Source organism: Ipomoea nil, unplaced genomic scaffold (genome assembly GCF_001879475.1).
Source record: "Ipomoea nil cultivar Tokyo-kokei standard unplaced genomic scaffold, Asagao_1.1 scaffold2159, whole genome shotgun sequence".
Classification (NCBI taxonomy): domain Eukaryota; kingdom Viridiplantae; phylum Streptophyta; class Magnoliopsida; order Solanales; family Convolvulaceae; genus Ipomoea; species Ipomoea nil.
This window is the reverse complement of record NW_017618587.1, coordinates 1-53,846: the sequence shown is the minus strand read 5'-3', so window position 1 is coordinate 53,846 and position 53,846 is coordinate 1. Positions and strand designations below refer to the sequence as shown.

General features: G+C 36.3%; 4 protein-coding genes across 11 annotated transcripts in view; all 4 read right to left on the bottom strand.

The window, feature by feature from the left end:
- LOC109149637 (jmjC domain-containing protein 4) overlaps positions 1–3,543 on the bottom strand; it is a 7,474-nt gene extending 3,931 nt beyond the window's left edge. The window contains exons 1-8 of one of the 3 annotated variants that reach the window (XM_019297520.1): positions 3,118–3,543; positions 2,906–3,049; positions 2,568–2,730; positions 2,174–2,291; positions 1,658–1,727; positions 1,432–1,512; positions 637–693; positions 428–536 (exon numbers count right to left, since the gene is read on the bottom strand). In XM_019297520.1, coding sequence (XP_019153065.1) covers positions 428–536; positions 637–693; positions 1,432–1,512; positions 1,658–1,727; positions 2,174–2,291; positions 2,568–2,730; positions 2,906–3,049; positions 3,118–3,336 — 961 coding nt within the window. In that variant the 5' untranslated portion in view covers positions 3,337–3,543. The remainder of the gene's footprint in view (positions 1–427; positions 537–636; positions 694–1,431; positions 1,513–1,657; positions 1,728–2,173; positions 2,292–2,567; positions 2,731–2,905; positions 3,050–3,117) is intronic. The other 2 variants (XM_019297522.1, XM_019297521.1) reach the window with 2 other exon arrangements.
- Positions 3,544–6,834: 3,291 nt separating this feature from the next.
- LOC109149635 lies at positions 6,835–11,868 on the bottom strand. Of its 5 annotated transcripts, none has more exons than XM_019297515.1 (10): positions 11,713–11,868; positions 11,277–11,382; positions 11,011–11,152; positions 10,292–10,349; positions 10,100–10,200; positions 9,925–10,023; positions 8,875–9,147; positions 8,141–8,358; positions 7,223–7,444; positions 6,835–7,108 (listed from the first exon to the last, which is right to left on the bottom strand). In XM_019297515.1, the coding sequence occupies exons 1-10, from the start codon at positions 11,847–11,849 to the stop codon at positions 6,995–6,997; spliced, it is 1,470 nt and encodes a 489-aa protein (XP_019153060.1). In that variant the 5' UTR covers positions 11,850–11,868; the 3' UTR covers positions 6,835–6,994. The 5 variants fall into 5 exon arrangements, with proteins under 5 accessions (XP_019153060.1, XP_019153061.1, XP_019153062.1 ...); XM_019297516.1 differs by having other exon boundaries at positions 6,871–7,108; positions 9,925–10,017; XM_019297517.1 differs by having other exon boundaries at positions 6,871–7,108; positions 10,292–10,337.
- Positions 11,869–15,942: 4,074 nt separating this feature from the next.
- LOC109149710 (plant intracellular Ras-group-related LRR protein 9-like) lies at positions 15,943–23,820 on the bottom strand. Its single transcript, XM_019297645.1, has 3 exons — positions 22,203–23,820; positions 16,677–16,843; positions 15,943–16,571 (listed from the first exon to the last, which is right to left on the bottom strand). The coding sequence occupies exons 1-3, from the start codon at positions 23,028–23,030 to the stop codon at positions 15,956–15,958; spliced, it is 1,611 nt and encodes a 536-aa protein (XP_019153190.1). The 5' UTR covers positions 23,031–23,820; the 3' UTR covers positions 15,943–15,955.
- Positions 23,821–23,928: 108 nt separating this feature from the next.
- LOC109149711 (chaperone protein dnaJ 10-like) lies at positions 23,929–36,378 on the bottom strand. 2 transcript variants are annotated; one of them, XM_019297647.1, is made up of 11 exons: positions 36,243–36,378; positions 35,262–35,419; positions 32,127–32,186; positions 31,764–31,846; positions 31,473–31,632; positions 30,137–30,266; positions 27,162–27,320; positions 25,328–25,506; positions 25,160–25,240; positions 24,926–25,084; positions 23,929–24,242 (listed from the first exon to the last, which is right to left on the bottom strand). In XM_019297647.1, exons 2-11 carry the CDS (start codon positions 35,346–35,348, stop codon positions 24,144–24,146), a joined length of 1,197 nt encoding a protein of 398 aa, XP_019153192.1. In that variant the 5' UTR covers positions 35,349–35,419; positions 36,243–36,378; the 3' UTR covers positions 23,929–24,143. The 2 variants fall into 2 exon arrangements, with proteins under 2 accessions (XP_019153192.1, XP_019153191.1); XM_019297646.1 differs by having other exon boundaries at positions 35,262–35,407.
- Positions 36,379–53,846: the final 17,468 nt, after the last annotated feature.

Genomic DNA, 53,846 nt, shown 5'->3' with positions numbered 1-53,846 from the left:
CAACAAGTCAGCAGTTAGATATGCAACTGATGCTAACAAATCTTTACATGCTCCATCTTGATATGGATATTACAACATCATAGTAGTCTAGGCACATTTAGTTTGGTGAACTAATTAATTAAGGAATCAACCATCAATGAAAGGGCATCCCTCTGCTCATAAGTAGATTCAGAGATAAAAGTTACATAATATAGTTTCTCTTAATCACAGATATTTATTAAATCTGAACCATAAACTGCTTTATCTTGAATTGAAGTAGCATTTAACCTTATGGTGATGGTTGCAAAAATGTGGAGTTCTGGGCAACTACTAGTATGAATGAATTCCATTTCTATAATGATATTAGGAGTAGGTACTGCAGGCAACTTGTGTAAAAAATAAATTAATTAATAGAACAATAATAATCCACCAATAACATAAAGCATACCTGTATTTGCAGCAAGGTTACGCTGACAAAGCTCCTCAAAATCATCACATCCCTTCAGGTCTTCAATACATTCCTGAGCCTCGAGGTAGTCTCTCCGAAGCAAATCCCACTTATAAGATAGCACGTCAGGAAAATTAGTTTTAACAAAAAATAAAAGCATATTATAGTGGCTTTTGTTTCTAGCCTGCAATTGCATAAGCTATACTTACCACCCAAGATAAATTATATGCATTGAACCAGTTGTGGTTTATAGATATAGTGTCCTCCTGCAAGTTATGGCACATTTGTGGGCTTAGCAGAAATGGAAGCTTATAATATATTAAACACTAGTACATCAAATAAACTTCCCATGATGCTATGTAAACAAATTGGACAACAGCAGTAGAATTTTGCTGATGCAGTAGAAGGGCAATAGCACATGCTAATTGGACACTTCTTGCAGCATCAGTACTTGCTAAAGAAAAAATGTCCAAGTGGAGTGAAATAATGAGCGATGGACAACCTGATTTTCTTAGTGCATAGAATATGAAATTGGTCACAACAGTTGTAATTTTCATCCAGTAAGCTATCAAATAGTTGAAAATGCAAACCAGTTGTTAGGGTCCTCCAGATGAACCAAGGCTATTCCTTCTCAAACAGCAGGAATTATTCCTAGTTTCCTACACACAATTTGGTCCTCTCACAATAATTGTTTTCAATTCTAAGGAGTGTGTAGAATAATATAGGTTTATTCAGATTTCTATATAAAAAAACTATATACAAGGTCCTATATTTATATGCACACATGACACAAGTGTAATATCTTATAACATGAATAAAAAGTATTTTCAATTATATAAGATAAAGCATTTCAAATTTCTCCTGGTTAACATATAAGTAGATATGCCAAGCATGCTCAGCAAACATCGATATTATTAGCAACTCATTTTTTAAAAGAAGCTTCAAAAAAAGTTTTTTGATAAGAGACTAAGAGTTACTTCTGTATACAACTTAACAGGCAATACCAAATTCTCAACTTGATGATACCATCCACTAGGGACAAAGATGATTTCATTTTGCTCCTGAGTGCATTCCCACCAGATAGCCTGGACTCATGGCAAAAATAGAATTTTTGGTTAAAGAGATATACAAAGGAATCTGTAGAGATCATCAAAACTCTAGAGTAGGAAGTAGAAGAGAGGAGAAATATTTGACAATGATGAACACCCAGAAAACATAATAAGCATTTACCTTCTTAAATCCAGGAAACTTCACTTCATTAACATCTGCAAAGATGTTATATACAGAATTTTTCATGTTCCTACATGAAGTCATGAACAAAGGAATTAAGGAACTGTAAGTATTTTCAGATTGGTAACTGAATAAGTACAATTGTAAACTTTTCCCTGAAATTAGAGAAGAGATACGTCAAAGTCAAGCCTTACTTTTGAGCCTTTGATATCCAAAAGAACTTTAAATTCATTTGCTAATCAGCCAGAGTACAAAATTAAAACTCATGTTTTACATAATGTCCGTGAAACCTGTTTAGTTTTCCATAATTCATAATACCTTTTGGGGGAATGTGGATAATATAATGTCATACTTGCCAGACATTAGTAATTCACATTCTCAAGAAACAATTAAACAATAGCTTTAGCTATCTAAACATGATGTCAACAATCATATTTTCTCTTGAAAAAAAATGTTGGATGGGCTTTCATTGAGATTCAAGATATGATGCTGCCATGAAAAGAGATACACCCATACCTGTCATATACCAGATGATGTTGACTTGGAGGTAGAAAGTACCACTTTTTTCTTCCACAAACATTTGCTGACCAACTATATGATCTGAAAACATCAGCATGAAGAGGAGTCCATGTACCTTCATGCAAGAACAAACATTAAAAATTATATTCATGTTGAACAGTTGGTGTAGAAATTGCTTTAGCCTAGAACTCTAGAAGTGCCATAAACTCGAGCTAAGAGACAACAACACTTCTATTTTTCTTTTATTCCTTTTATTGGAGAAAAGAAAAGAATTTTTTTTTTTAGAGTAACAAGAAAAATCCTATTAATGAAAGGAAAACAAGAAAGTAATATTTGTCTTACAAGAAAAGGTATCCTAGAATAAAGAAGTCATCACATCTTTAGCTCAAACCTTTTGATCCAATGTATACAAAACGATAGTCGGAACAACTTATTTCATTTCCCTCATTGTAAATATCAGGATCATTATGCATTCGGTATTTGTCAAGATACAGATTCAGCCAGTCATCACAGAAATGCAATGGAGTTTTATAGGCAATATACTCTGGGTACTCCTGAAACAAGTAGGAAACTTGCTCAGAACATGATAAATCAGAAAGTGAACAAGCAGCAGCAGTGTCAGGAAAATGTAAGTTGCCCCAAACTGACAGCCGGGGCTAGTTCCCATTAGAATAGTGCAAAAATATTAACATTTGATTACAATCAAGGCTCAACTTTCCAAAGTCACACCTTTACAAAATGCCAATCCTTTAAATAAAAAGAGGATTGAACACCATCAGTAGATTCGCTGAGCTGAGCGCAGTTTATGAACTCAGCAACGGTCATTTCTATCCTCCTCTGATCCGTGAACTCTCTAGTACCACATTCAGCAACCTGAAGATATAGCAATTATGAATTCAAATGAAAAATTATGTGGACGCCGAAGAGGATAAACGACGTATTGTGCTTTCCTGGACTTTGGAGGTTCCGAAGTGGGTGGAGAAGAACTGGAGATTGGGCTTTCCGCCATCGGTTACCCAGTCTCTGCAGGCTCTCCAATCGTCCATGAGACCGGTGAGGACTACGGGCTGGTTTTGACCCATGTATTTCTCCGCAAACTCGACGTAACTCAGTTCTTTTCCATTCACTTTCTCCACTCGACCACGGATTCTTAGACCCATTTCAATTGCAGCTTTCTCTCGCCGTGTCTCCGCGGTTTGCACTTGCAGCTATGTCTTATGCACTGAGCTGGGGTACATCTGATATGTTGAGATGGGATGATCGAAAACAAACTCTGATGTTACTTACTTTCAAGTCCAACACCAATGTCTAAACCAAACGCCGCCAGGTTTCTGGTTCGAACCCAGTGCAGGGATTTTGATTCTTTGCAATCGTTATATTGTGTACTAGAGAACACAATGCATTGTGTGTCTTATCCCAAAACCACATCATTTATTATAAGTACTAGTTTTTTACGCGCATTGCGCGATTGGGATAATGTCCAATGTTTTTTTTTTTAAATAAATACTTTAAAGTATATTAAGGCAATATTATATTGAAATTGTTCATGCATAGATAATTGAAGGTTGAATTTGCGTATTTAAATAGGTAATTCTTCTCCCAAAGGTTGAGTCCCCAACTCCAAGGGCCCCCCACACTCCGACCCGACAGAGCATTGTGGGAAGTTGTAAATCACGGTGACTCAATGGTTCAGCAGACAGGACCAAATGCAGGTGCGAACAAGGAATCTGCCCACTTTGGACATAATTCCCGCACTGCCGCCGCCGAGGTTCAAACCTTGGTCTCTTCTCCCAAATACTGCCCACTAAACCATTGAGCTAAGCCCGTGCGGGTTAAATAGGTAATTCTAAATTTACAAATGCAAGATAATATAGTCAAGATTGATTATAATTGTCAATAAAATAATTGTATAGGTATGTTTGAAACCAAATACGGGACATAAGAGAGAACAAATAAAAATTAGGGCATAAAATATTAAATATATACTAATATTGTTTGAGGAGATTTCGACATTAGGATTTGTGGTTAAGTTCTATTAAGACTTTAATATTAGAATTAGATTAATGGTGTAATTATAATTCTATATTAGACGTTAATATTAGAATTAGACTAATGGTGACGGTATTTAACGGAAAAGTTAAATGGATAATCATATAATTAAGGATAAATTAGAAAAACTTTAAAAAAAATTAAAACCTGAACAATTTGAACCATTCATTTGATTTAATAATTGATGAATTTGAATGTAAAAATTTTTACATTTGAGAAAAATAAAGACAATATAACTAATGAAAATATTTCTCTTAATTAATTTATTGATAATGAATAATTTTTTCACTGAATTAAGACATTGTAAGGACAATGTAGCGAATATAATCAATTAATAAATTTGAATATAAAGAAAATTTTATATTGTAGAACAATAAAGACAATATAACTAATACAATTATTTCTCTTATTTAATTTATTGATAATGAATATATATTTTTTTTTTGAATAAAGGCATTGTGGACACATAATTCTAAATTAAATAAATGCATATCTATAATTTTTTGTTGTAGCTACTAAATTATTATTAATTTAATAAGAGTAAAATAGAGTACTAATTATGCCAACTTTGATTGGGATGAGGTTCGAACCTAAGACCTTTTTTTTTATTGAAATCAATGAGTAAGTTAACGGTGAACTAACGACAATTCTTAAAATTTTAACGGAATTAGTAACGGTGTGTGGGTATTTTAGGAAATTTTAGTGTACAATTTAAATCTTATCAATCTTTTAATCAATCTGAGCCATTCATTTGATTAAAATCTATGACCGCCATTTTTTCTACCCATTATAGGCCTAACTCTCTTGGGCTCTTATTAGTATAGTAGATTACGGAGTACATAATTTCGTTACAGTTTTTTTAACATTTCTGTTTATGTGTATTATGTATTATGTTAGATTATGTGTATTATGTTAGGAGTTTATGTGTATTTTATTACACAATTCTGTACATACGAAACATGATTTTTTTAAAAAACAAATTAACGGCAGAAACGGAAACCAGAATTTCTAAAATAAAAAAAAAAAAAAACATATACAAATCGACGTTGTTTTGGGCCAGAGCGCACAATGCATTATGCGCCATGGTGCACAATATAATTTACCGACTCTTTGTGCTTTAATAGATTGAAAAAATATGTATGAACAAATAAAAAAACATTAAAAACCAAACCCCCCCTAAGCTCTTTTTCAGTTATTAATTAATTATTATTTTTTTATAAAAATATATTTAAAATATCACTATTACTATTACTATTACTATTACTATTATGAATACTACTCCGTATTAAACTTTTTCTAACTATTGCTACTCAAAGAGTCAATATCTCACCATCGGAGTTCGATCATGTGACCTTCTCTTAAGGGAAGCCACAGAGGTGCATAAGGTGCTTGGCTCAAAGAACTTTATTAACAAATCAAAAGAAAACTTCTACAACGAGACAAGGAACAACTGTACAAATAGGCCTTCCTATAACTGGCTGTAAGAAGCACTTATACTAAGAAAACTACAAGGATCACCAAATCAACCACCAGACCGGCCCCAAACTAGCAAACCACTAGCACGACACTGAAGCATAACGATAGTACATAAGCAACCAAACAAGTTAAGGTGGACCAATAGACCACACAACACAGGAGGCACACAAGTTGCCATAAAAAACTCGACACACAGGCTGCCAAAATAACTGACCAAAGCACGCAGGCTGCAATACTAATAGACTTACATGCCACGATAAAAAGTAATAAAAGCACCAATGACACAACCCACATAGAAGTATAAGAATAAAATAGCCAACGACCAGAGATCCATGCAACACAAAACAATGATGAAGCAAGGACACTGCTTTGAGCAAGCAACCAGTGTCGCACGAGATAACCACTCGCACAGACAAGTACGATATAGCCGATCATACAAACGATGTCACCACTTTATGCAAGTGGCCAACAGTGCAAGAGATAACCGTTCGCAAGCACAGGTTTGGAATTATGGCCTTTACCGGGCACCATCGGGCTAGGGTAGTCAACACAACCACCAGTGCCGCTTTATGCAAGCGACTAGCGAGGTACGAGACAACCATTCGCACGGATAGAGCAATCTATTTTCATCACTACTTTATGCAAGTAAACAACTAGGTGTGAATTAACCGCTCGCACATACAGGTATAGAATTACGGTCTTTACCGGGCACCAATGTACACGAGCTAGGGAGGTCAACATAACCATCAATGTCGCTTTATGCAAACGATCAACGAGGCACGAAATAACTGCTCGCACGAACGGGACAATCTCTATTGCTATCACTACTTCATGCAAGTAGTCAGCTAGGCGCAAGTTAATCGCTCACACGCACGAATCTAAAACTATAACCTTTACTGGACACCAACGTACACGGGCTAGGGTGATAAGCACAACCACCTGTGGAGCACCCCACTTATCAGCCATCAAAATACCCTGAATGCCTTGAAAGCACCATCAAACCAGGGATATGCTATATCGCCATGAAGCCTGCAGCACTCAGTAGACCATCATTTCTTAGCCACCTGATCAATCTCTCTGAATCACACTCAATTTCAACACAGCGATAATCCAAACATAAAGTACTCATTATAATAATAACTCAAGTATTTTAATGGTAGCTTGAAAAATATTTCAAACATAAAGTACTCATATTTGTTATATCAGAAGATCGGGTCCACTATTTCACTTTCCAATTTGTTTTCTAGCTTTTGTCGAGCTAACAAAAACAGTGTGTTATTGTCAGATAGCACTTCATAAAGAATATTTTCCTCTGCTCTGATTCCATCCCAACCCAGCGTTTCCTGTACGTCTAGTTGCTTGTAATGGTTCAATCAATCCCTTGTTGCTGCTACCAAGTGCCTCTCCCTGCATAAAACACATGAAAGATCACACAGATGCTATTCTGTTAATCCCTATCATCTGTCCAACAGTAATGCTATTCTGTTAAAACAAAAGGGGAAGATGTCCTCAAATGTATACCTCTTTCCAGCCCATGCTTTCTAGAATTCTTCTGGCATAACTGCCTGCTCCAAATGATGTGTTCAAGGATTCAGCCATTGCTTCCGCTCCACCAGCTGATGTGGAAGTGGATGGACCAGAATCAGGAGAATCAAATATGTTCTTTTGTCCTGGACCAACACCAATCCCATTATGCAATGCTCGCCTCTCTGCAGCTCTATCTCTATATACATGGCCTCTGGTCTAAGTTTACCAAATGGCAGTAAAAAAAAAAAAACAAAAAAACAAAAAACAAAAAATTAAACATGAGTAACAATTGAAACATTCAATACTCTGCAAAAATCAAAAGTAAGAATGTGCAAATCACAAACTTCACTAAGATCCAACCCACTTTGTGTTGGATTTAAGCAAGTCCTAAGAAGCAGAATTCATTAACCATCTTGATAGAGCTCTCCAATTTAGGAATAGAATGCTTTTATTAGATGAGGTCTCTGATCCCTGCATACAATCCTACTGGAATACTGGGAATTTTAAAACTTCTACAACTTTATTTAAAAGATGTATATTGGTTAGAGGTAGTTCATAATGCATAGATATATTGCATAATTGCATAAATGTACATGAATGAACACTAGTTAGTTTTGCAACATCCCTATTAAGTACTATGCTCCCCAAACAGAAAATGTTCATTTAATATACAGTAAGGCATGAAATAATCAGGAAAAGTACCAATTTTGCCTAGAACCTGTGTGGTTCTTGAGACACTGATAAGTGATACTACATGAATGCCAATAACAATGAATTGGAACTACTAGAGATCTCATTTAGAAAGACAGAACAAAAGACTACTAACATACTCCCTTCTAAATAGTAATAACACTATCATCCAGAAGAAAATAATCATATTCAACTTCAAGAAGCTTAATATGGACAATCAACCTTTTCAAATACACTAATCTGGTCACATGACAAAGAGAAATCCTTCTGACTAACAAGCCCTCTGGATTCATATCCCTGACCAGATGTAGTATCTGCCTCGACTAACCCATACATTAACATTTGAGGAAAGCCCCAGTCTTTTGTTGGGTTTGAGGAATCATAAGTAGATACAGAAGCCAGGTATTGTGAGCTGGGATTCCGCAGCCTATACACCTTGCCTGTATAAGGGGAAGACTTTAGCAGCTACTCCTTATTATATAATAATAGAGACAAGAGAGCAAAATATCAGAGCTAGAAATAATTTATAGAGAGCCATGGATACATTTGAATTTGGTAAATGACCTGTGGCTGCATAGAGAATGGGTATTTAGCAGGAATCCCCAAATCAATTTGGTTGCACCCTGTTACATTTCTTTTAATGTTTCTAGATGCATACAATTTTAACTTCGTTATATTTAAAAGCAGTTAATCATTGATAAGCAAGGGAACATAAATCAAGGACAGTCCTGTAAAGAACCCAAAATAAAAGAGGCTTAAAGTGCATAGAATAGAATTTTATAATAGGAACCAGATACTATAAACCAATGGTTTTTCGACAGGCATGGATTCTTTGTATTAATGCCATAGGAATTATGAGGGGACATAATGGACCTTTCAGCAAATACCTGACTGGTATATCTTTAAAGACAGTTAAAGTGCACACAATGGAAAATGAAATCAGGACAATGGCAAACCTGATTTAACTCGTACCAGATCAAGATGAGCTTCACATACTGGAGCAGTTCTCAGAAGACTGCCACTGGAAGGCATTGACGGATGCAGCTTAGCAGAGCTTTTTACTAATCGTCCAACAAGTCTGGTCACCTTATGTTTTTTCTCTTTCCTGCTCCCTTTTACCAGTGACCAATCCCACAAATTGATCGCTTGAATATTAGATAATGAATCTTCATCTGGTCGTGTAACTTGACCATACTGAGCTTGCCAGTGTTCTTCCTCTAAAGAAGTACCTATTTTATAAAAGAAAATTCCCCATGTGCAAGTAAGAGTACAAAATTGTTATGAAAGTAAAGAGAGAGTTTCTTAATGTGCTGTTGTATATTGTCTCAAACTGTCTTATAGAAAAGAGAATACAAAGCCCTATAAATAGGTGCTAGAAGACTACGAATAGGAAACAAGTTTCCATATGCCTTACCTTAGTTACCTAAGACTGCCTAATCTATAGAAATTCCAAATAGTATATCTATATTCCATAACAAAAATCATCAGCAAGTTAAGGTGCATATGCAATTTTAAACTCTTCAATATCACTAATTTCTTTTTTATCAAAAGTTTGGCATAAATCTCATTTTCATTGGGGAAGTGGAAGTTTTGACAAGAAATACACAGTAGTATAGCAATAGGAAGTTTAAATAAGCTCATATATGCTTCAGAAATTCATCTTTTTCCAAATCTAAATTACCAGGAAAATCAGGGAAACAAAGAGATAGTTGAGTAGTTGACTAAGGAATAGAACTCCTAGGACCCTCCCTCAAATTGCAGAATGAGCAGGATAGTCCATAAACTTAACAAATGTATTCTCACATATATACTTGAAAGTAGATAAAGGGAGAATTACACTTATGACAAATGCAAATTTAGGATCAAAATAAGGGCAGTGATAAACAAAAGAATCAAACATCAAAATTAAGAGAAGCAATGCAATTGGAAAAAGCTATACGTTGATAAGAAAAGCGACAAAACTCATATGTTATTAAGTGATTGACTTGAGAGATTTATGTACAAACCTTCATCCAACAAATTTTCATTTGAACAAGATGAAACTAAATGGTCATCTGGGATCCATTCACCTTCCTCAAGTTCATATATATCATCATTCCCTGCACCTTGACAACATTCATTAAGCTCCTAATAAACAATACTTCATAGTTCTCCCAGATAGTGAAGTTGCATTGTACAAACCAGTTGCTGATACATTTGAGCCATCTAAGTCATTACTTTCCACATGCATTGAATGATTGGGATAATTTGATAGATAAAGATCAATCAGAGTATCTTCAAGCCTAACATTAAGATGCATCATGCCTGTCGGTTAGGCTAGAAAATAAGCTACACATACCAAATTCAAGGGAATGATAGCATTTAAGAACATACCATTCCGAAGGTGGTGGATTTCCTGGCAGCTCATTGCCAACTCCGCCTGTATGGTATGCTTATACAAGAAGAAATTAAAAAAGACTAATAACATTCAATTAAAGCCATTGCATTAAGGACCAAGAACAAGTTAACACAAGGTTTCAGAAATCAGAAGTTGTGGTGCTGAAAGCCTCAAAGTAGTACTGTTATTTGAAAACAGTCCATGGCCAACAAATTTATGAAGGAACGAGATAAACATTTAGTTGCACAGAAATGAGTTCAGCAACAAGAGTAACACAAGAAAGATAACAAATAAGAATTAGAATGTGGATGTCATGAAGCCATGAAAGGCATAAAGTACCAAAGAAGTGATGGCAGGAGCTGATGCTCTACTCTATGCTGCAAATTTAACAATGAGGCACAGTAGAGAACATCTTGTCTCCAAGCAACATCAGTAAAGTCGATTTACAAAGTGCCATATCACCTTAATGATTCACGACATTCACTTATTGAGGTCATTCAGAACCAAGCCCATTATTTCAGGCTCAAATTTACTAGAACGAAAATTTCTCTTGGAATATTTTAATAACAAATTATTAGCAATAGTAACTTTGTGCTATGTAATTTACTATAGTGAAACAACATTTCTCCTAACTTGCAAACCGAATTTCTCTTCTTATAACCGAGCATTGTTTCATTGCCTAGTCTGATAAAAGTGAAGAGGTCAGCTTGCTCACCCTCAGAATTTCCATTAGAAATAGTTCCTGCTGTTTTAGAATAGAATTCACCTACTGAAGCAAACTCCTCTTCCACGTGAATATTGACATACTCACACTGCTCATCTTGGATGGCATTACAATTCCTCTGTGACTCATCACCCTGGTCATATATCATATATGGAGGTTATAAATTTAGAATTGACTAAAACAATATAAATGTCAATACAATAACATCAGGAAAATAACTGATAGAGTAGATTAAAAGGTCTAATTGCTAATACTACCTGATCAGACTCTAGCAAAACATAGTTCCCGTTTTCAAATTTGTAATAAAGGCCATCTCTACTACTGTAATACCATCCCGCTTGAGGATCATGGTAAAACCCAGTGCTGCACCAATGGAGAATGGGATACTTCATTTTAAATTTTTGGAACATAGACAATCAGAAACAAACTACTACCTGCAAGGTTCTATTTTTAGCAAAAGCTAAATTGTCTTCGAGAAAATATAGGAGTGGTTTAAAAATTAACTGAGACCGCTGAGTTCAGAATAATCCAGATATTTGATATCAATCAAGTAATTATGCAACATATGAAAACCCGAATTCAACAAAGAAAAAATAAATAAATAAAGTAATTGCAAATTAGCGCGCCCTAATTTGGAAAGGATTTGACAAAATTTATCCCAAACTCTTTAAGATTTAAGAGTAGCGAACGGACTTGGAGTGATAGTAGAGCTGAGTATTTACATCCCACACAAAGCTGTCATTGGTTTGGTGTGCCTCTTGCGACACCGATTCTCGACTATTTCTGCCATTCTCGTCCTGCTCTGGTTTTTTCTTGTATCCGCTCATCATGTGTGGTATTTTTAAGATTGGTCACGAATTATATCTCTAAAATAATTTTTTTTGTAACTACAGAAATGGGTAGCTATTATAATACTTATAATTTTAAGTGGTAAAATATTATAATAAGATAAATTACTCTAAGTTATTTATAAAAATGATTATTAATTGATTGGATAAAAATGATTATTAATTGATTGGATTAGTGAGGTGCAATGAAGTATTTGCTAAATGACTGTTAACTGATTGAGTTAGTGAGTTTGATTAGTTGATAGTATTAACTGATTGTAAATATAATAAATGTTAGCTGATTGGGGTAAAAAGTGTTTGGTAAATTAATTGTTAGTTGATTACATACACAATGACTTTCTCAAAAAACTTATTGAAAATGTTACTTTGAGTAGTGTTTTTTTTTTTTTTGAATTTTAGCATTTTGGAGCAATAAGTTGTTACAAAAAGATGTTAAAGGACATTAGCTTGATTATATCTATGTGTTGGAAACTGTGGGAAGCTAGGAACGAAGAAATCTGGAACCATAATATTCTCACTGCTTCTTTCATCTGCCAATCAACATCAAATTATTACAATGAATGGTCTAGTGTCAATAATAACTCTCCATATGCTACTGCCAGGTCTTCAGAGTACACTGAAGTTTGGTCCAGACCACCTTCCGACATCCTTAAACTCAACGTTGATGCAGCTCTGGACATTGTTAGCAGAAAAATGGGGTTTGGATTTGTCCTTCGTGACTCATCAGGTTCGTTGGTTGCTGCTAAACGCCTTCCAAAGTTCTGCGTCTACAACCCAAGAGAAGTCGAGGCTATGGGAGTTCGTGAAGCCTTGAAGTGGATTAAGAGCGTCAATGTTGAGAATCTGCAGCGGGAAAGTGATTGCTTACAGGTTATCAATGACTTATCTCAACAACAATCTTTCCATTCCTCTTTTGATTTAATACATTAGATACCTAGCTTCAAGTTCTAGAAACAAAAAGCATAAGTTAAATTCTAGCTCCGTCCCACACAAAGCTGGCTCCGAATTAATGTCAAATTAATGACATTAGATACCTAACTCAACCGAATTTCTGGCTCCGTCCCTGTACGGAGTAATAAATACTAGTATAGAAATACATGTAACATTTTCCTAATTACATTATTATAATATTAGGTTAAAGTTATAATAATTAAGATAATTCTAATGTGGTGCAAGACTTCCATACATGCTTCTATTAATTAAGGTAAGAAGTATGATTAGGGAAGAGATTCAGTTACCATATTAATGACATATGGTTATTATATAAAGAGCTCTCTAGTCCTCTCACTCAACTATTCATTCTATATACACCATCTAAAGAGTATTGAGAAAGTGAGAGAAATGTATACTGTTACTCTGCTGCAGCAGTCCGATGATGACTACTCAACCATCATCAATCGAAAGCTATGGTGGGAGGTTAGTACTTAGTACTTAATTAAGATCCTTTCACGTATTTTGTACCTACGATCAATTTATTTGCTTACAATACAAGTACAACTAGTATTTTTTGTATGTATTCTTATACAAGACAAAAAAAAAAAATAATAAAATAAAAAATCTCATTTACGGAGACGGTGGCGCGCTATGGGCGGGGAGCTATCAGCCAAGACTGGAGATGGCTGTACGGATTTTTATATTTTGATAAAAATCTAAATGCCTATTTTAGTCCTGTGCAACGTATCAATTTTTTTTTTAAGAATCCATTTTAACTACACATACTTTAGACGGCTTGCATGGAACTTTGGCTGACGACAATACCATAACAGGAAAATCATAGTTTATGGGAGTACATTTAATTTCATTATTAAAACGAGATACATTAATGCTTATAAACTGAAAAGAAAAGCAACCTTACCTTAGACAAACTATATATAATATGTATATAAGACATGCATATATGTTATTTAATGGTATATATATATATATATATATTATATGCATTATTATCTGCCAAATAAGGACAACGACATACAGTGAGATGGAAATTTAGTTTGTATTAGCTTAGTTAATGATGAAAGTGTCCATCTTGGCAAGCTCGAAGTTCTTGTGCTTCCTCTTGATAAAAATATCAGCCTCAGTCTCAATGTCAAATGATTTGTGTTGATGGAGTTGTTTGTGGTCATTGTTGTTGATTTCAGTGGTTTTCTGGAACTCAACAAAGTGGACTTTCTTGTGATGAGGCTCAGGAACATGATGATTACCAGGATAAAATACACTAGGAGGAGGAGGAGTCTGATTCCTACTACTACTGATCCCATACCCATAGCCGCCACGGCCTGCAGCTATCTGAGCATCAGGGTACTGCAGCTGTCTTCCACCGCCAACAACAACAGGTGTCCTCTCTGTTCCTGTTCTCATATGACCACCACGAGTAACGTACTCCTCGTTCCAACTGGGATCATCCATCAGGGAGGGATAGTGTGCACTTGTGCGCATTATTATTTGATATATATATTTTGATAATATATGTATGTGTTGTGTTATATTTGATATATAATTTCTTAAGCAGTTTATATACCAATAACTTTACCTTATTATTATTCCCAGAAGATAACAATGCAAGTTGTTCCTGAATTGAATCTGATACCCTCTCTTTAGTCTCATCAAACACTACGTACACTGGATGGATGGGCCGGGTATACATTCCATATTTCCATTTACCATTAAATTAAAGAAGAAGAACATATACCATTTGATAGATGTCATAATAATAATAATAATAATAATGTCAATGCATGTCTTTCTCCGGAGAACTTTTAGCTGTGCTGCATTAGCAAGGTGTGGATCGGAAGTTACGTTGCATATAGACACGTGCAGATAGAATTAATTTCTTTAGTCTTTAGGATGAAATATATGCTTTTGAGTTACATCAATATTTAGCCTTTATAGTAATATAAAATTTGGTTCAGAGGTTCGTGAGTAATTTTGAAAGTACCTGATAAAAGAACATTTGAAAATAAAGAGAGACCAATATTGAGATTACAATTTGACGAAATAATAAAAGGAGGAAAACATAAAAGTCCACTAAAAAGTCGTTTAGGATAAAATTGAGAAAAACTACTATACTGAGAACCATTTCGAGTATTAACTCTTTAAATTATATTGACAACAAAATTTTACCACACAATTGTAACTTGATTTTCCCAATTAACTCGACACGAGAAACTATGTTCTCTGCCGATTGTATGGACTGATTTTCTTCCCCTCTATCTTCTATCTATTTCTTATGTACTTGATTCGGAAGCTAATTAATGAATCATCCGGTTTGTTTAAAAAAAAAAAAAAAAAAAAATCTGGTCTTCGATCATCTAACCGATCTACAAAACTAACTTGTTTTACAAATCTGGGTTGTTGGGTGACATGATAGAATAATAATTTAATCAATTCCTTAAAAAATGGATAAAAATTAAACTAGCGAACCTGTGGGGAAGAAGAGAAAATAGAGCCTTGAAAAGAAAGCCGGTACATTCGGAGTTTAAATACAACGACCTCAATATATATTTATATAGGAGAATTAATTTCACTTTTGGTCCCACGACTTTTGAGTTCTTATTATTTTTGGTGCACAATTTTAAATTTTTTCAATTTTGGTGCCTAACTTTGTTATTTTTATCAGTTTTAGTCCTTCCAGCCAAATCGACGGTAAAATATTTCCAGATTTTATATTTTAGCGGCAAAATCGTCATCCCATGGAAAGATCTTCAATATTTAAACAAAAGAAAAATCATATTAAGAGGAAAAGAAGAGTTTGTCAATGGTCAAAACTATAAATCCTATAGATCTGTTTGGTTTCTACCCGTCTTCCCCATTATTCTCATCATCAAACACCTATAGATATGATTTTACAGTGATTTTTTTAGATATTGAAAATGTTTCCTTGGGATGACGATTTTACCCCTAACAATATAAAATTCAGCAAAATTTCGCTGTCAATTTGGCCAAAAGGACCAAAACTGATAAAAATAACAAAATTAGACACCAAAATTAAAAATTTTTAAAGTTGTGCACCAAAAGTGATAGAAAATCAAAAGTCGTGGGACCAAAAGTGAAATTAATTCTTATATAGGATATAGACTAAAAAACAAAAATCATAACTGCTGGTTGAGATAATCGTCTAGTTCGGTTTTTTCAGCGCCTGCCAAATATCCTGAAACACTTGAAACAACATCACTCAACCAGGAAGCACTACTACGATCTTTTTGTTCAAGCATGCTTCGTCGCTCTTCTGGCATAATCATGCCAAGTTGTTTCTTTACCAAAAAAGCCTTCACAGCTCCAACTCCTTCATCTACAACCTCCTTCGGAGGTACCACAATAGGATTTTGGTCAATCTTAAGCACTATAAGATTGTCGAGCCGGGCAAATGTAACAGGCAGTTCATAGATTTGGTTGTTGCTGAGATCAAGTTCTTTGAGATTGATCAAGTCGCCAATAGTGTCCGGGAGGTGGGTGAAGTCATTGAAATTACTGCTTAGGTTCAGGATCTCAAGATTTGTCAATTTCCCAATGGAAAGTGGAATTCCATGGAGCTCGTTAAAATGCACATCTAAAATGGACAAGGACTTCATCTCGCCAATAGAAGTGGGAAGCGACCAGAGCTTGTTAAATGGAAGAGAAAGTCTTCTAAGGTTCACCAGTTCACACCCCATTTTCATTGGCAAGTATGAGAGTTTGTTGAAGCTTACATTCAACTCTACCAGTGATCTGGAAACAGTTCATTAACGTAACGGAGATTTATTAGTAAAGTAAAGAGAGACGACCAAGAATTAAAGAAGCTCGATCTGATCTATTGTTAGTACTTAAGTTTACCTGCAGTGACAGATGCTATCAGGCAGTCTCGTAAGCTTGTTACTAGAGATATCTAGTATTTTCAAATTAAACAGAAGTCCAATAGAGTTTGGAAGCGACTCCAAAACATTACAAGAAAGATAAAGTTCCAGAAGGTTCTTCAAACCTGAAATCGAATTAGGAATTGCCTTTTTCCATCCAAAAATTGAAGCAAGTCAAATGTCAGAAGTATAAGAATACACAAAGAAGTCTGTGCAAATGCAATTGAATTGAATTGTTAAAACTTCAAACAGACAGAATAGCTGTCCGTTGTTAAAATTTTTTGTACCTTATGCTATAAAAATTGTACTACATAATTTTTTAGACAATAATATCCGTACCGTTATAACTTCTGTTATCTTTTCCTATTATTATTACCATGCACATGCATACACATTATTTTTTTCTTACCTCATTCAATGGTAAATTTAAATTCATTTAAATTTTAATTAAATATTACCATATTTATATTTAGTACTATAACTCTTACCTCAATAATATTAATATGAATTATACGATTATATATATATATATATATATATATATATATATATGGGAGGATTCAAGTAAAAACCTATCCTTAGGTAGGAACCTAGGAACCCACATCTAACCCATTCAAAAATTGAAAATCAATGATCAAGATCAAGTTACAATTTAATTAGCAAATTAATCATAATTAATTACAAGGGATAATGATGTCATTTTATTCATCATCCACCTAAAAGGAAATATTTAATCATGATATTTTTCTTGATTTTAGGTGGCCAACTAAAGAAGGATTTTTTATGAGTTTGGATTTAATGAGGTTGCTCGGTGCTCACTGCGCGCGCACAAGAAACCCTCTCACTTTGAGAGATAACTGTGACCAGTTAAGCTACCCATGCGGGTAAGTCTTCTTATATTAATTATATCAATTGTTGCATTATTTCACCGTAACATTACATATATATTGGTGTGCACTTGAATTTGCTGTGTGTGCCATAATGTGCAAAAATACTGAAAGGATGAATTCACGAAAATCAGATTGATGTTAAAGACTATGTGGTGCACTTGGGTTAAACTGTGTGTGCCATAACGTATATAATGAGTGTGTGGATGAAAAGACATGTAACAAGTTGGTGTGCACTTGGATTGATAGAATAGGGTGTGCACTTCGGTTGAACTGTGTGCACTTGCGTTACATTGTGTGTGCCATAATTTACAAAATTAGTTTGTGTATGAAAAGATATTAAACATTTTGGTGTGCACCAAGATTGTGTTGTGTGTGCACTCAGATAGAACTGTGTGTGTACTTGGTTAACGAGTTTGTGCCATGTTATTTAAAAAAAAATTGATATACGAAATACCGTGTGCACTTAGATTAACGAATGTGTGCATGCACAAGTATACTAAAATACCATTGTTTGTCTAAAATATAACTTAATCGGCGAAAAAAAATCATTAAAAATAATTAAATATAATTCATTGATTAAATAAAATAAAAGGATTAGATTAGTTCCTAGGAACCTACCTAAAGATGTGTTCCTATATATATATATATATATATATATATATATATATATATATATATATATATTAAAACACTATTATTTTTTAAAACAATTATTATAACTAAGATTTTAATATGTAATATTAATATTGGGCATATATTTTTTGCGCATCACGCATATAAAATACTAGTATTTCTTTTACGAGACAATATCATAAATCCTATATGAGACAAACTCAACAAATCTCCACCTTAGCGAATATGTTCTTTATGAGAAAATAGTTATCTCACATATACACATTGATCGGAAAAATGATGCTTATCCCAACTGGTCAGCCACATGCACCATGCACCATCTAGCATTCCCCCGTGCATGCTCACAAACTACTACATCCCAAGCTGTGTGTCCTCAACTGTCGACCTGCCATACCGGCCACAACTCATACTCATCCCAACTAGCCAGTCACATGCACCGTCTAGCGTTCCCTCACTGATACGGTGCATGCTTACGAACTGCTTCATCGCAACTCATGCTAGGTCCTCACCCCACCCAACACCCGTGCTGCCCATCGCTATAACACCCCTCACATGTTCATCTAGAATTTGAAAACACCCAACAAGTCCAATCAATATTTGATCTTATCACTAATAACTGCTAGAATATCACATTCAACTCTGATATTCTCCTGGTATCTAATCCCGTTGCTGAGATGCTCAGTGGACTCCTTAACCTTGATAGGAAGATAACTTATTCAATAATTTGTGCATAAGGATAAGGAACTTTGGATGAACTAATGCGAATGGGTGTAAGCTTCGCTGCTCGGAAACACCCAGTGTTGACCACACTGAGAGACAGGAAAGCGCAGGTAACGCTAGTTGGCGAAGTGGCGTTAAACATCCCTAGCAGTACAAAAAGAGGGATCGTGATGATATCTTTACGTTTGTACCGTTCCCATGGAGTAGATCCCGCATCCAACTAAGTCTTTGACCAGGGAACGGGAGAATTCCCACTCAGGCCAGATCTGGGTCATCAGCTTGTACCACGTTAGCATCCTTCTTGCTCCCTCAACTTTGGATAGTATCTTTTCATGTGTTAATCTCTTTAAACTTGTACCATTGAATTTTTTTTGCTATTTATGAACTTAGACCTAGAATTTCTCTTCCTAGAATTATCCTTCCCTTGCTTCCTTCTACTACGATCTTGACTCCTCTTATCATACAAACTGTCACAAAAAAAAAAAAAAAAGCCATTTTTTTGCTTCCTTCCACGATCTTGACTCATCTTAACATACAAAGAGCCCTCTCATGCATTATGTCTCCGGTGATTATGAGCTAGCAGGGCTGCAGAGATCTCATTGAATTTAATCGTGACTTTCCCGTACGTAAGAATAGTAACCAAATGTTCAAAGAAAAGAAATAGTAAACATAGCAAGATCATCGTATTGTCTTCATCTTCAAGATCTAAGATTATCTGGTTGAAGACATTAATATGATGCACCAAATATGAACTTCTTGCACAAGCCCATAGCATAAAGCCTTTGCTTTATATACAGTTTGTTCGTTAGAATTTTTTTACATGAACTGAGAATCTAATTCATCCCAAATTTCTTTTGGAGTTTCTAGGGTCATAACGTGATAAACAACTTCATCTTCGAGGTATAACCGAATAGTTCATGTCGCGTGTTTCTTCAAATCCTCCTAATCAGCCTCTTCCAGATTAGAGGACTTTTCTACCTTCAAGGTTTTTAGAAGACTTATTGTGCCAACAAATCCTTAACCCTAGACTATCATACCCTGGAATTTATTGTACCATCAAAACTTTGATACCTCTAATTTCACACTTGAACGAGCTATCTCAATCTGACTCTGATACCAATTTGTTGAGATTAACAAAAACATAAAACAATAATAATGTCAGAAAGTAAAGAATACATGATTTACATGGTTCGACAATGTGCTTACATCCACGAAAGTGAAATTATTTTTTTCGTAATTGTTGGACGGAGAATAGTAAAGGCCAAGTTGGGGAATTGTTACGCGAAGGTCGATAAAAGGTAAAGGCCAAGTCCAACACCCAACGTCTTGAAAATATGATGGCGGTCTATAAGGAAATAAAGTTGCGCCTTCGCTACTAACTATAGCTTTTAGTGTAAGTGGTAAACGCTTCATCCTAACAAGGTATCAGAGTCAGGTCATAGGTGGCGGAGGGATTTTGACGAAAATAGTAAGCACTTGATCCTAACAAGTTATTTTAAAATTACGAATTCACCATTAGGTATACAAAAATCCACCACACAGTGTTCAGAAATGCACCGATGCACCACACTGTCCAAAAATACACCAATGCACCACACCTAATGATGCATCCCTCAACACACACACGTATGTGTGTTGACCAAATGTATAGATCATTCCTTTTCAATCTAAGAAATAAAATAGTTTTATTTATTTTCAATTTAAACTTTTATTTTTTTAATAGTTACCTAACTTTTAATTAGATAGGTCAAACAAGATTAAATTAGGAAAATTATATCATAGACCAATGTCCACTTTGCATTGTAAATTCAGTTAACATATTATGTATTTGCAATTAAAATTATGTGCCTCCACATAATAGACACACACTTTTATTTTTTTTTAAAACGCCACACACTTTATTAACTGAACACATAACTTATGAACCAGGGTCCATAATACATGGTGGGTCTGGTCCATGTAGTATAGCAAGTGCCTAAATTAAATATGGACTCCACAAAGAGTCTGTTTGGAAAGCAGAGGAAAATGACTTCTTGAAAAATATTTTTTGGAAAATGAGTCATTTTCCAAAAAACGATTTCTTTTTCGGTGTTTGGCTACACAACAAAAAACTGTCATTGTGTGTTTGGTTCGTTTTCCAGAAAATGAGTAGATTTTCAAAAGCATAATCCAATCTTCTCAATCAACAATTGTAATATTATCTCTAATTAATTCAGTGCATAAACTTAAAAAATAAAGATCAGAACCTATCTACCATTACCAAAATGTGCAGTCAAGATCACCTCAACAAGAACCGGTTTCCGCATCGAGGACCAGAAACCCCCGGGTTCCGCATCGGGGACCAGAAACCCCCGGGTCCGCATCGGGGACCAGAAACCCCCGGGTCCGCATCGGGGACCAGAAACCCCCGGTTCCGCATCGGGGACCAGAAACCCCCGGTTCCGCATCGGGGACCAGAAACCCCCGGTTCCGCATCGGGGACCAGAAACCCGGTTCCGCATCGGGGACCAGAAACCCGATTCCGCATCGGGGACCAGAAACCCGGTTCCGCATCGGGCGAAAACCAGTGAGGATGGCCGGAAAACAATGGAGCGTAGGAGAAGCTATGAACGGAAGAAGAGTGGAAAATGACTTCCCTCAAAAAAAAAAAGAAAAAAAAAGAAAGTCATTTTCCAAGAAATGGAGTGTATTTTCCATTGACCAAAAAATTATTTTCCGTTGACTTTAAATTTCCTTCACTTACCAAACACCAGAAACTCGGAAAATGATTTCTTGAGTTTCGAAACACACCTTAGTTTCGAAACACACCTTAACACTCAAGTAGAAAACATACGTTACTTTTAATCTACAAAAAATCTATAGCATCTTCTTGTAACCTTAGCTATGCTCCTGTGCAAAGGAGCCAAGGAAGTAAATCAAATTAAGAATTAATAAACAAAAGGTTTTTCTTTCTTTCTTCTCCTACCCTTTGCGGCTTTGCTGACTCTTTTTTCTTGGCCACCTCTCCTTTTCCTTATCTTTCTTTCTATAGTAAGGTCATTTTATAGTGATCATGGTTAAAATTTTCTTCTTTCAAATGTCTAAGGGATCCATCCAAATTATCAATGCGACTATGCCTAGCTAATTTTCATATTTTAAAAATGATTTAAGAATAAGATTCTTATCTACAATTGAAAAATAACTTAGCTTTATGCTAGAGCAGATATCGGATAGCGGCTTGAGAAATTAAAATAAAGTTAGCTAGCTACTTAGGGCTGGCTTACCTTAAGGTCGTTGTTGGACAAATTAAGCACAAGCAAGGAGCAAATTCTCCCGAATGCTTCAGGCAGCAAGTTCAATTGCCTGCCAGATAAATCAACTCTTTCAACCCCTTTCTCCAGCGTTTCTTTGAAAATTGCTACTATTTCCTCATTCACCACCTCCTCCTCTTTCACCCCCCCAGTATTCATATGATCCTCCTTTCCCTCAAGAGCTGCTGCCACATCACCGCCAGCCACAGCCACATCGTAAATCTTCCCCAGCCTCCGCTCTGCCTCTTTCAACAATACCACATACGCCTGATGCATCTCGTCCAACTCAATCACCGCTTTATACAACTCCCTTTGCTTCTCCGCCTCTTTCCTCATCCCTTCGTCGTCCTTTTCCACAGGCCGCGGCGATGGCACGATCATCTCATCCAATTGCTTGGATAGAAAAGCGTCAATTTCCGCCAGCTTGGCCTTAGCAGTATCCACCGTCTCGTGATCAGGACGGTTGCCGAGAGCTTTGAGCAGAGATCGGGTCTGCGCCACGTCCACTATGGCCAGCCGCATGGCAACTACGACGTTGGGATCTGTGAGATGAGGCATGCGGTCAGTGATCTCAAAATGAGGATTCTGCGGCTGCCGGGTCCGTGCCGTTGGTCGTTCCATGTCGTCGGCAGAGGCGGGGGTGACGCTTAAGGACCCAAAGCTGGGGAGTTTGGACATCACATAGGAAAGAATAGGAAAGTTGCTAGGGTCTGGATCCATTTCATCGGTTTTGATGAGAAAGAAAGACACTGAGACACACCACTCTCCTCGTTGAAGAAAACTTTCCTCAACCCTCTTCATTCTTCATTGCGCAGTCCGTCCTCCCCCCTACTACAACTATCAATGTTCTTCTCTCTCTATCTCTGGAATGGCAGCTTTCTTTTCGTTCTCCCACCACTAAATTATTCGTTGCGGTTACAATGTGCCCCTTTGAATTGACTTAATTGGCCTTAGCTTTTCCGTTGAATGTTTCAATTGGGTCACCAACTCCCGTGATTCGGGCACGGGCGTCGGGCGGGTAACCTCCTCCAAAAACCTCATTTTTCCAGACGATTAGATTAGATTTGCATTTTGATTTTCTTATCACTTTGACGCTTTCCTATGCCAAACTACACTTTTCCACCCTGAAATATATGAGACGCATTTTCTATTTTTTCTTTCAACGCGATTAGGGTTAAAGGTCTCTTCCTCTAGAGGATGCTACCTGGGAGGAATTCCACGATTTATGCTCAGCGTGCAATTTCTTAAAGTTGAAGGGTTCCAGACGTCGTCGTTTGGCATTGCAATCGTTTACTGTTACTCTCTTTTTCTTCTTTTTTTTTTTTTTTTTTTTTGGTTGCTTCCTGTTGCCTGATTAGAGCTGTATATCCCATCGTTATTTTCCTTGTTTGTAGGAGTTTGTTAAGGGTCAATCTATATAGGCTCCCTTTCTCTTTTCTGCAAATCTCAGTCCCTTCCTCATCTATAACTATAATTCTGCTTGAGTCATTAGAGCATCACATTATAATGGTACATCAGTTTGGTTGTTGGATTCCTATATATTGTCCACGAATAGCTAACAATTTCGCCCAATGGCGTTCAATATGCTTCTTGGGTTCGCTTTTAAATGACAAACTACAACAGGATGTTGGAATTGAAATGGATGACTTGTGCTCAAGATGCAGTGATTCAACAATAAAGTTAAAACTCACCCCAAAAAAAGGCTGAATTTAACTCATTAGCCAGTCTTTCAAAATTGTAGTAAATTTGTACTGCACACAAATATTCAGCAAATTACAAGCACCTTTACATTCACAGATATTCAGATTAATCTGTAATCTCCACTTGAAGCAAATGGAACATACAAACTGCTCCAACAATACCCCATTTAATAATACCTGGTATTCATACAGTGGGTAAGATTCAACTGCATGTCTAGGCATGTCTCTCTGCACCAGGTGGAGCAGTTGGCATGGGGAAATCATAGCTGTTGAATTGTCCGCTACCAAATTGTGGTGTTTCAATGTATGGGCTCTGAAAATAACAGTTTAACAAGAGAATCAACATTTGAGTAACAAGAAAACTTTAATTCAGTGTGAGGAAACTGAATTTTCCAAGGAAACACTGCTAAATGTGTTTGTAGAGATACCACATAGAGCAGAACTTTCATAGCATGTTATACAAATATGATTTTCAAAAATTGCTACTATGCAGAGCTTTCAATTGCTCACTTGTTCAGTCTATACTGATAAAAGATAATTTTAAAATATCATCTCTTCCCTGTGCAGTTGGAAGGAATAGAAAACTGATTATGGTGTGTTTTTATGTATGATGAAACATATTTTGTTTTTATTTTGGATAATGGCAATGATGAAGTAGATTTTGAATGTTGTATTAATGATCTTGGAAGTTTAACTCCCATGACTAATACAGTACTCAAGCTTCAACCAAGAGATCGCACACATGGAAAATCACTTTTATCATTTGCTAACTCATCTCCTCTCATTCTAGTATCAACGGTATATCTCACTTCTGAAGGAAACACATTAGGATCTCTTCTCATAGGCTCGTTCTCAAAAACACACACACACACACACAAACACACATGAGAAAAAGCAATAGACCAAATCCCCCCACCCCCCCCCCCCCCCCCTCCCCACATCACATACAAAGAAATCTGCAGGGGAGTTGTTTAGAAAAAGAATTAAAGGCAGTACCTGCACTGCAAAGGCTGTATAAGGAGCCTCATCTGCATTTTGAGATCGTGAGGATGGATTCAAAGAGTGAGAATCATAACTTGGTTCACTTCCATCCAACTTCTGGACAGGAGTATTAGCTGAAGTCTCAGTTTCATTCCCATTCACCGACTTAACCCTCTAATGACACATAATTTTGTATTTTAGAACATCGGATGAAATGATTGAAAATCATCATGAAATTGGTAAAAATACCTGAAAAACTTTGCCAAGTGTCTTTAACCCCTTTGCTCGAGCACGGAGTTCTTCTTTCTTTACATTGTTATCTTGTAAAACCTGAAAAGCCAAGAAATTCTAGAATGAACACAATAAATAAGAACAGAAAAGCAGCATGCAATCAGAACACAAAAACTCAGGAACAACCATCTGACAAACACGGGAGAGAGTGGTTTCAATATCAGCAACATTAAGCTTCCACAGAGAGTCAATCATTATTTTCTTGTGAGATTGCATATACTCCTCTAGTTCTTCCTCAGTGTAGTTTCCTTCTGCACTAAGTTGTCGTTTCATGTCCTCTTGAAGCTGAATCAAAGCAAATGCACCTAGCAGCAGTAATGAAGTAATGAAATCAACCTTTTGAAGGAGATAATATGAAACTATGCATAAAAAAGCTGCAACCAAGCAGCATCTTTCAGTTTTAAGTTTTTAACTCATACTAGAAATCAACATAAATATGGTAATAGCATGCAAGTAGATAAAACTGTTAGCAGAACACACACACACACACACTTCAAGTGAGAATACCTCCCCTTGTAAAATGTGTGGACACAAGTACACAACCACACCTTCCATCTTGAGAAATCAAAGGCTAGGATCTTACCATTCCTAAACTTTCAAGTTTGCAATAATTATAAAATGAACCATGCTCTTAAAATTTTCAACAATTATAAAATTGACCCCGCATTTTTTTTACTAAAACCCTCAACTATTGATGAACTTTGATAGGCAATTAAAATCAATCTTCACTTTTTACAGGAGGACCCTATTCTCATTTGATCCTGCCCCTATATATATATATATATAAACGAACAATATATAAAATCAGCATTTACCACTTACCTGGAATTTCCATTCCTAATGAATAATGATCGACTGGAAGGGGGAATATCACATTCACACAACTAGACCTACATATATACATATCTAAGGGACAACTTTTACATCACAGCTTCAAATCAACCTTTTATCAAAAATAGTCTTTGATCTCAAAGTCCAGAACTAGAACCTAATTTCACCAATAAAAACTTTCGTTTGAGGCTCTACTATGACACAATACAGATCCTGGGCTACCAATTGATTGGGAATCAATTTAGTTATCTTATTTCCTAGTTTATTAGTAGTTGCCCTTTTTACTTTAAGTAAGCATATTTTAGAATATTGTTTCCTTATGTCTTAAGCTTTTAACTCCTATATATAGGGAGAATATTAGATTGCTCTAGTAAGTTGGAATTTGAATAAAATCAAAAGGGAAGCTTCTTCCTCCAACTCTCTGTTCATATTCCTCAAGCTTCTCTTTATCTCCACCATAGGTAGAGATAAATCTTCAACCTCTTCTTCTCCTTCAGTGTTGCATAGGCCCATAACACGAAGCCAAACCCGTGAACATAATATGTTGAAGGAGAAGAAGAGGAGGAAGATTTATCTCTACCTATGGTGGAGATAAAGAGAAGCTTGAGGAATATGAACAGAGAGTTAGGGAGAAGTTGGAGGAAGAAACTTCCCTTTTGATTTTATTCAAATTCCAACTTACTAAGACAATCTAATATTCTCCATGTATATAGGAGTTAAAAGCTTAAGACATAAGGAAACAATACTCTAAAATATGCTTACTTAAAGTAAAAAAAGGCAACTACTAATAAACTAGGAAATAAAATAACTAAATTGATTCCCAATCAATTTTAGCCGATTGGCAGCCCAGGATCTGTATTGTATCATACTATAGTCCCACATTTTTACTAACTGAGTCCAACATCAATATTGAAAATGGCAAACAACAGAACTAACACTAATTTGAATGCCCATGATTTCCAAACTGTTAAGAGCACCTGGATTTGAATAATATAGAGGCACCATTTCCAAAAGTAGTGGCGGCTTTGCACAATTAAGTAATTTAGAAAATACTGGGAAAATTTATTTTCATGTAACAGAGACAATGCCCAAAAGCAAAGCTATAATAAGATAAAGCACTACAACAAACCTGTCGCTGCGGTGACTTGTGACTTGATAAAGTGGCCTTTGTTTCTGAACCACTCAGCAATAAATGGCACTCCCAAATATATAGCTTTTTTTCCAAGTTCTTTAGCTGCCTGCCTTGTGTATATGTAGCCAATGGTATTTAGCATATCAACACCGTAAGCTGTGATGAATATCACCAATGACAACTCAACATCAGTAAATCAAGATAGTAAGCTTGATATCATGAAGGGAAGATAAAGAGAGGGAGGGAAAGAGTCGGCTGATTGAGAATCCAAGAAACTAAGGGGTCGTTTACTTCGTTTCTCTGTTTTTCCATTTTCAGTTTTCCATTTCTCCATTTCTCCAGTTTTCCTTCTCCATTTTTCCAGTTTTCCATTTCTCCAATTTTTCAATTTTCATTCTCCGTTCCTCTAGTTCTTAATTTCTCTAATTTTTTTATTTTATTAAATACAATCATCCCATATAACATTTCTACATTTCTACAAAAAAGATGATGATAATAATAATAATAATAATAATAATAATAATAATAATAATAATATTATTATTATTATTAAAGATGATAATAATAATAATAATAATAAATAAATAAATAAATAAAAGATAATAATAATAATAATAATAATAATAATAATAATTAATAATGATGGCGCAAGGCTGAGGTAAAGACAAAAACTGAAACAAGCTAAAATTGAAGTAAGGACAGAAACTACAACAAGCGCAGACAGCTGGATTCGAACTGTCGACCTTCCGCAAAGATTACTGTTCATCCGCATTTTCTCCATTCTTCCAATTGGAGAAGTCTGAAAAGGCTTTCTCCAAATTTGTACATGAAGTTGGAGAATGGAGAGGAGTTAGGCAATTGGAGATATTATTTTAGTAAACAAGTTTTCCATTTTCCATTCCTCCACTTCTTCAATTCTCAATTTTTTTAGAAAATTCTCCATTTTTCCATGTTAGTAAACAACCCCTAAGGATGTATTTTTTTTGAGAAAACCAACTTGACATTTCCACTTTAATTCTTCCAGACATGCAATTAGAAAGCAAGCCAATCATTCACTCCTAGCAGCACTACTGTTATGTTTTTCAAGTATTTCATTTTGTACTTGCAGCAGTAGTAGCTTGGTAGTTTTCCATATTCTTAGTAAGTTAGTATTAACTTAGTAATTTTTTTTACATTGGCGTGTAATTTCAACTATATACATACATAGACAAACACCAAGACATGTGTGTGTGTATTTCATGTTTTATGTAGCAATACGGTCAACTTATACACTGTAAGATTTATTTTTTAAATTTTCTTTACATTGGCTTGTAATTTCAACTATATACATACATACACTGTAAGATTTATTTTTATTATTTTTTAATAGGCAAGTAAACTTATCAAAAGGCCCCAAGTTTATAGAATGCACTTACTACAAATACTTGTACAGGGGGATAGAAAGGATCCCAAATTGAAAACACAGAAAGCCCATCAAAATCCAACACATCGACCCAATAAATGTGGCATTCCCACCCTAAACCCTAAAACTAAAAAAGCTTAATTCCTCAACACTAACTCCACTCTGGTGAAACCCTACCTCCCCTAAAAGCAAGCAACATCCCCTGCCACTGTTGCCACAATCATTGGCACTGTTGAATTTGAAAGATTCAAAGTCTGGAGGGTAGAGAATAACAACCACCCGCCAATAAGGCGGAAGCAGAGATGAAGAATCAAAGAATAAGAAAATGTATATAATACTCAAAGATTACAATATATTACTATAATTCTATGCTTCTAATGAAGAAACATAGTACATACATATATACAGACACACACCTATTCATAAACAAACACAACCCTATAGAATATAGATAGACATAACCCTTTTGTTGTTCAACAGGCACCACTATTATTGCTACCACAAAAGTCTCCCAAATGCTTTTCACACCAGTATAGCCCCAATCCACCCCACTTTAGCTTGATGATCCTCAAACACCATCTCTCAACCCTCAAGCACTACGCCAAAAAATCATGCAATGCAATATCCAATGAGCATATACCAGAGAATTGATGACACCCCATAGTTCATCAATCCAACTTGAAACCACCCAACACTTCTACCACCCAATGTAGCACAAATTTAAGAACCCCCTAGTAGCTAAAACTTCTCTTCCTCAGTCCAACTCGAAAACATTGACCAATAGTTCTGCCCACAAATCACAAAAAGTGATACCCTATCTCATGCAATATAAAACCAATGACAACTATATAAAGAGTGGCAACCCCTTATACAACTTTACAAAACCAAAAGTTGAAGATTTATAAAAAAATAAAATAAAATTATTGATTGAGAGAGAGAGAGAGAGCTAAAGAGAAGGGGAGAGGGGCTATCATAGGTGAAGCAAAGTTTATTGAAACCCCAAGAAGATGATATCGATAGAGGATTTCTAGAGGGAATTAGAAAAGAAAGTTTGGCGAGAAAGAGAAGTCTTGTTTTTTGTCTTATTCATAAAGAACTTGAACACTGCTATGACTTGTCTGCAAGGAAAGCATAAACTTATTCCCAGATTCCTAACTGCTTTTTTGCAACAAATGAAGGATAACATTTGAGTTTTGTGTGAAGATTTATCTCAATGCCCAAAGGACTTGTGCAACAATTGCCCATTCCAAAGAGATCACAGAAAAAAAAAAAAAAAAAAAAAAAAAGTTTCATCAACCTTTTCCATAGATCTAGTGAGTTGATTAACTTTTTCTTTGAAAAGATATGGCAAAACAGAATTTGTATAAATAAGTTCCTCATAGATGTAAAAAGCTTGAGGATGCTTTACGCTTAGAAGAACTAGACAACCTGTTTTCTGTCCTTCACTCCTTAACATGGCGTAAGTTAGCAGTTTCTTCTAGTAATGAAATTGTCGCCCATATTATTCCTAATCATGTGAATAATGGAAGAAGTCAAAACAAGTTGGAAGAAATAATACATAGCACATAACCTGCATTGGAAAGCCGTGACACTTCAGCTTCAGCATGAGCCCTAAATTCCTCCTTACTTCCTTGTACATATACGTTCAGTCGATTTTTTAGTATTTCAGCAAGTTTTTCCTCTCTTTCTCTTTGAACAACCTTGAATTACAGAGGAAAAATAATCCATTAACATATTAGAGAAAAATAGACACATTTTAAATGAAAAGAAAGGTCACTGAAGAAATTAATGCAACCAACGTTTCAATTAGTCCACTACAATTAATATGCACAATCATCTAACAGTGTTAAAGATTCTACAAAATTCAGCCATACCAAATGAACCATGACTGCGTGGCTCAACCTTGAGGCCATGGGTTAACAGTAATGTAAATAGCTTAGTGAAATAATAGTATTTTGGAGATAAGTGTCATCAAAAGTACCTTAGTAGGAAACGTTCCAACTAAAAACAAGTTACTAGTTTATTAACTGAGGTGTTAAGCTGGGTGGGTGTTTTGTTTTTCTTTATCATTTATATTTGTGTGCAACTGCCCTAATGTTCACCAAATTTGATGTCATGTTAATTTGTTAAATAGAGACATACTTTCCTTTATATAAAGAATATTATGTGTTACATAATGGGCTAACCCGAGGGTTACACCTAAGGTTACGCCCTAGGATTTCTATATTTGAATAGTTAGAAGCTTCCCTAAGCCCTTTCTTCCCTTGATTTCCCTAACAACAAATAAGGGATAAATTAGAGACAAATACACCTTTCTTCTTCCTATACCCCCACCTAAGTGTGAAAAGGATGTTAGGCATTGAGGACGTGTGAAATAGAGAGGATGTCACTTGCAAGTAGGGCTGCAATGCTAAAGCTATATTGAAATAGTGAGAGACAACTATACCCCCACCCCCCACACACACACACACAAAAAAAAAAAAAAAAAAAAAAAAAAATCATTAGAGAGTACCTCTACATGAAGGAATAATAATAACAGGTGTGATATTTTATTCTTCAATGACTGTTCTATTGCCCAAGACATGTAAACATTACAATAGATATAGTAGTCCTCAAAAGTTGAAAGTATATTCATAGTTTGCTACCATAAGTTCAAACTTAATTTACAAATCAGCAAACAGTATAATCTAAAAGAGTAATGCCACTCACCCCTCTTATATTTCCCCTCCAATCTTCCACATGGCATTTTCTAATTGGATAACTAACTTTCTTTTTAACTAATGGTGGAGTCGGCCAATTCATGGGCACCCAATGAATGGAAGCCACATCAGGAGGGGAAAGATATGAGGGAAAATTTAGGAGGGGAAAATAGCATTTTCCAATCTAAAAGGGATTAGATACTATACCCTCATCTTCTCTTGCAGCTTTTTAGCATCAAATTCCTCGCCATCCGTGAATATGTCTAGTGAAGCCATTGATGCCATGGCAAGCTGTCCAATGTAATCCTCAAAAAGTTCACTCCCAAAAAGCATAGCAAAGATTGCTGCAGGATCAATGATTGCCTCCCTGCAATTAATATCAAAACACACAACTCTTAGTGTAAGTTGGAACTTAAATTAAGCATGGTAACCAAAAATACCTTTGAGAATATATGTTTAAAACATTCAAACCAATCAAACATATAAGAAGAACAGTACGTTGAAATTCCGGATTTCCCATAAGCATCATAAGCTTGTCGTTGGGCTGGATCACTCAGTACTTGGTAAGCCTCACCCAAAACCTGCAATGACAAAAAACAGATGGCAACTTTTTTGCTTTCTTTTTCTACATAAAAGAACACTAATGACTAATGTAATGGAGCCATGTTGAATCATAATTATTTGTGAACATTTGCACCATTTTTCCTTGTACAAACTACTACCAAAGAGAGTGAAATATGCAGTTTCCAATTGAAAATAATTTATGTGAGGAAGAAAGGGCAACAAAAAAAAAAAAAAAAAACACACACACACACACATACATACATACAAAGTTGGATGCTAGCCAGATGGAAATCTCACCTGAAAATTTTGTGCTGCTAGAGGATCATTAGGATTTTTATCTGGATGAACCTGTCGTGCCTAAACCATGCAAAACAACACATGTAAGATCATTTGGGTTTTATGGATGAACCTCTTGCCTAAACGGCACCCAAAAAAAAAAAAAAAAAAAAAAAAAACTGAAATAAAAAATATGAAGAGGGAGATAATTGTTGCTTACAGAGAACAAAAACAATGTTCGTTAAGTCATATATAGGGGTGTTAGCGAACAGAGCTTTCGACAAACTACTCGTGTTCGTGTTCGGGTAAGCGTTCGTTTATGTTCGTTTGTTAAGATAAACGAACATTAACAAACAAAATTTAGAGCTCGGTTAATAAACGAACAGAGCTTGAACAGTTGTAAGCTCGTTTGCTAAGAGATCGTGAACAAGCTCGTTTGTGTTCGTTTACTAATGTTCGTGAACAAGCTTGTTTATGTTCGTTTAATAATGTTCGCGAACATGTTCACAAACATATATATTATATTATATTAGTTATGTAGTTGTATTGTTTGTTTGATTATTGTTCGTGAACGTAGATTATTTATTGTTCACGAACGAATTGTGATCATGAACATGTGCAGGTGTTTGTTTATTAAGTGTTCATGAACGTAAATAAATATGTTCGTGAACGTACTTGTTAATGAACATGTTTGTGAACGTGTTTGTTAAGGTTAACGAACACGTTTGCGAATGTGTTCACGAACGTTAACAAACACGTTCGCGAACGTTAACAAACACTAATGAACGCTTAACAAACGAACACGAACAGGATTTTCAAAAACCTTAACAAACGAACACGAACACGAACACTCCAAATTCCTTAACAAACGAACACGAACAACCTTCGTTCGTTTATGTTCGGTTCGTTAACAGCCCTAGTCATATATAGGTATAGTATATTCAACATAAAATTTCTATTAAGACTGCAAGCTAATATGAAAAAGTAAACCAACCAACAAGTATGCCCACAATCCTCTTGTGCTTGTTATGCCCACAAAACTGTATGGAAAAGTAAAAATACAAATCTATAAACTTTTCCGCCAAATTTATTTTACTGAAAGTACGGAAACACACCCAACCCAAGTAGTAAGAATCAGAAGAGCAAGAAGTCTTTCTATATTTTATAATGTTAGTGCATAGCTCTTATTAGGCAACCTTTGGGAGAATGGTGGCATTGGAATGACTAGAGCAATGACTGAGATTGAAGTACTTAGACTGCTCCAATCACACACCACTCCCACCAAATCCTTAGCCCTAAAGTTGAAACTTCCAAAATTGGAGAAATGAACCACTACAACCGCAATTCATCCAAATGCACCCTTTGTCTGTGGATATCAGATTGTTAACTAGCTACTTATAGTTGGGTAGAAGCATTCTTGCATGGGCTGCTTCTTAGAGGACTTGTAGGCTTTTAAGTATTATCACAGAAAAGTTCACCCCAAGAAATTGGATTATTATGAATTCCTCCACAACAGGAATGTGCATAAAATTCCCAAAGCATAGTAAGGCACTAAAGTGGCACTTGAGATTGATATTAAACAAAAAGAGCATTAACTCAGCACAAACTATCCTTCAACCTCAATATACTACTATAAAATCTTGTAAGGGCACACCACCCCATATTAAAAAAGAGAAGGTGAATACTTATTTCAGCAAACTAAGCACAAGGTCTAGGGAAAACAATTCAAGATAGAAAGTCCAGGAAGGTGACATTGACCTAGACTAGTAATTGAGTGGATTGATTTGTCTCACAAAGAAGGAGAAACAGTTAATAATCTGACAAATCGCCATTGCTCCATTTTAAGAGCTAAGGTCTAAATCACTTCAGAAACTATCTCATCAACATGTAACAACCTTGTAAGTTGTAACAATTTCTTTGGACAAAATTAAATTGGTTGTAGACTAGTAATCTAAACATCATGGTCTATAATTCTTTTAGTTGAATTAGAACCCAAGAAACAACTTAGCTCATGGAAGCTTTTACATACTAGGGATAGTACAATGAACCCTATTGTGGTGAGCTCTGTTGTTACTCAAAGGGAAAACAGGCAAATAGCATATATAAGTAAAAGAAACAATTTAGCCCAAGGAAAATGCGGCAACCAGATGGTCTCTCTCCTAGACCTCTGACTAAGAATGAAACAGCAACATATACCAGGCCAGATACTCAAATCAACATATCAAAACTCTAATCCTAGTTGAACTCCCTTTATTTGAACTGCTGAAAATGGTAAAGAGAGTCGGGTACATAATATGGCGACCTGCAATATACTTGTAGGTGTGTAAGTAACTAAGTTGTTTGGTTTCTGCTCGAGGCAAGGAATTAAGCCGACTAAGCGCCCAACTCGGCTGAGTTTTTTTTTTTTTTTTAAATGGTTTGTTTCGCTCAAAACAACATCATTTTGATCAAAACAACACAATTTCGAAATGTCCCCAAAATAAAAAATCCCTAAACAGCTAAAATTTTATATATATATATATATATATATATATATATATATATATATATATATTTTTTTTTTTTTAATCTGCCAAAGTACTCCTTTGCAAAAGCAAATTCGCAAACCTCCAGGCTAGATGGCTGTGGTGAGGGCGACAAAACGGTTGGAAGCTTTGGACAATGGGCAATGGCGACTTGGCGACACTAAAACCTGTGGATGGTATAGAGCACGGCTGGACCTTATTGTTTTTGTTTTTATTTTTTACTCTGCCGCCTAGGCACACCTTGAATGCCCGACTAGCCTCTTCTGCAACCTTGCATATATATGATAGAGAGAGAGAAATATGTTCCAAATGAACGCATAACCTCACCAATACCCTAAAGTAATTTCATGATCAATGTCTATTATAATTGTTTAAGCTTCAATTAAGAGTTATTGGAACAAGAGACAAAAAGTTGCAAAGCATTGGCATATCACTTCCTTGATTACTTCATTTCAACTCCAAAGAACCCCGACCCTCCTCAAACCAAATACGTAAATTAAGACAGGGTAATAAAACGAAGATATAATGTTACAATCAAACTGCATCTGCGGATGTTAGCGCACAACTAAAAATAGTAACCGACATCAAAATAAATGCAAGTGAGGGAGCAGCTAGAATTGCACACTAATACCTTAATATAATAAGCCTTTTTAATTTGGGCTTCAGTAGCCATAGGGCTTACGCCTAGAACATCATAGTACTCTGTCTCCTTCACCATGGATCTTGAATTTCCCCTAATATATGCCTTCCTCTCCTTGGACAGAGACTAGGCCGCACCTGAAAGTACTCCTACCCATCAGTAATAATAGTATAAGCAACAAGCAATTAGTCCTTAGAAATAGAGTTTTGCATAACAATGATGAAGAAGAAAGCCAAATTAGTGACCACCTAGATACTTGATCCAATGTGGGTCATACCCTACCACTCTTCGTAATTTATATCTATGGGTGGAACTAGGCCAAGTCAAGCCATAACAAATTAGGCTTGTGCTTGTTATGGAAACCTAAGGCTTTTTTTTAAGGCTCAAGCCTGAGCCTACAATAAATCTAGCCTAACATTAATCCTTTGTAAAGGACTATTTAATATGTAGGCCATTAAAATGGCTTCAAAGCCAACAACAAAATAAGTCTTGACAATAAAACATATTACCCCTGACATGTTAATTCACATGAAAACAACCCATAACCACAAATCCATAAAGTCCAAAATATAAAAACCTTACAACACAAGTTAAACACTGACACTAAGTCACCAACCAACACAAGGTCCAATGCAATGTCTAGAATCAAAACCAACCAAATGAACTACTACATCATAACAATGTCTAAAATGACACCAAGTCACCAAGATCAATCAAGGCTTTAACATAATGCCTTCCTATTCAACACTGAATTCTTGTTCATCAATAGAGTTGTTACTTTCTATTGGTTGACTTGAAATCACACGGCCTGAGGCCACAGGCCGCAACCCAAAGCTCTCCGCCGGAGGCCGCAACCCACATATCGCAGCCGGAGGCCACAACCCACAGCCGCAGGTCGCGAGTCGTAATATGCAAAATACAGTAGAAGAACTACTGACTACACGCTCAGAGAAAAGAAATTAGAAGACCTACCTCAGCTCAGCCGTCCCCAGTCCACTGTCGGTCTGGCTCACGTCGTCACTCCACGGCTTCACCGCTGTCCGCAGTTCCGCACGTTGTCCGGGTCGGAGAAAGAGGAAAGCAGGAAACCGAAATAAGGAATTTTGACTTTTACTGGTCCTTTTGTATTACCGAACGCATATTTTTAGAGTTTTTGCACTTTTAGTCTCACGAGAATTGTGTTACTAAATATGTTGATCTATTACTTTCAAAATTTGTATAAATGGTCCATGACTATTATTTTCTTAGCGTAAATAGTTTTTCCAGGTAATTGTCTATCCATTTTTCACTAGAATAAATATTTTGCTCTTGATGGCAAGAATAAAATGGTCATTTCCAGCCACTAATATTTCTACCACCTTTATCTTTTTCATTTTTCTCAACCAATGTTCTACTCGATCTTCATCTTCTTCCTCGTGGTCTTCCTTTATTTTTTTTTTTTTTTCGTCTTCATCGTTAATCTTATACTATAATAAACAAATCCTTGCGCCAGGCAACCACATGATCCATGGAGTGTTGAGTTTCTAAGTTTGAATGAGCTAAGTAGTGGTCTGAAAAATATCTTGACAGATAGATGCTGAATATGATTATGCAAAGGTTGTACTTAGAGCGAATCTCAATTTTCTCACAGATTCAACCAATAAAAATAGTCGTGATAAAGAAACATATGCTTAATACAATGACAATATAATGCACTTTCTCTCTAATGCTATAATTCATTTAATTAAACTTTGATTAAGATTTTTGACATCTGACTGCATTTCTTGCAACGACATCTATTTAGCTTTCTCGATAAGGCTCTTGTGGATGATAGATGATGTTATTCTTATACTTTTGGGTGCCTTTCATTACTTGCTTACCCAAATACGTACTAGACCAATGTGTCCAGAGAATCACACGATAAACATATACGACTTCACGCTTGAAGAAAAGCTAGCTTCCTTATGAAGTTCCGAGTGAGATAAGAGCAAGTAGGACTACCCAGTGGTGGATTTTGTGAAAGAAAAGAGAATTGACCTAGGAATATCATGAACACTCTAGATTCTAATGATATTAAACTGGTTAAATTACTTCTAGAGGAATCAAACATCACACAAGATTATGTTTGTGCCATGCACTTTGCAGCAGCCTGCGATACTATACTCCTAAAATTAATCTGTTAATGAAGTCCCAGCCTTGGCCTGGTTGATCGCGATCGTCGTAATGTGCAAGGATACACTGCGCTTCATGTGGCTGCCAGACTAGGAAATTAACGATGAAGATGAATAAAAAAAAATAAACGAAGACCACAAGGAAAAAGATGACGATCGTGAAGAACAATTTTTAAGGAAAAAAAAATGATGGAGATAAAGATGAGAGAAATAGTGGCAATAAAGGAAAATACAATTTTACCCCTACTATAAAGATCAAACTATTTATTCTGGCAAAAAATGGATGGAGAATCAACCAGAAATACCATTTATGCTAAGAAAATGATAATCGTGGGCCACTTATGCAATTCTTGAAAGTAGTTGATCAACACTGTTAGTGACATAATACTTGTGGGACCAAAAGTGCAATTATATATATATATATATATATATATATATATATATATATATATATATTTAGAGTAAATTTCAATTTTGGTCCACTGATTATTGAACTTGTGTTAATTGCAACCCCTGACTTTCAAAAGTGTTAATTTAGTACCTTGACTGTGTAATTTTTATCAATTTTTGTCACGCTGGTCAAATTACTGGTTAATTGCGACCCGGAAAATTTTAAGTTAACAATTAACAATTAAACTTAAATATAAGGGGCAAATTCGTCCTTTCATCCCTTCCCCCTTCCTCATTCAAGACGTCGTCTCTGGCTCCACTAAGAGGGAGCTGCCGATCCACTAAGCCACCTCATCTGGCTCGAATCTCGGCCAACAGAGTCCGGACGAGGAGCTATCGTGAAGGAAGCGGAAAAATCGAGGGATTCGTCGACGGATATCACACCGAAAGGCTATGCAGTCAGTCGGGACTATGGCTTAGGAATATGGAGGATGTGACATTAGCATATATGGAAACACTCTGATTTTCTCAAATTACAAGGATCAAACACTTTACAAACAGTCTTTTTATTTATTATTTATTTATTATTTATTATTAGTGGGGTTTGGAAAGATTAACCCAAAATGTATGTGTTGTTTTAGTTTTTAGCAATTTGGAGTAAATTGCTAAGTTATTAAATAATATTTTTAGTTTTGTGTTTAAATATAAAATATTAAACAGACGAATTTCTTAAAATTTTTGTGAATTTGCCAAATAATCAAATTACAACAAAACAACAACAACAACAATACTAATACTAATAATAATAATAATAATCCAAACAAAACTATATACATAATAAAATTAAAATTAACAAAAAAAAAAAAAAAAAAAAAAAAACAAAGGGGAGCCACATGCTCCCTTTATAAATGATGTCGGTTCATTTTCATCCCACATTGAAAATGCTTGAAAAGATGAGCTCTTGAACTCCTTTATATAAGAAGTACAAACATAATTGTTTGCCCATCGATGTGGCAAGTATTGAGAAGTCAAAACGTTCTTATTTAAGTAACCTTAGCTTTGCCTTCTTATTTTAGTTTAATTTATTTATTATTTATTATTTATTATTTATTATTTATTAGTGGGGGTTAGGAAAGATTGACCCAAAATGTATGTATTGTTTTAGTTTTTAGTAGCTTGGAGCAAATTACTTAGTTATTAAATAATATATTTTTGGTGTTTTGATTAAAGATAAATTGTTAAAATAGTGAATTTGTCAATAATAATAATAATAATAATAATAATAATAATAATAATAATAATAATAGTAAACAAAACAAAACAATATACAAAATAAAATTAAAATTTTTAAAAAAATAAGAAAAAGACAAAAGGGAGTCACGGGCTCGCTTTGTAAATGATGTGGGATCATTTTGATCTCACATTGAAAATGTTTGGAAAGATGAGCTCTTGAGCTCCTCTATATAAGTTGTTCCTCTTACAAACATAATTGATTGCCCATCAATGTAGGCAAGTAACCTGGAGGGTGTGGTTGAGTGTAAGTGACTCATCCATCCTTAACCAAAGGTCAAGGGTTCGATCATTGGATTTGGGAATGGATCAGCCTTAAATCTCTAAGCCAGTTATCCCACCCAAAAGAGGTGCTTACAATTCATCGAGGGGATTAGTCACCATGTCCGACGGTGGGAAAACAAATCAATGTAAGCAAGTATTGAGAAGTCCAAAGTCTCTTCTTCTTCTTTTGTGTGTGTGTGTGTGTGTGTGTGTGTGTGTGTGTGTGTGTGTGTGTGTGTGTGTGTGTAGTTAGAAGTAAAGGAAGATTAAAAATGGAAATGAAATATTTTACATCATCAAATAGTAAAGACATATTATAAAAAATAGTAAAGATAAATTAAAAATGGAACGAAAATATTACATTAATAATATTCTACATCATCAAATTAAAATGGAACGAAAATTAGGTAAAAATATATCACTGCGTCTATATTCTAATTGACTAATTGATTGGAAATAAAAAAGAATAATTGACTGAAAATGAATCTAATATTACTAATTGACTGAAAATATAAAAGGAAATGAATATTAATAATTGACTGCAAATAAAAAATGATCTATAATTGACTAAAAAATGGTCAGATCATTGCATTTTAATTAAAAATGGAATGAAAATTAAAAATTGGAGAAAAAATATTCCAATAATAATATTCTACATTATCAATAGTAGATGCATATTTTAAACAATAGTAAAGGTAAATTAAAAATGGAACGAAAATATTTCAATAATAATATCTACATCATCAATTAAAAATGGAACGAAAGTTAGGTAAAAATATCACTACATTTGATATTCTAATTGACTAATTGACTGAAAATTAAAAAAAATAATAATTGGCTGAAAATGAATATGATATTACGAATTGACTGAAAATATAAAAGGATAACTAATTGAGTGATATTCTACCATTATATATTTTCATCCAAGTAACCCGTCCTGATGGAGAAGATGTTAGCTCTAAACGAAGATGAACAAGATTGTGTTGTCACTATCAATGTCGTCTACAAAGAGGTTTCATTAATGTGTAAATATAATCGGTGATATTTATTTATTTTTAAATAAAAAAATTGCTATATATCTAGACAAAAAAATATATCTTCCATACAAATGAATAAGGATAGCAATTCATTTCCATAACTGAGTTGTTAGAGAACGAACACATTTGCCTAATTTATGAAAATACTAAATAATGATAAATAAAATCTTCAAAATTATAGGACCGCATGCGTATATCTAGACATTAACTATTAATTTGAGCAATTATTTGCACAAATTCAAGCAATGATAACATCAAAATATATAAACGATTCAAATCATATCTTTAATTGCATTATATAATATTTGATGTTCTAATTTAAATAATTATATATCGATTCATATATTTTTAATATATTACAACAAATCTATTCCGTGCATCGCACGGGTGCAAATAATAGTAATTAATAAATCTTATTTGGTAAGTACATTTTTAATGAAAATGTACCATAATTATGCAATATCATAATTAAGAACAAATAGTAACGTATGCAATCTGAAGGCAATATGAAAGAGTTTATTCACGTATACCATAATATAAAATAATTGGTATTATGGCAAATTAATATATATATATATATATATATATATATATATATATATATATATATATATATATATATATAAGTAAAATCCCCTTCTATATTATTTCCATCCCAAACTTATTTTACTTGTCAAAGTAATAGTAATTTTTATTTGGTAAGAAAATGATGCATGGAAATTAGTTAAAGAGTTAATACCCAAAATCGTCATCGACTATAGTGGTTTTTTTCAATTTCGTCCTAAAGGACTTTGGTGACCTAATATCGTCCCAGACTTTTGTGTTTCGCTCAATTTAGTCCCGGACTTTTGTGTTTTTGATCGATTTAGTCCATCATTTGTTATTCTGTCCATTTGGTGTTAAATAAATAGACAATTCAGTAATTTTAATATTGGCATCTCTTTACTCATAGACATGTGAACTGCGAAATCCTTTTTTCTTTTACGAATTACTCCCAGAATTACTCCTAAAACTGCGAATATAAAATTTGATTTGCAGGTCCGGGAGTAATTCTGGGTGTAATTCGTACAAGAAAGAGGAATTTCGCATTTTACAAGTTGAAAGTAAAGAGAGATCAATATTGACATTACTAAATTGTCCATTTATTTAACACCAATTTGACAGAATAACAAATTGAGGACTAAATTGAGCGAAACACAAAAGTCTGGGACGATATTAGGTCACTAAAGTCGTTTAGGACGAAATTGAGAAAAATCACTATAGTCGAGGACGATTTTGGGTATTAACTCATTAGTTAAATAAACATTGTAATATTTGATAATATTGTGTTGTTCTTAATTATAATTAGAGTTAAAAATCTAATAATAATAACAAATAAATATGATTATCAATTTTTTTTTTTCCAATATCTCCATAACCGTTAACAAAGAACAAATCACCATTACCATTTGAGACGTCTTAAATAATTGTTTCATAAATAACCCTAAAATTTTCTCTTTTTTTTTTTTTTTTAGAACAAAAAAAAAAGTCTATTGAACATTTAGTTGTTAGCTGATTGTATTAATTAGAGGGTATAAATAGTTGATAACATTAGCTGATTGTAGAAAAGTGTTTGATAAATTAGTTGTTAGCTGATACCTGTTTAGTATAATTTATTTTTTCAAAAAACTAATTGAAAAAGTTGCTTGGAGTAGCATTTTGAATTTTAGCTTTTTGGAGTTGCAAAAAGCTAATTAACCAAATATTTATATTGATGTTTTAACTAAATCAAACAATCAATAGTGGTCAAATAAGTCAAAATTGGCATATAGACTAATTTTTTACCAAACAGGGCCTTAATCTGTCAATTTTTATTTTATTTTTCTAAATTCTAAGTCCATTGAACATTTAATCTGTTAAACAAGTCCAAAAACTATTTGTTACTTAGCCCAACTCATCGATCCTAGGCCCATGTATTTTAAAGAAAAAAACCCTACTTCAGACTTCAGAACACCACAATGTCCACATCCATCATCGCCGACCTAATGGCTTCAAAATCGTCATATTTTGCTACATTTCTTATTTGTGACCGATTCGATGAAAAGAAGCCTTAAATCCATTTTCCTCGAACTCAAAGATCTCACATGCCATTCAACAAACGGAGTGGTCGATGAATTTACACCAACAATCCTCAATAAAACAGACAACGCCGCACATCTAACAAAAGATACGAAAGTTGTAAGGTAATAGTAAGATTTTTCTATTTTTTTTTTCACTTAAAACAATATTCTCGTGTTTATATGTCTGTGTTGTGCTCGTTTTTAATAGATTTGTTTGTTTTCATGTACATTTATATTCTGTCAAATAGCAAATAAAAGCCACAGTCTGGAATTTAAATATGATGTAATTTGTTTTTTTGCGGTTTTGCCAACTAGTCTTTGAGCTTGTAATTTGTATTTAAAAAAATTATAACATATTTGAACTGTTAATCGAGTGTATTATTTAAAGAATATAAGTCACAACACATTGGACTTATAAACTATATTGGATTTGAGATTTTTTGCTATAATAATGATCTGCTCTTGATGTTTTTCATTCTTTAAAAACTTCTTGGTTGACATTTTCTTCAAAGTATTATGAAATGGATCCAAATTCAGTGAATTTAAATGATTCTTGTTCTTGAACTTTTATGTTCTTTTCTTAGTGGGAATGACTACATCTCTTCATTGCAATCTATATTTCTATTTTAAATGAGATAGATTTATTTTGTTTTTGTTTTTTATTTAAAAATTTTTTACTTTGGTTTTTTTAATCCATGTATAAATTGTTGTAATGCTATGTCTAATGGTTCTTAGATTCTAGAATTAGATTCTTAGATTCTAAGGAAATTAATCTTTTTTTTTTAAAGAACACAAAATAGTACATTTGTAATTGAGTAAAATTTAGTTTAATTACTTCTGTATTAGTTAGACTTAAAATTTTTAGTTCTTTATTATTGGGTTTGTGATTTGTTTGTTTGTTTGTTTTTTTTTTTTAATAACAAAACCATGGACCAAAATGGTCAATTATACACATGGGCCCATAAAGCCTAACAAATACCAAAATATAAAACACAAAATAAAATAGGCCATTAGGCCTTCAAATCTGTTCAAACACGCCAAAAAGCCCATTTAGAGCATTCAGCCATTTCAATTCTACCAAGTAACTAATTGTAGCGAATTGCAACCATTGTCACGTCCACTTAATAATTGCCCATCATTCGACCATCTAATTCAGTTTTCAATCCAAAATTGTCACGCTAACCTTATGCAACTTCCAATATTAGAATTTTCAGTCTAGAAGTGTTACACTTAGGCCCAATTTAATTCCAATTCAATTAAATTCACTCCGGCTTGCCGTGGCCCTTTTAAATATAAGCCCAGTAGCTCATTATTTTTCTCTCCAAATTTTAAGAATTCATTGGGTCCAGCGAAGCTGCTCAACTCAATTTATTCATGTGGATATATTGTTCAATCATTGTGGATATTTAGTTCATTTATTATAGATATTTAGTTCATTCATTATGGATTTTTACTTCACTCATTCACTGTGAATATATAATTATGAATTTGTTGATATATAAAAATGCTATTGCCGGGAATCAAATTTGATTTCTTTTTTAAGTGGGATGCACGTTTTTTAACCAAAACGACGTCGTTTTGCATCGTATGCACCATGCGCATGTGCATTTGGTTGCACAGCATAATTTGAGGCTAAAGTTAATTCCCTTTTTCTTTTCACTTCCCATTTCAGCCTTCAAGACAGCCTACACCACTGCTCCATGCAAATTATGCCTTGGAAACGTCTTCACCATGAATGGTGAACACGGGTCCAAATGACATCGTTATTACGATTTTTTTTTTAGTTAATGTGCTGTTAATGGTGTGCGTTTGTTCGAATTATGAATTTTTTGTTATGAGATTATGAATGTATTGTAAACTTATAATCTTATAACAGAAAATTCATAATCGCATAAAAAAGTATTTATTAAATTATGAATTTTCTGTTATGAGATTATGAATTTACAGTTATGTAATTATGAATTTACAGTTATGTAATTATGAATTTTCTATAAATTCATAATTTCATAATAGAAAATTCATAATCGCATACCAAAAAATTCATAATCTCATAAATAAAAATTCATAATCTCATAAATAAAAATTCATAATTTCACAAATGCACATTCATAAACCCATGCCTGCACATTCATATTTTATGAATGTTTAAGAAACTTACGCGAAGAGAAAGTGAAATCACGGAATGTGAAAATTAAGAAGAAAAATTACGTGATTAATTAAAAAAAAAATAACGATGCATCGTTACCGTTGAAACTGTGTTCACTATTCATGGCATAACGCTTGACTGCTCCAATTAATCATGCCACTAATTAAAGTCCTTCAAGTGCTTAGACAACTTTCCGTGCATGCACAATTTCCAAAATATACATCAACAAGCCTAACAAATACATAATATAAAACACAATTAAAGAGGCCATTAGGCCTTCTAATGGCAAATTATTGTGTGGACCATGATTCACACAGTGCTGTATGGATCATAACAAAAAATATATTTTTAATATATTAAATGTATATTATTTTTATATTGAATATTGAATTTATATTATATTATATAATGTACATTCAGTATACAAATAATATACATCCTTTGAATACAATATTATACAAAATATGATCTATATAGTTTGTGTGAACTATGGTCTACACAATAATGGTTGCCTTTGGCCAAGTAACTAATTGTAGCCAATTGCAACGTTTGTAGAAGTCCGATTGCAATCGTTATACCGTGCACTAGGCCGCACATAGCAATATGCGCCCCGCGCTTCCCAAAACGACGTCGTTTTGTTAAGTTGAAAAAAAAATCATCTGTTTTGAATGCACATAAACTCATAATAGAATACACATAACCTAACATAATACATAATACATAATACTCAAACTCTTAACATAATACACATAAACTATAACATAATTCACATAAATTCATAACATAATATACACAAACTTTTAATTGAATACACATAAAATTTTAACTGAATTCACATAATCTTGTAACACAATACATATAAACTTTTAACTAAATACATATAATGGGATTTAGTTAACATAATACATATAAACTCTTAACTGAATACACATAAATTTATAATACAATACACATAAAATTTTAATTGAATACACATAATAAGGTTTGGTCTGTTCAGATGGACGGAGTGAGGTTAACATGAAATGCGCGCGTTTTGTGCCTGCGCGCACATTGCGATGTGCGGCGTGGTGCACGATATAATTTGCCGTCCGATTGTGCGCGTTTAGGGTTTAGGGTTTAGGATTTTGGGGTTTTTGGGTTTTTGGGTTTAGGGTTTAGGGTTTAGGGTTTAGAGCTTTTAGGGTTTAGGGTTTTGGTTTAGGGTTTTGGTTTTTAGGTTTTGGTTTAGGGTTTAGAGTTTAGGATTTAGGGTTTTGGGTTTTCGATTTAGGGTTTAGGGTTTAGGTTTTTAGGGTTTTAGGGTTTTTTTAGGGTTAGGGTTTAGGGTTTACGGTTTTGGTTTTTTTTTTTTTTTTTTTTAATTTTTTTAATTTTTTATTATTATTTTTTAATAAAGATACCTTTATTAATAATAAATGAAAGGCCGAAGCCAATACAAAGTTCAAGGGATTAGGCCACACACGACCAAAATTCCACTAAGTAAAAACTAAGCTAGAAAATAAACTAAAATGAGATAACATAAAGTAAGCCCCCGGGGCTATAACAGACATGCCCCAAGTCCCATGCTAGATGACTAACACTAGACCAAAGACTATAACTAAGTAAAAAGCGCAGCTGCTCGAAAATAAAATGCAAGTACAATCCAACTGCCTTCACGGCCATCATAGTCGAGGAGACAGCATCGTGCCGCACCCATGACCGCACCATTTCCTGGGGTGCTATTGGCTGCCCTGTAAAAAGCAACAACTCACACCAACCTGACGAAATGATAAAGGTGTCGGCACACAGGCCTCAGTCAAAACATTACATAAAAGTACATGCAATCACAGGCCAACAGATAAAGCAATCATAGAACAAGGCAGCCAATAGCATCGAACCCCGATCAGCACCAGCACGAACCAGAACCAACCCTAACGGGATTAGCTACTATGGGCCAGCAGCAAGCCTGGACTATGCCAACGAATTTGAGAAACACCTACCCGGCCACCGTTCAGCCCGGGCCAGGATGCAACTTCTTACCGCTTGCACCAACGTTGAGGCCTGGTCTATCTCAAAGAACGCCTGCAAAGGCGGAACCAAAAAAGCCTGTAGACCAGTATACGCCTCGGAGGCCAAAGAAACAAACCTGCAAAAAATCCTGTTTCCTCGACCCCAACTATTTCCATCTTTCACATCAGGTGAGTGTATAGGTATTAACAGGCTGACACGAACAAACAGCAACCCCCCAAATGAGACCCGCCCCCCCCGGAGTCCAGAAGGGACTCGGCTGCTATTGGCCAGCAGCAAGCCTGACCAGGTCAACGGATTTGATTAGTCCTGCCTGGTGCACCGTTCAGCCCAAACTAGGGTGCCATGTTGTACCGCCAACACCTTACGTTGAGACTCAGTCCCGACCAGCAGGACTTCATAGCCTCCAAGAACACCTCACACACTCTCTATTTTTAGCTCAACTCTGCTCTTTCTTTTCTTACCAATCCCTCATTTTACCACTCATAATCTTTTGAACACTCAAATTCTTTTCCACTCATATTTTTATCATTTCCACTTCTTTTCATTCTTTTCTTTCTCTTTTTTCTTTTTTCTTTTTTTTTTCTTTTCCTTTTTTCTTTTTTCTTTTTTTCTTTTTTCTTTTTTTTTTCAAACTTTTCAAACCATAAGTACAAGGTACAAGCAGACCAGAATCACGGGGGGTCATCTATCTCAAAAATACATAGGGTATGTCATCGTGTACCAACAGCGAACGCACCCTAGGCGGCAGATGGGTTTTGGGTTTTGGGGTTTAGTGTTTAGGGTTTTGGGTTTAGGGTTTGGGTTAGGGTCTAGGGTCTAGGGTTTAGGGTTTAGAATTTATGGGTTTAGGGGTTAGGGTTTAGGGTTTAGGATTTATAGTTGATTTAAGGTGAGTTTAGGGTTTAAGATTTAGGGTTTAAGGTTTTGGATTTTAGGTCTAGGGGTTTAGGGTTTTAGGATTTAGGGTTTAGGGTTTTAGGTTTTTGGGTTTTGGGTTTAGGGGTTTAGGGGTTTAAGGGTTTAGGGTTTAGGGTTTAGGGTTTAGGGTTAGGGGTTAGGGGTTTGGGGTTTAGGGTTTAGGGTTAGGGGTTAGGGGTTTGGGGTTTAGGGTTTAGGTTTTTCTTTTAGGGTTTAGGGTTTAGGGTTTAGGGTTTAGGGTTTAGGGTTAGGGGTTTAGGGTTGGGTTTAGGGTTTAGGGTTTAGGGTTTAGGGTTTAGGGTTTTAGGGTTTAGGGTTTAGGGTTTAGGGTTTAGGGTTTGGGGTTTAGGGTTTGGGTTTGGGGTTTAGGGTTTAGGGTTTAGGGTTTAGGGTTTAGGGTTTAGGATTTAGGGTTCGGGTTCGGGTTCGGGGTTCGGGTTCGGGGTTTGGGGTTTGGGGTTTAGGGTCTGGGGTCTAGGGTCTAGGGTCTAGGGTGTAGGGTGTAGGGTGTAGGGTTTAGGGTTTCGGGTTTGGGGTTTGGGGTTTAGGGGTTAGGGTTTAGGGTTTAGAATTTATGGTTGATTTAGGGTGAGTTTAGGGTTTAAGATTTAGGGTTTAAGGTTTTGGATTTTTTTTTTTTTTTTTTTTTTTTTTAGTAAAGGATACTTTATTAACAATAAACGAAAGGCCGAAGCCAGTACAAAGCAAGGGATTAGGCCACAGGCGAAATGATAAAGGTGTCGGCACACAGGCCTCAGTCAAAACATTACATAAAAGTACATGCAATCACAGGCCAACAGATAAAGCAATCATAGAACAAGGCAGCCAATAGCATCGAACCCCGATCAGCACCAGCACGAACCAGAACCAACCCTAACGGGATTAGCTACTATGGGCCAGCAGCAAGCCTGGACTATGCCAACGAATTTGAGAAACACCTACCCGGCCACCGTTCAGCCCGGGCCAGGATGCAACTTCTTACCGCTTGCACCAACGTTGAGGCCTGGTCTATCTCAAAGAACGCCTGCAAAGGCGGAACCAAAAAAGCCTGTAGACCAGTATACGCCTCGGAGGCCAAAGAAACAAACCTGCAAAAAATCCTGTTTCCTCGACCCCAACTATTTCCATCTTTCACATCAGGTGAGTGTATAGGTATTAACAGGCTGACACGAACAAACAGCAACCCCCCAAATGAGACCCGCCCCCCCCGGAGTCCAGAAGGGACTCGGCTGCTATTGGCCAGCAGCAAGCCTGACCAGGTCAACGGATTTGATTAGTCCTGCCTGGTGCACCGTTCAGCCCAAACTAGGGTGCCATGTTGTACCGCCAACACCTTACGTTGAGACTCAGTCCCGACCAGCAGGACTTCATAGCCTCCAAGAACACCTCACACACTCTCTATTTTTAGCTCAACTCTGCTCTTTCTTTTCTTACCAATCCCTCATTTTACCACTCATAATCTTTTGAACACTCAAATTCTTTTCCACTCATATTTTTATCATTTCCACTTCTTTTCATTCTTTTCTTTCTCTTTTTTCTTTTTTCTTTTTTTTTTCTTTTCCTTTTTTCTTTTTTCTTTTTTTCTTTTTTCTTTTTTTTTTCAAACTTTTCAAACCATAAGTACAAGGTACAAGCAGACCAGAATCACGGGGGGTCATCTATCTCAAAAATACATAGGGTATGTCATCGTGTACCAACAGCGAACGCACCCTAGGCGGCAGATGGGTTTTGGGTTTTGGGGTTTAGTGTTTAGGGTTTTGGGTTTAGGGTTTGGGTTAGGGTCTAGGGTCTAGGGTTTAGGGTTTAGAATTTATGGGTTTAGGGTTAGGGTTTAGGGTTTAGGATTTATAGTTGATTTAAGGTGAGTTTAGGGTTTAAGATTTAGGGTTTAAGGTTTTGGATTTTAGGTCTAGGGGTTTAGGGTTTTAGGATTTAGGGTTTAGGGTTTTAGGTTTTTGGGTTTTGGGTTTAGGGGTTTAGGGGTTTAAGGGTTTAGGGTTTAGGGTTTAGGGTTTAGGGTTAGGGGTTAGGGGTTTGGGGTTTAGGGTTTAGGTTTTTCTTTTAGGGTTTAGGGTTTAGGGTTTAGGGTTTAGGGTTAGGGGTTTAGGGTTGGGTTTAGGGTTTAGGGTTTAGGGTTTAGGGTTTAGGGTTTTAGGGTTTAGGGTTTAGGGTTTAGGGTTTAGGGTTTAGGGTTTGGGGTTTAGGGTTTGGGGTTTGGGGTTTGGGGTTTAGGGTTTAGGGTTTAGGGTTTAGGGTTTAGGATTTAGGGTTCGGGTTCGGGTTCGGGGTTCGGGTTTGGGGTTTGGGGTTTGGGGTTTAGGGTCTGGGGTCTAGGGTCTAGGGTCTAGGGTGTAGGGTGTAGGGTGTAGGGTGTAGGGTTTAGGGTTTCGGGTTTGGGGTTTGGGGTTTAGGGGTTAGGGTTTAGGGTTTAGAATTTATGGTTGATTTAGGGTGAGTTTAGGGTTTAAGATTTAGGGTTTAAGGTTTTGGATTTTTTTTTTTTTTTTTTTTTTTTTTAGTAAAGGATACTTTATTAACAATAAACGAAAGGCCGAAGCCAGTACAAAGCAAGGGATTAGGCCACAGGCGACCAAAATCCCACTAAATAAAACTAAGTAGAACTAAACTAGAAAATAAAACGAGATAATCATAAAGTAGGCCCCCGGGGCTATAACGTACATGCCCCAAGTCCCATGCTAGATAACTAACATCAGACCCAAGACTATAACTAAGTAAAAAACCGCAGTTGCTCTAAAGTAATGCAAGTACAATCCAGCTGCCTTCACGGCCATCATAGTCGAGCAATGACCGCACCATCTCCTGGAGTGCTATTGGCTGCCCTGTAAAGCAACAACTCACACCACCCCACGAAATGATAACAGAGTGTCGGCACACAGGCCTCAGTCAAAACATTACATAAACGTACAGGCAATCACAGGCCAACAGATAAAGCAATCATGGAACAAGGCAATCAATAGCATCGAACCCCAATCAGCACCAGCACGAACCAGGACCAACCCTAACGGGATTAGCTACTATGGGCCAGCAGCAAGCCTGGACTATGCCAACGGATTTGAGAAACACCTACCCGGCCACCGTTCAGCCCGGGCCAGGATGCAACTTCTTACCGCTTGCACCAACGTTGAGGCCTGGTCTGTTTCAAAAAGCGCCTGCAAAGGCGGAACCAAAAAAGCCTGTAGACCAGTATACGCCTCGGAGGCCAAAGAAACATACCTGCAAAATAGAAAACAAGAAGAACAACAAGACCCTGTTTCCACGACCCCCACTATTTCCATCTTTCGCATCAGGTGAGTGTATAGGTATTAATAGGCTGACACGAACAAAAGCAACCCCCAAATGAGACCCGTCCCCCCGGAGTCCAGAAGGGACTCGGCTACTATTGGCCAGCAGCAAGCCTGACCAGGTCAACGGATTTGATTAGTCCTGCCTGGTGCACCGTTCAGCCCAGACTAGGGTGCCATGTTGTACCGCCAACACCTTACGTTGAGACTCAGTCCCGACCAGCAGGACTTCATAGCCTCCAAGAACACCTCACACACTCTATGTTTTTAGCTCAACTCCGCTCTTTCTTTTCCTGCCAATCCCTCATTTTACCACTCATTTCTTTTGATCACTCCAATTCTTTTCACTCATATCTTCTTTTCATCTTTTCTTTCTTTTTTCCTTTTTTCTTTTTTCATTTATTTTCCTTTTTTCCTTTTTTTCCTCTTTTTATTCTTTTTTTCTTTTCCAATAAGTACAAGATACAAGCAAGTCAGGATCACGGAGGATCATCTATCTCAAAGAACACATAGGGAATGTCATCGTGTATCAACAGCGAGCGTACCCTAGGTGGCAGATCATTAAGGTCCCGAAAAATGGCCCCCCCGGCTTATCAACCACCCAGTCAGCTAGTGTTCGTGCAGGTAGATTTGCCCTAGACGGGCACAAGACAGCAGAAACTGCTCCACAAGAACACAGGAACCGGAGCCTGGATACGACGTCGTCCAGAAACCACGGCGGGCGAAAGGAAAGGTCAACATAACTACACAGCTCCGCCCACGTGGACTCCATAACAATCTCTGTATAGCCCCCGGCCAGGCACCATTCCAGACACGAGAACAGAACCCGGAACATGCCCCGAGCGTGCTCCCCGCGCCCAGACCAGGCAACCCCATAACAGAAACCACCCGCCTGATTGCGCACCACGGCCGCGGCCCCCCCCACTGCTGCCGAAAGAGATAGGTTAATCTTTAAAGTTCCAGCAGCGGGAGGCGACCACCTGACCGTCCTAACAACTCGCCTCGGCACATGTGTCTCCAGGTATGCCACAATCGTCCTCCAGTTAGAGGGTAGGATATGTTGCATAGGCCACCGCCTAAACAGACATTCCGCCACCCCCTTTGCGACCCCATGCATCACTCGCGCAATGCTAGGGGTATCCCGTCCATGCATACACCCATTACGGTGTTTCCATAGCTCCCACAAGATCAAGTACGGCAACCTGCTAACAGCAAAGGAAAATAAAGGGTTACGCGCCCCACCCCGGCCCCAACTCGCAATCAATGTCCTAAGACTCCGATGTCGCGACTGGAGGCCGAGGGACGCCAAAACATATCTCCAAACAGATCCTGCTGTTTCCCCTGAATAAAATATGTGATCAATAGACTCGGGAACAGGGGCTGGACAACACCAACACCTCGAAACAATCATATGACCGAAACGAGACAGGATGTCATCCGTGGGGAAGCCGCCCTCGGAACACTCTCCAAGCCAGGAAGGACACCTTAAATGGGAGGTGTTTGCGCCAACATTTAGCTAAGAGAGGGTCCGGTGCAGTGGGCATAGCAGGCCTAAGGAAGGCCTTCGCAGAGGAGTAAGAGAACATACCATCAGAAGCCACGGTCCAAAGAGGGACGTCACGCGGCCCCTGTCCCATTCGGACAAGTCCGCATTAACCCCCGCATAAGCCAAGTCGTCGTGGCCTGTCAAATCAAGCGCACCATCTCGCACATAGTCCAGAAGCAACTCCCGGGAGTAAGAAACCCCGAGATGGATACAGTCGACCAAGTGGGCCCAAACCCGACCAGTTGTCCCACCAGAAATTAACCCGGCCTTGGAACAACCGCCAAGTCAGAACCCCTCGACCTCATCACGAACCATCAACATCCGCTTCCAGGTGTGCGAATCAGTGGTCTGGACCAACTTAGCAACCGGGTGCACCCGACTGCAATACTTGGTCCTCATGAAATCTGACCACAGTGTATGCTCTGTGCGAAATTCCACCACAATTTCGCACTGGCCGCTCGCACCATGAGGTCCAAGTCCAGGAAACCAACTCCCCCCTCCTTTTTGGGACGGGACAGCGTTTTCCACGAACTCCAGTGATACGGGCACCCCCCGACTGTTTCCAGAAAAAACTCGCATAGCATCTCTCCAGGTCCCTGATTACCTGCTTAGGGGGTGCGCAGGCCGAGAACAGGTGCAAAGGAATGGCCTGTAGAACCGAGGAAATCAAGATCGCCTTCCCGCCTTTCGATAGCACCCGCCGCTGCCAACTTAAACATTTAGCCTTGACTTTATCCACAACGGGGGCGAAATAGATACACTTCTTACGACCAAGGTACACAGGGCAACCTAAGTAAGTAATGGAAACTGTTTATGCACACAACCTGTTGCCCTGCGAATGCTGTCAATCTCACCAGCCGGAGTACGAGGATGCACATAAAATGCACTCTTCTGAAAGCTCACCAACTGTCCCGAAATCTCCTCGTACTCCTTCAAAGCATTAATTACCTCCTGAATTGCTCCCAACCTGGCCGTACTGAAAATAATCACGTCATCCGCATAGGCCAGGTGATGTATATGCGGTGTCCCCGGCGGCTGCGTGAACCGTGGCACAGCGGTTCCATCATAAACCCGAGCGAGGTAAACAGACAAAACCTCCGCTGCAATCACAAACAAGGTCCGGGGACAAAGATCCCCCTGCCTGAGGCCCCGGGTAGAAGTGAAAAACCCCTCCTTAACCCCATTCACAATCACAGAGTACCAAACATTCGACACAGCTCGGAACACCATATCTATCCAGATCTCACTGAAACCCAGGCGGCGCATCACCGAAGTCAGGAAGAACCACGAAACCCGATCATATGCCTTAGCCATATCAAGCTTCAGCACTATGTCCCGGTTCTGCAAACTCAAACCGTGGCACATCTCAGACGCTAGCAAAAACATTGTCCGTGATGGACCGCCTGCTACAAACCCACTCTGCT

What these genes read in the sequence shown, in the direction of transcription:
- LOC109149635 (XM_019297515.1), bottom strand. Translation starts at nt 11,849, where the DNA reads ATGATGAGCGGATACAAGAAAAAACCAGAGCAGGACGAGAATGGCAGA. An exon ending in TTCTAATGGAAATTCTGAGG is followed by an intron (nt 10,350 to 11,010) that starts GTGAGCAAGCTG and finishes TTCTTGTATAAG; the next exon opens with CATACCATACAGGCGGAGTT. An exon ending in AATCCACCACCTTCGGAATG is followed by an intron (nt 10,201 to 10,291) that starts GTATGTTCTTAA and finishes TCTTAATGTTAG; the next exon opens with GCTTGAAGATACTCTGATTG.
- LOC109149710 (XM_019297645.1), bottom strand. Translation starts at nt 23,030, where the DNA reads ATGAAGAGGGTTGAGGAAAGTTTTCTTCAACGAGGAGAGTGGTGTGTC. An exon ending in TGTCCAACAACGACCTTAAG is followed by an intron (nt 16,844 to 22,202) that starts GTAAGCCAGCCC and finishes GGATGGAAAAAG; the next exon opens with GCAATTCCTAATTCGATTTC. An exon ending in GATAGCATCTGTCACTGCAG is followed by an intron (nt 16,572 to 16,676) that starts GTAAACTTAAGT and finishes AACTGTTTCCAG; the next exon opens with ATCACTGGTAGAGTTGAATG.
- LOC109149711 (XM_019297647.1), bottom strand. Translation starts at nt 35,348, where the DNA reads ATGGTGAAGGAGACAGAGTACTATGATGTTCTAGGCGTAAGCCCTATG. An exon ending in ACAAGTCACCGCAGCGACAG is followed by an intron (nt 25,507 to 27,161) that starts GTTTGTTGTAGT and finishes TACTGCTGCTAG; the next exon opens with GTGCATTTGCTTTGATTCAG. An exon ending in CACTTGGCAAAGTTTTTCAG is followed by an intron (nt 25,085 to 25,159) that starts GTATTTTTACCA and finishes ATGTGTCATTAG; the next exon opens with AGGGTTAAGTCGGTGAATGG.